This window comes from Gopherus evgoodei, chromosome 6 (genome assembly GCF_007399415.2).
Source record: "Gopherus evgoodei ecotype Sinaloan lineage chromosome 6, rGopEvg1_v1.p, whole genome shotgun sequence".
NCBI classification, from domain to species: Eukaryota; Metazoa; Chordata; order Testudines; family Testudinidae; genus Gopherus; species Gopherus evgoodei.
The window spans coordinates 12,571,554-12,637,773 of NC_044327.1; the positions used below are offsets into that span (position 1 = coordinate 12,571,554).

Genomic DNA, 66,220 nt, shown 5'->3' on the forward strand with positions numbered 1-66,220 from the left:
TAAATGCTGTTTGGAGGAAGGCAAGGTGGAGCCCTCATGCTGAACAAATGATACCTTAGAACCTCTAGGTGGACTGGAGTCAGCCCCCTGTAATCAGCATGTGCTCAACACCCCAGGATTCCCATGGTAGTGGGGTTCTCATCTCTGACCCACCCTTCTCCAGCCTGGAAGTTAGGTCCTACTGAGCTGGTTCTCCCTTCCTGCAAACCCATCAACAGCTGTCAGAAACCAAGTCACCATGACACACATGCCTTCCAGCTAAGGCCCATGTAATAGGTGGATGTTCTAGACAGTTGGGTACTCATGGGATGTTATCCTGTCAGTCACTAACTAGTGGGGAGGTGAGGAAACAAAGGATTAGAATAGCAGACCCAGTGCAACTAGGCTCAAGGTGATGAGATTTGCCTGCATTCTGTGAGAGAGTTGCTGCAATAACTGAAGAGTGCGACATGCTCTTCACCACAAACATCTGCAGCATGGTGGCAGAGGAGACATGGATATGAAACCTTCAGGCTGTGATCTTCTCCTCTGCTGGTTCCCCCACCGGCTCTGCAGAGTCTCCAGCAGGAGCAAAGGGTCCCACGATCCATGTGAGGGGAGCGTTCTGCACCACATATTCCAGCAGCTCATCCAGGGATTCCTGGGTTTTGGTCACCTTCTCCTGGGTCTGGGTCAGGATACCCTCAGACAGCTCCTGGAAGGACTGGACATTGGAGAAGGAAATCTGGAGCTCTCCCATGTTCTCATAGGCTTGCTGAACCTTCTCCTGGAGAGAGGCAGGGAGACCCTGGATGTTGGGCAGGAGGCTATGGCAGGCAGTCTGCACCTGCAGGATGAGGTTATGGGAAGTGGCTAGAGCCTGGGACCCCATCTCCTGTGGAGAGATAGGAGGGAGTGTGACCAGGTGTGTGTGAAGCTCACTCCTGTCACACTGCATCTTAGCAAGAGGACAGTGACACTGACACTCTGCACCCCACATTCACCATAGTAATATGATTGTGGCATTTTGTACAGAGTATGCCTTGTAAGGTATCATTCTGAAAGTCTTCATCTGTTGAACATTAAGATCTCAGATTGTATATGCTAGTGTATGTGAAGTTACAAAGTTTTGCTATGTAATTGAAGACACCCACAAGCAGCCTTTGAGACACAACAATGAAGCAGCTATACAGTGCTGATGGCCCATCCACCAAGACAGTGGCCTATGGAAGAGCTTAGCCTTCCTGTGAAGGTTTCAGCCAGCCTACGAGTAATGGCTGCTATTACTCAGCAAGGCAGGCAAGGGCATGTGACTAGACCACATGACACTGAACTCCTATTTGGTACCCCCCCCCCCCCACAAACTGGGCTGGGAACAAAGGGTTCCTGTCATGTGGAGAGATCTCTTGGCCTTCCTCCCCACACAAGGAGACTTTTGGAAATCCCTGAGAGGCAGGCTAGGGAAAGTGCTAGTCCGAGGCTAAAAGGGATTTCTAGCCTAGCTATAGAAACTTGGTGGACTGCTCATATCAGCCAGGGTGAGAAATTGCTAATTCAAACCATATCAAGTATATTAGCAAATAAATGCTAACTAAGCCTAAGTAATGTGCTTGCTTTCACTTAATTGCTTAAAGTCTTATCTTTCTGTAGTTAAACTTGTTTTATCTTAACAGTGTGTATGTCTTAAAGTGAAGTGTTTGGGAATCCTCTCTGATCAGAGGCTGTTGCATATCTTCCCCACATCAAGGGAAAAGCAAACTATATTAATGAGCATACGTTGTGCTGCACAGGGATCTGTACAAGACAGCATAATTCTAGGTTTTTGTTCTAGTAGTGGTGCATGGCAGGGGACCTGGGAAATTGGCTGGAGGGCCTCCTGTTTGTCCATGAATGGCTTAGGTAAAGCACTCAGGTAACTCAGCTGGGTGTGTGGAGCCACCTGCTGTTGTGGTGGGTGATTCACAGCCAGCCTCTCCAAGGACTGTTGTCAGCAGAGCAACATGAGAAAGGCCAACCCAGATGAGTTGTTAGGGGGCTCAGTGGTTCCAACTGCTCCTAGATTGAACCCCAGGGGTACAACCCATCAGATACCTCTGGCTGTGGTGAGCTGTCATCCTCACTGCCTCCCAGCTGGCCCTTGTGCCACTCCAGCCACATCTGCTGCAGCTTCTCCTGCCCATCATGAACCTTCTGACTCACAGCCTGCTTGGCATGTTCCATCTAGAAGGACACAGGGGTTCAGTCACTATGCAGGACAGTGGAGAACAAGAGTGACTCCCAGTATGTCTTGTGTACAGGGGAGCAGCAGAAGCTGAGTGAAGGGGACAGTCCCACACCTGTGATACCACTAGGCTAGAGACCCTCCACCTGGAAGGGAGCTATTGACTTCTGCAGCCACCAAAGACCAGTGCCACCTGCATCCATGGGAGTGGGTGTCCTATATCATGCACCCAGCACTACATGGCACCCAGCTGGGCTTTGAACTGTAGTTGTGTGCAGACACTACATGACCCACACACACACACCTGCTCATATGATCATTCAGGGACATCCAGAGCTTGGCAAGCACCAGTTTGAGCTTCAGTGATTAGAGCAGCTACAGGGGAAAGCACAATAAGAGTAAAGGCCCTACCAGGTTGATGGTTTGCTGGAGCTGGGAGAGGGCCTGCAGGGTGTGCTGCCTGGCTTGTCTCATCTTGCCCAGGGCATGCTGGTAGGCTCGCTGGCGGAGTTTGGTAGAAAGGGAACCCAGACGCACAAAGTAACTCTTCTGCTCTCCAGACCCCTCCATAGTGGTTCCCAGCTCAGCTAGAATACAGCAAGAGAAGTGGTCAGTTGCGATGAGATGAACTGCAGAGCCAGACCCAAGCATGTGGTATCCTGTTCCAGGCTATGGAGGCCTAGCTACAGGCACTGATGTGTCAAACACACAAGGTGAGGATCACTACAATGAGGGAGCAGACAGAGATGTGGACATCAGGATTCATTCCAAGCCCTGCCTCCTGGATGAGACTGGGGATTTGCCTTCACCCACCAATACCATATTTTCTGTAAAGAAAGGATCTCTGGTCAACTGATTCCAGCTGCCAATATTTGCTGCAGGATGTCCACTAGCTGCCACTTAATGGGCAGAAAATAAGTCAGAGTCTCAAGTTGCAAGAGAGACAGCAGGCCCATGTGATCAGGGTGGGTTGCATTGCCCTTGTTACCTCACAGAGCATGAGGGAGCAGAGGAGTAGGATACAGAGGTTAACAAAGCCCCATTTTGCTATTGGGCCCTGGAGATCCAGCACCAGTATTCTTACCGAGCTCCTCCTCTGTCATGGGGAGGTAGTGGTCAATCAGTTGCTCAGATTTCCCTAGCACTCTGTTCATGCTGCTGGTCACTGCAGATTTGGTCATCTCCATGCTCTCCTGGACAGCCCCTTTGGCCACACCCACCATGCGGGTCACTGTGTCTTTTGTCTCACCAGCCATGCTGCAGACTGCATCCCTGGCCTCTGCCACTGCAGCATGCACAAGGTCTTGGGCATCTGAAGCCACCTAGAGGCAGGTGTCAAAGGGGAGGTTGTGGCACTCTTACATTAGAGCTAAGAGATGGGTTTTGGGGGCAGGGGAGGGGGAATGAGAAGAGAAAAGCACAGCAAGAGAAGCCTGGAAGCGGGGCAGGATCTCTCCCTCCAAGTGGTTAATGCTCATCTGTGCAAGTTTTCTAGCATACTAACCAGCATTCACACACCTCCCCCCACATTGAGCTGACTGTGGCCTCTTTGTGGAGGTGTTACAGCTGTGGGAAGCTCCCAACAGAACCTGGATTTCAAGAAAGTGTTGGTTGCTACTTAGGAGCATCAATGGAGTAGACATGGCAGTAATTGTGGTCTGCCCACAAACCATAATGTGTGTTTTGTAACCAAGATGAAGGGTTCTTACCTTCTGCACAGTCTGCTGCAGCACTGGCAGCTTCCCCTCCAGGGTGCCTAGTCCCTTATAGGCATATTCATTTGCTGCTGCAACTAGAAGAGGATCAGAGTTGTTTCCCTCAACTCCTTCCTATGTGCTCAATCACAGCAAGCATTTGGGCAGGGGAACCCCTTACCCCAATGTCCCTTTGTTGTAAATAGCCTCCTCATGTGGGGCTCAGGAAGAGGTTATGCAACTTGGCCAACAAAGTCACATGAGAGTCAGGATTAGAAGTCAGGTCCTGGCTGCCAGTTCTGGGTTCAGAGCACTAGCCCCAAGATCCCTCAGGAGAACAAGACAGCTCCCTTAAGCAACCAGAATCTCTTGGAGATTAATGTTCTGTTGCACTCTAGCTCGTCAGGGATTCCCATGGGCTCCTGCAAGCATCACTCCAGCATTTTGTGGACTGGTTAGTGTCCCATTGGCTTTATGGCTATGGAGAGATCAGGGCTGGATGTTGCTCGCTCTCAGCTGGCTTCTCAGCCCATGGACAGGGGAAACCATGCCCTGCCCCATAGCAATCCCTGCAGAGCAGCACTAGTCCCCATGGAGTGTTACCTGCCTGCCCAGTGTCTTGTCCTAGGACCTATGTCCAGCTGCAAGGAGACAGTGAACCAGGAGAGAGGTATTGTCTACAAATGCTCATTTGAACTAAGGCAGGATCTGTCACGTAGACATGCCCCAGGCTGGAGCCTCTTTGTCAAGCCCAGTACCCACCCCAGGCTGTTCATACAGGAGTATTCCTGCCTCCCCTCCCTTACTCACTCTGCGAGTCCAGCTGGTCCAGGATGGGCTGTGCCCCAGTGATGGCAGCAGAGGTGATGGCCCTCACCCCAGTCTCTGCCACCTCACAGACAGCTTTCACAGCTGGATGGGTCTCTTTGGTGGCTTCATAACTGGCAGAGGCCATCTCACAGGCAGAGCTCACCAAGGGCAGGCCAGCCACCCTACCCACTGCAGTCTGAGGGAGGGAAAAGGGGAGTCAGCTGGGGAACATCCACCATCTGGACCAAGTGAACTCTGCACCCAGCTAGCTACAGGGCTCCCCCATCCCAGGGGATTTCTGCCCCCCACCCCCACAGCAATAGCAGCTAGTGACATCCCCAGAATGTTCCTTGCGTTCTTCTGCACATGTACAGCATAGCAGAGCTCTGCTTCCAGCAGCATAGGGGGCTATATTTATCTATTATACCCTGGCTGGGATCCCACAGCTAAGCACTAACCTCATCCTTGCTGCTGCCACCAGGATTAATACAGCTAGTCCTGGGCTTCCTTTCACAAGAATTAGTTGACGGAAAGAGTCCTGCCTGAATCCCACTGTGCTCTAGGGTTATCAGCTGCAACCAGTGCAGCAGTGACTAGGGCTGGGCTGCTCTAGAACTGTTCTAGTTAGCACTTGCCAGAGCCATTTGGCTATTCTTCCAAACAAATAAACTTCTCTGCAAACCAGAGAGCACCAAACAGTTAAAAATCAGAAACACCAAGATGTTTTGAAACAAGATTTGGGAAATTGACCTTTTCAGTTATAGCAACTGCAAGAGTGACAAGAACATTGATTTCACTTAGCTGCTCTGTGGAGTGGGAGCCTCGAAAACCTGAGAGACCCTGCTCCAGATAGGCTGCCCAGGACTCCCCTTCAGAGACTGGCTTTTATCAAGAGTTTTGTTGACTCTGCAGTAGATTTGCTACAACATTTCACTCCAGCATTTTCTGCCACAATGAAGTTCTGTCAGAAGGCCAGGGGGATGCCAGCTCCCCAGCATGGACCTACCTGATGCTCCTGTCCGTGGGGCTCAGGGCAGGCAGCCTGGATTTCACTCCTGTTACCAGACATGCAGAAGGGAGTTGTCACTGCAAGAAGCAGGAGGGACCATTAAGGGATCAGAAGGCCTCAGGTTGCAGCCTCACACTCATTTCTAACAGCTGCTGCAGTCCCTTGGCCAGTCAGGTGCCCTACTGTGGTAGGCACTATAGGCTTCCCCAAGGAGGGAAGCCACACTGCAAGACCAGGTAATGCAGGAGAGCCATTGCCCTTTGCAACTCTCTCTTCTGACTTGTCCTAGCTACACTGATAGCTGGGACCAAGGAAACCTGTCCCAGGCCCTGGAAACCTCAGTGAGCAGGACACAGGGTCAGGCAGAGGCAGGGGAAATGCCTCCTGCCAGCAGGAGTCAGAGCCATGACAGGGAGCTGCAGGGTGAGGGCAATAACTGCACTAAGGGAGGAATCAGCTTCTCCCTCTCACACTCAACATGCCAGGAACCAAACCCCAGCAGAGCAGTAGGAAGGGGCTGGCAGGGCCCCTGCAGCAACAAAGGCTAGGCTGAGGGGGGGTGGGGGGAAGAACAGAGCAGCCCTGGGAGTTTCTAGTGTTTGGCCCTCTCTCCTTTCCCACAAGCAGACCAACCACTTCTGGGCACCAACTCCTTGGACACTGGGGTGGGAGAGAAGATGTCTACCACACCCTGACCATAGACACACCCCAGGCTGGAGCCTCTTTGCCAAGCTCAGTGCCCCTGAAGGATGAAAAGCACTGAAAGAGGTTCAAACTCTTCAGCTCTCCCAACTGAAAGCCAAACACAGCAAGCCAAGCACAGCTTTAAGATCCATTCCAACAACAGTCAAGCTCAAACAAAACAATCCCCCCAGACCTCAACACTCCAGACCCTGGAACCCCAAAGCCACAGTGTAACTCCAGCTCTCAGCCCACCTCGCACCAAGCCTGCACTCTGAAGCTCCCTCAACAGTACACAAACCAGCCCCTGCACAGCTTTTATAGCCCAGTGATGATGTCAGCAGAGGGCAGGGGCCACTTGACAGACAGCTCAACAAAGCAATCAGGAAGGTGCACTCTCTACCCTGATCACTGAGGTCTGGAATTGGGGTGGAGCCTGGAAAATAGCAGCGTTAGGAGGGTTGTTTGCCTATATAGAGTCCCAGCTGTTCCAGATAGGAGCGTTGACCACTGTGATGCTATACGAGACCGTGGAAGCTGTTTTCACGGCTCTGAGTTCTCCTTGGTTCATGTAGAAGGTGGTGGGATGCCTGTGGAGTGCTGAGGGGACATTTCCTAGGGTAGGCCACATCCAGCACCTGACTGCCCATGGGCAGGCCCTGCTGTTGTGCAGCTCTGCTGACCTCAGGAAACGAGCTGAGGGTGGGCTTCAGGGCAACTCTACTCACAGCAGCAGAGAGCTAGTGTAGGATCGGGACTGCAGGGTTTTCCCCTGGGACGGTATGTGTATATCACAAGGGACCTCCTCACACATTGCATGTGGATGCTTCTCCTCAGGCAACCCTCCAGCTCCTGGTGCCTGCCGAGCAGCGTAATACGCCTGTGCACTCAGCCGAGAGAGGACCCAGGCTGCTCCTGGCGCAGGATGGGGGCTAAAGTCTTAAGCATCCTCCCAGCATAGACTAGGTGATATGCCTGCATCAGGCCCACCACACTGCCAATGAATTTAGCCCTCATTTTGGAAGTGCCCATCAGCCAGGGAATTCCACACTGGCTCATTGGTGTGTTTCAATCTAGGCATTCAGGTCAGTGGGCAGCAGGGTGGTTGCTGCAGCTGTTTGCTTCCCCATCCACTTAGGCAGAGGCTGGGTGTGTCCCAGGGCTGGCTCATGCTGGGTGGTATTTCTCCTGGCAGATGACCTCTTTGTGTAGCGTTCAGCAGATGGGGCTCCATTCCCGGGTGAGGCCTTTGGCCCTTACCCCAGTACTATTCATACGTAGTGAATCGAACTAAGAACTCCATCCAGTATCATTACCTGAGTCTTGCTCTCTCCTGGGAGCCCTGATAAATGTTTGACAATCTCTCTGCCATGGTTTGGTGTCTGGCCCGTGTACGAGTTGATGCCGTCAGGAGCACTGTCCCAAGAACAGGCATTTCCTCAGCAGACTCTCCAGGGTGCCTTTTACCTTTGCTGTTGATAGCGTTTCCCATCTCCACTAACTGCACTCAGTCTAATATAAGTATCAGTTCAATACGTGGAACCCACAGGCTCAGGTGGTACCAGAGGAGTCTTTGGGGAGATGCTGGGGATGACAGCCATAGGGCAGGACTAAGTGTGGAGACAAACTCAGGGAAAAGCTTGGGGGGTGTGTGTCCGATATAGCCACTATACTCAATTCTGCCCTCTCCCCATTATCATTCCTGGCCTAGTTACTCCAGTGCCACAGCCCTTCCCAGCTGGAGTGACAGCAGATCACACCATGGATAACTTCTTTCCATAACCTCTCCATTTCCCTTCACACATGCAGTAAGGTCAAAGCAGGGAGTGCAAGTGGCTGGAGCAGTTGGGGAGAGTGACAGAGGCCTGGGGCGTAGGCTGGTGCTCATGTCACTCCTTTAAAGCAAGCCTAGGTTTTCATATCCATGGTTCTGTCCCACAGAGGGTTGTGAGTGGGCCTCCATCCAAAAACATGATCCTCAGCTTCAGTGGCTGCAAGTGCCAGAGTAGGGCAGTGTTAGGTCCTGATCCTACAGTGAGCCCTGCACAAACCAGCCCCTGCATTTATTCAGACCCCCATTAACTTCACAGGCAGTTGGGAAGAGTAGTTGAGTTCCCAAGGGCTCTGCACAGGAGCAAGGATCCCCAGCACACAGAGACCATTGCATACTCAGGGCATAGAAACCAACTTTCCATCCATAGCCCCCCCCACCACATGTACATGCGCATAGCAGAAGAGGCCCAAATGTGTTCAGAGCACATAGATTCATAGATTCATAGACTCTAGGACTGGAAGGGACCTCGAGAGGTCATCGAGTCCAGTCCCCTGTCCTCATGGCAGGACAAAATACTGTCTAGACCATCCCTGATAGACATTTATCTAACCTACTCTTAAATATCTCCAGAGATGGAGATTCCACAACCTCCCTAGGCAATTTATTCCAGTGTTTAACCACCCTGACAGTTAGGAACTTTTTCCTAATGTCCAACCTAAATCTCCCTTGCTGCAGTTTAAGCCCATTGCTTTTTGTTCTATCATTAGAGGCTAAGGTGAACAAGTTTTCTCCCTCCTCCTGATGACACCCTTTTAGATACCTGAAAACTGCTATCATGTCCCCTCTCAGTCTTCTCTTTTCCAAACTAAATAAACCCAATTCTTTCAGCCTTCCTTCATAGGTCATGTTCTCTAGACCTTTAATCATTCTTGTTGCTCTTCTCTGGACCCTCCCCAATTTCTCCACATCTTTCTTGAAATGCGGTGCCCAGAACTGGACACAATACTCCAGTTGAGGCCTAACCAGCACAGAGTAGAGCGGAAGAATGACTTCTCGTGTCTTGTTTACAACACACCTGTTAATGCATCCCAGAATCACGTTTGCTTTTTTTGCAACAGTATCACACTGTTGACTCATATTTAGCTTGTGGTCCACTATGACCCCTAGATCTCTTTCTGCCATAGTCCTTCCTAGACAGCCTATTCCCATTCTGTATGTGTGAAACTGATTGTTCTTTCCTAAGTGGAGCACTTTGCATTTGTCTTTATTGAACTTCATCCAGTTTACCTCAGACCACTTCTCCAATTTGTCCAGATCATTTTGAATTTTGACCCTGTCCTCCAACGCAGTTGCAATCCCTCCCAGTTTGGTATCATCTGCAAACTTAATAAGCGTACTTTCTATGCCAACATCTAAGTCGTTGATGAAGATATTGAACAGAGCCAGTCCCAAAACAGACCCCTGCGGAACCCCACTTGTTATACCTATGTATAGGTATGCAAGTCTTCCTATGCAGTATCTGCAGCTACAATTGCTAATAATCCAGGGGGTACCACCCAGGAGGGAGAGCCAGCTGCAGCAGCAAGCATCTCTTTCCTTTTCCCATTTCTCCTCCTAATATTCAGACCACTGGGATGGAGCTGTTGTGATCTCTCTGCTCATACCTTGGATCCTCTAATAGGCCATTAAATTAAACACTTGAGCCAGTTGGTGTATCATGCTGGGGCCTGTTGAACTAACTCATTGTTCCATGTGCCATAAACACTGCATCCAGGGATTGGTCAGTTTGCTTTCTGTAACTTAAGACTGGTCCAGCAACAGTTTCTATGGGGTATCTTAGGTCTGACCCTGGCTTGGGGATGTGTTAGAACCACTCCTTCTCTATGAAAAGATTAGCTGTAGGGGCCGTGCTGGGGAAATGCAGGCTACAACGTTCGTCATGGTGTAAAGAAAATCCAGTAGCTGTTTCTATCCAAGTTTGAAGCTAAGATCTGCTGATGTGAAATTCACTCATTGACTTTACACATTTTATTAGACTTGGACTAAATAGCAAAAGGCTTGAACACAGACGTCAGATTAGCTGACCAGGACTACTAAAAATCTGTAGTTAGTTATGCTTCTATATCCCTAAAAGGAGCTGGCTAGGACCTTTACTCACACAAGCAGGGCTCCACCTAGCTAGTGCTTTTACTCTCACTCTTCCCCATGAGTGTGTTGGAGGGACCTCTGTTAATCCAGAGCACAGTAGGGTTTATAACACACCTCCAGTTACACAGGCAGAGTAGCCTCAGTGATAGCACCCTGTCAGTTAGGGAGCTTGACATCCCCAGTCCACTGGTGTACAAGAGAGGCCTTGTCCAATGAGGTCAGGAGTAACCAGCCATGTGAGCTGCCTACATCACCACTTTGGTTACTATTCTCCATCTTTGAGAATAGTGGCATCTTTAAGCCATTCCTGGTCATGGTGCTGCTGCAGCGCTGAAGCCAGGAGACATGTCCTTGCCTGAAGCTTTTTAATAGCTCAAGCCCTAGTTAGGATAAGCAACAGTGATGGAGCTGCCTAGATAATACTAAACAAGTGGCTTCAAGTGTAGACACAAGCTCTCAGGAAAATGCATTAAAAGCCCAGTGCTGGTCCTATTATGCATCTCCCACAACCATGAGCCATGTACCTGTACTGTTATTGGCCTGGCTAGGTTTGCACTAGGAAATGTTAGACAGGTTCTTGGCTAATGGCAGGGAGGAGAGGATGCAGGAGGGCTGACGTCCATGCTTCAGCAAGACTATCTGCTGCTCTGTTTCTTGCAGCTAGTCCCCCTGTGTGTGTTTTGTTAAATGCCAGTTGCCTGGAGTGGTCAAATCACCAACTCTTTTCCTAGACACTTCCAACCTGTTCAGCTGTCATGAGATGGTCCTGGCCATTGTGATGCTTCTGATCTAGGTTGAAGTAGCTGCTCTACTTAGAGTCATTGCACTGGACTAGAGACAACAAGGCTGACTTTAGGAAGTGCGGGGCCCACTTTGAACATTTTCAGCAGGACCCCTGCAGGGATAACTTAAAAAACAAAAGACCAGAAAAACCACAACCCATGTTAAAAAAAGCCTTTCATTTTTTGGCAACCAGTTCCCTATAAAAAGTTCTGATTTAAGGGATGTACCATAGTATGTATTTTTTGTATCAGTAGGGTTACCATACATCCGTATTTTCCTGCCCGATTGCAATTTATGAACCAAAAAGCCTGACATATCTGGGAAAATACAGATGTATGTTAACCCTACCTAAAGTTTTTTTTTAAAAAGATGGGCCTGAACTAGAAATGAGCTCTGTTTCACATGTGTGGGTCCCCACCACTTCCTGGGGGTGTGCTAGGGTGACCAAATGTCCTGATTTTATAGGGACAGTCCCAATTTTGGGGTCTTTTTCTTATATAGGATCCTATTACCCCCCCACCCCATCCCAATTTTTCACACTTGCTGTTGTGTCACCCTAGGGTGTGCACATGTGTGGGTCCCAGCTGCTCTCTTCCCTCCCTCATTGAAGGAGGTGTGCAGGGTTACTGCCCTGGGAACTGCAGAGCACCAGTGGACATGGGGCTAGCTGGAGGCAGGGCAGGGGCTGACTGGAGGTAGGGTCTGGCTGCAGGAAGGGCAAGGGGGTGTGCGACTGGCTGGCTTCAGGCAGGAGGGTACGGCAGGGGCTGGCTGGAGCCACAGGCTGGTGGGGCAGGGCTGGCTGGAGCCTGGCTAGCTGCAGGTAGGGGTGAAGGTACAAAGGGGTACAGCCCACCCTGTATAGTGAGTGCCCCCTCCTCCCTCTCCCACCAGGGTAGCAGCAGCAGCTGCCTGGGGCTCTGGTGGCAATTTAAAGGGCCTGGAGCTCCCCTGCTTCTATTGCCCCAGCCCTTTAAACAGCCAACAGAGCCCCACCACTTCCCCAGGCCCTTTAAATTGCCCCCTGGGGAAGCCAGGCCACCCCAGTACAGCACACTGGCTCTTGCCTGTATGCCGTACTGGGGCTTGGGCATGGGGCCCTCTCAGGGGCAGCACCTGATTCAGGGGAATTGGTTGAAGTGGCCTAAAGCTGGCCCTGAGAGGCAAGGCCTGGCAGTCTCACATCACTGTATGTTACCCTTTTAACTGTGCTCATTACCAATAGTAGGTTCTCAGTTCTCCACCCCAATTTCCTCTCAAGGCCATAGTGCTCTAACACCCTGGGTCTTTCCGTCTGTTATTTGATCTCAGAGGCTGTAGTGTTGACTTGCTACACACTGAAAGCCAGATGAGTGTTTCCAATGGGCTGTTGCCTCCTATTTGAGAAGAGTCTCAAAGGAAGCATGTCAAATGGAGGCACCTGAAGAGATGCCTTCACCCAGGAGATGAGCTCAGCCACTCTAGGGCCCTGCCAGAGAAAAGGAGGGTGAATGGGTGTGAAGGAGGCAGATATACAAGCAGGGTCACATGTACTGTACATAATGTGATCCCTTCCCAGCTCGTGCATTAAGCAGACAGCAATTTTAATGCAGTTGAGATTTATTCTCAAGTTAAACCCTAGTTTTATACAATACAAAGAGCTAGGAAAAAACCAAGCTCAGCAGCATTTCGTATGTACAGAGGAAGACAGCTGTGTGTCGGTCACAAGCCATGTCCTCAGAGAAGCAGACTAGCCCTGTAAGGGGTGCAGTCCTGCATGATTAGCAATGCCACCCTGTAACTGGTAATAAACGGTTCCGGGGAAGTGTGCCGCGGGAAATGACCTGCAGAATTAAAGAACCTGAATAAGGAAGAACTGAAATCAGTGCACCATCTGCCAAAGCAGAACCATGGCCTCAGCAAGGAGAGCCCACACTAACTATGCAGGCAATTCAGCTGGATTCCTTCCAGCAGCAGGGGGAATGGAACCATTCAGGCCTCCACCTTCTTTCCTTCCTCCACCAGCTCATCAGGACATGGTGTGGAGTCTCCAGTGGGAGTGAAGGGTCCCACGATCCAGTCCAGGGGAATATTCTGCGTCACATATTCCTGCAGCTCATCCAGGGACTCCCGGGCCTTGGCCACCTTCTCCCGACTCTGGGCAAGGGCACTGCTGGACAGATCCTGGAAACAGCTGGCACTGGAGAAGGAAGCCTGGAGCTCTTCTATACTGCTGAAGACCTGCTGGGCCCTGTCCTGGATAGAGTGGGGAAGGCCTTGGATGCTGCCCAGGAGTGTAAGGCAGGTGGTTTTCAGTTGCTGGGTGAGGCTCTGGGACATGGCTAGAGCCTGAGCTTCAACCTGCTGGAGGAAGAAAGCAAGACAGACTGGAGTATCTGCAAGTCACCCTTACAGATAAGGGGAGTTTGCTAGAGCAAGGCTGTCAGGGCGAGAAGGAGAATACCTCTGCTGAGTCTGGGCCCTCCTGCCCTTCAAACTTCCCCCTGCAGCATTGGAGCCACATCTGGTGCAGACGGTCCTGGCCATTGTGAAGCTTCTGATCTACAGCCTGTTTGGCATTGTTGATCTGCAGGAGGAGAGTGCAGTTAGCTGGAAACAGCAGGAAGCGGCTGGCCAGGGAACCTCCCTCACAGCTAACTGTGGGTAGCAGGCAGGCAGCACTACTGCAGTGACACTGCGGGGCCTAGGAACAAACAGTGCCAATGGCACTGAGCACAGGAGGCTGCAGAGACCGTGGCCCATAGCATTTACAGGGAAGAGGAGAGGGTCATGTTCCTACCAGGTCAATGGTTTGCTGGAGCTGGGAGAGGGCCTCCAGGGTGCACTGCCTGGCTTGTCTCATCTTGCCCAGGGTGTGCTGGTAGGCTCGCTGGCGCAGCGTACTCGAAAGGGAACCCAGACGCACGTAGTAACTCTGCTGCTCTCCAGGAGCCTCTCCTGCTCCTTCCACTGGAGTTGTTGCAAGCTCAGCTGCAAGGGGGAAGAGGGATCAGCTGGCAGCAGTAGTGCAAGTAAGCCAGTATGGTCAGGTACGCTGTACCATTAAGACATTTATTGCTGGTATGCTGTACCAGCAAGACATTTGGTATCTGCTGAACACTGCAGGTCTCTCCCGGGAAACACAATGGCAAAAGGAGCAGAACAGCAGCAGCTTCTTCAGTGTGGCTGTACCACCCACAGCTGCTCCACCATCCCTTCCATGCAGCTGCATCTCCTGTCTAGGAGTGGGGTTGTGTATGTGGGGTCACATGTCTCCACCTTTGGGTCACTCCCATGAAACACTGTACTGGTAAGAGTTAAAATCTACTTGCACCACTGGTTGGCAGGCAGGATACAAGGCAGCTGCATTCAGACCTCCCAAAGCTTGTGGCCTACAGAATCTCTCTCAGGGCAGGTTTGGATGTCTTGCGGCACTGACCAGCCAGGGAGCTGGTAGCTGCACAGGGAGCAGTGTCAAAGCCATTAGACCAGCCTCCTTCCATCAGCTAGAAGAGGGCCCAACATGAAGGAACAAGGGGAGGCCTAGAAGCCAAGCTATGCTGCAAGGGAACCACAAGGAGAGATGGTTTCTTTGGCATCTCAGCTATGAATACTGGGAGTCCAAGCCATGTCCCAAGACATCAGGGTCCCATTGGTTTGTATTCAGCAAAGGGGTTCTTACCAAGCTCCTCCTCTGTCATGGGGAGGTAGTGGTCCACCAACTGCTCAGATTTTGCCAATGCCATGTCAATGCCACTTGCAGCCATCTGCCCCATGCTGGAGCCCATCACTGTGCTCATGCTGCTGGTCACCGCAGATTTGGTCACCTCCACGCTCTCCTGGACAGCCCCCTTGGCCACACCCACCATGCTGGTCACTGCATCCTTTGCCTCAGTGGCCGTGCTGCAGACTGCATCCTTGGCACCCACCATTGTGGCACACACTAGGTCTTGGGCATCCAAAGCCACCTAGGGAAAAAGGGGTCAGAAGAGAGGCCACTGAACACCTGGCAGAAGTGAAGGGCCCACAGCCTCAGCCTGCGCCAGGACCAGCCTGGAGACTAGTGTGGTTACCTTCTCAATCGGCTGCTGCAGGATGGGCAGCTGCTCCTCCAGTCTGTCCAGACCTCTACAGGCATATTCATTGGCTGCTGCAACTGTAACACAACCACAGAACTAGTTCCTTTAATTCCTTCATGTGCACCGATCTTGTGGGGCTGCTAATCTGTGTACATGGAGGGACTGGTGTTCCTAAGCAAGTGTCCCCAGGTTACTGATGGGGAAGGAAGAGGGTTTGGGTAAATTGCCCAAGGCTATGGAGCCAGTCATAGCATTCAGGAGATCCCAGCTGCCACTCCCAGCTTCTCCTAGAGGGTTTCAGGAGTCTCCAGTGCCTGCAATGGGCTCAGATCCCTTTAGCACTGAAGCTGCAGCCAGTGCCCTCTAGCAAGTATTGCTCAATGGCATTAGGTGCCATACTCAGTGCATGTGGCTGTGTGCCACTGGGCCAGCCACACACACCAGGGATTGTGCCTGGGCACTGCCTCCCTCTAGGCTGGCCCAGCTCAGCACTGGTACCTGAGCAAGAGTAACCAAGAGAAGCTGCTGCAGCCATCCGAGCTGCTCCGGACAAGGCCAGTGCCTTGGCCAGATCACTCTAGGAGCTAGCAGAGGTCAGTGGCACAGGAGACGGGAGTCTGCAGATTCAGTTTGCTGCCAGTTGGAGGTAGAGTTCAGTAATGGGCCTAGAGCCCTGTAGGCTGAGCCTGCAGTCAGATTCACCTCCCCTGCCATGCACATAGGAGAGTTCCTGCGTCCCTTCTCTTACTCACGTTGTGGCTCCAGATGGTCCAGGATGGGCTGTGCCCCGATGATGGCAGCAGAGGTGATGGCCATCACCCCAGTCTCTGCCACCTCACATACAGCTTTGATGGCTGGGTGGGTCTCTTTGGTGGCTGCATAGCTGGCAGAGGCCATCTCACAGGCAGAGCTGACCAAGGGCAGGCCAGCCACCCTGCCTACTGCAGTCTGAGGGAGGGAAAAGGGGAGTCAGTTGGGGAAGTGCTCCTGGCTTGTCAAGGTGCCCCTGTCTCTTTCCTTCTGCAACCACTGATTCTGTAGGAGACTGTCCTCAGAGCTAGGCAGCCTCCTGGCCCTGTCAGCAGGGTTTCAGTGGCTTGCCCAAGACATTAGTTACCCACCCAGAAGCCTGGTTCCATTAGAATAGCTGCTTATATTCAAGCAAGATCTCAGGAACTCTGTTTGCATCCTGGCATGCCCACCAACAAAACAGAACTGTGTCACAATCTCATTCTGTCAGCGAGAATGGGAACAGAGCAACTTTGTCTTTCCAAGTGCAGTCTCTCCCAATCAGGAGCCATGTCTCTGTCCAGCACCTGGTACAATGCCCCCCTCCTTTTTGGAGCCCTTGGGCACTACTAGAAAAAAGGGATTTGCCAGTGTTAGTGCAGACAGCATTCACAGGGTCACCAGTGCTAGTGCTCATCCTGGATTCAGGAGGCACTTCTTGGCAGTGACTCCAGCATTCTGAGAACTGGAACTTGAAGCATCGGCTAGTATTGTGGTTACGAGTCCCCATCTCCAGCAATAGGCACATTCAAGCCAGAACAGTGACTCTCGCTGCCAAGCACACCTGCCTCCCCAGGAGGGACCCACCTGTTGCTCCTGTGCCTGGATCTCTACCTGTGTTTCATTTTCGTTAGCAGACATGGTGGAGTGAGATGTTCCTGCAAGACCCGAAAAGGAATATTGAGGGGCTATAACAGGAAACACTCAAATCAATATTGTGTAAGGACACCAGGAGAGCTGCTCCAGTTCTGTTTTCTCTAAAAGCCAGACCAGGTTGTGCCCCTGTGGTAACATACTACCTACAGGCAGGGCAGGCCCTTGTGTTAAACCTTTGATCCAAGGCAGGCCCAGAGACAGACAGTTCCTCAAGCCCAGGGATGCACTTGTAACCCACACCTTCTGGGTGTGGTGTTCTGTCCCATCTAGTGGCACCAAGACCAGTTAGAGAGATTAATGAGTCTGCTCTACAGCTGTAGCTAGTAGCCTTGGCTTTTAGCTCATGCATTTAGCTCCAGAGGTCCAAGGTTCAATCCTGCCCACCAACAACCAGGGTCTGTCAGTGTTACACATTCCCAAAGCTTCTATTCAGACTTAGAGACCCAACAATGCCACCCAAGGGGAACACCGGGACTGCCACACAGTTCATCACGGGCACCCTCCTAGTTCAGTCTTTTCCCAGATAATGCCGGGGTTAATTCCATTTGTACCAGAGTACAATTACTGACAGAAGTTATCCTGCTGAAGGTAGCAGTCTTTGACTACACACAGAGAACACTGAATTGGGAGTCTCACTGGTGAATGCTGGGACCTCTAGAACAGCTAGAGTAAGTAGTGTTTCAGTCTCCGTGGATATTTAATTACATGAGAGATCTCCACTAGGGCAGACTGGTTATTTTAAAGCTAATTTAGCTGGTAAAATACAAGTATTTTCTATTATCAGTTAGAGACTGATCTGGTAAAGAAACAGATTCCAGTTCAAATAAATTGATACCATCACCCCTAGAGGTGAGAGTGAGACCACTAGCCAGAAAGTATTTCCATTATGGGAAGGCACCAGGCTGGTTTTCCTTTAGTGTTTCCTACATCATCTGTTTGAGATACATATCAGTTACCCAACACCCCAGTCTCAGCTGATTCAGCCACCTCAGCCAAGTGTTCCCACCTGCAGATCATTATGACAAGCCAGAACTCAGACTACAGCCAGAAGCCCCAATCCCCATCCATGAATGGGAATAGCACAGCTTCACTCAGGTAGAGAGGTAAGGGGACACTTTTTCCTATAGTCCAGGCTCTCCTTTAGTTCCCTTTGTTAAATATTCCATTCTCCTCTAGGGAAGCCTCTATCTCCTAGAACATACCATTAATCCAGGCCTCCTGGTTTGGAAGATAGATAGTTTCTTTCCCTGGACTGGTTGCTCAGGTGACTCAGCTATTACCTAGAGATACTTTACACAAGTAAAACTACCAAGCACTGAAAGGGGCTAAGAAATTCTGATCATTCAATCCAAGCTACTACTTTCAATCAAGCAAGACATCAGGTCATACTCTGTGTAAGAAAAGAGCCCTCACCTAAACATCCTCAGAACCTAGGAACAAGAGATACAGTATAGCACTTAGCTACAAATCTTACCAAATGTCCACACTACTAATTCTTCAGCAATACTGGAACCTACCCTCTCCCAGCCATTATATTCCTGTGATGATGTCATGATGGGGCGGGACACATTTGACAGACAGCTCAGGAGACCAATCACACAGCTGCATTCTCTACTTTGCCCAGTAAGGGCTCTGAGCCTCCTGAAAGTTTACAGGGTTTCTAAATTGCCAGTTTTGGTTGGATGTATTTCTGCAGGTCTCATGACATGATAATCTTTAATTAAAGATTAATCTTTAATTTCTAGAGACTCCAGGACAATCTTGGAGGGCTTGCAAACCTAGCTTCAGATTATGAGCTGTTTGGGGCAGGGCTTTCACTCTGTGTTAAGGCAGTACGTAGCACGATGGGATTCCAGTTCTTATTTTGGCTTCTAAATGCTCCTGTAATACAAATAATAATAATAATGCTTCATATTCTTATAGTGCTCCCGTTGTTCTCTCAGGAGAGCGCTTTTACACTCCATCTCCCTGGTAACATTTTCATTGTAGAAGGTTTTTGTCAGTAAAATGGTCTAAGAGAGGAGAGTGCTGATAGCTGATGCATTGTTTTGCTTTTGTGCCCACTCCAGAAAAGGCTGAGGCAGTTTCTCTGGCCCCGTTGGCACAAGCTGCTTCCTCGGTTCATTTATAGCTTTCCTGTTAGTAGCATTGTCCAGGGAAGAGAACATGGCACAGAATTGTAAAGGTATTTAGCTATTGCTCCACTCAGCATTGCAAGGCCTAAGTGACTTGGGCTCAGTACCTAAAAGATAGTTACGTTGCCCCACACTAGGGAACAAGGGGTTAAGGAACTGCTCTGAGCTCAGCCAGCTCCACTCTGCCACATCTGTAGGAAATGCACCAACTGGAGGAGGAGTTAAAAGGCAGGAGAACCACTCATTTGGGGGCAAGCCAGAGAAGGAAGTAGACCTATACCCCTAGCAGAGAAGAGGCAAGGCCATGTCTCTTCCTAAGTACCTGTTCATAGGTCCCTCCCTGAAGGAAAGGCTTGCTGCAGACACATCCTGTGTGGGAAGCATTCCTCTTGCCTATGGATGTGTGTAGAGTCCCCCCCTTTGAGGAGGCTAGTCCCTGATTAAGCCCCCTTGTGGTGGCTGGAACAATGAGCCCTACTCCTGGAGGAGCCCTGAAGTGGACCCCCCTTGGCTGGAGGAGCCCCAGGCTGGTTGAAGCCTGGAGGCCCACCTGCTTGGAGGAGTGCTGGGCTCGTACCCCTGCAAGCTGCCCAGGAAAAGCCAGAGCATCTCTTATAAAAAACTCAGGTTCCTCTTTAGATACCCCATGCAGGTTCTGGGGTGGCTGAGGAACTGGTGTTTGCTACTCAGCTTCCTGGGTTCATTAGTAATCTCTCTGCGCTCCAGGGAGATTACTGATGAACCCAGGAAGCTGAATAGCACATATCGCTGCCTCAGCTCTCTGGGAACCTGCATTGGGCATAATAAGCCCCCCCCACACACACACACAGACACCCCACCAATCCCAGAACTGGGCATCTGGCAGTACTAATGGAGTCAGAGTATCTCCTGGCCTACTCTCCCTGCTGCCCATGCCTATGAACTCTGGACTGGGTTGATCCACTTTATTTTTGTTTGGACTACCACAGTAGGGGAAAGCCTTGGGCAGAGCTGGGCCATACCACTTGAGAAGGCAGTTGCACTCATGCTGCATTACCCAGATGGCAACCTTGGGACAATTTCAGGGATGTGGTAGGAAATGGGATGAGATCAGGCTCCCCTACCAACAACCCCACTGCATGTCACTGGCCTAAGCCCTGACCACTAGGTGATGCCACCTTCCCAACCAACCTTGGATGAGGGCTGTCACATTGCCACATACCTTTCAGGATCTAGGCTGTAGAGGCTATGTTTTAGTGCCAATCAATGGGCTGTAGGCTACCAAGTGCATATGTCGCTTTTGAGATATGCCCTGCAGTGCTGAGTGGAGCAATGCCTGTATATCAGGTGTCAGTCAGTTTTTGCCTACACCAGTGAGACTGATTCCATAGCAAAATGAATGAATCTACTTTACTTTTCCCCTTTGCTGAAGTAGTTTCAGAAATTCTTTCCTGGATGGTGGCTGGTGAGTCTTGCCCACATGCTCAGAGTTTAACTGATCGCCATATTTGGGGTCGGGAACGAATTTTCCTCCAGGCCAGATTGGCTGAGGCCCTGGAGGATTTTTGCCTTCCTCTGCAGCGTGGGGCATGGGTCAGTTGCTGGAGGATTCTCTGCAGCTTGAGGTCTTCAAAGCACAATTTGAGGACTTCAGTAACTCAGACATAGGTTAGGGGTTTGTTACAGGAGTGGATGGGTGAGATTCTGTGGCCTGCATTGTGCAGGAAGTCAGACTACATGATCATAATGGACCCTTAAATCTATGAGTCTAAATACCCTGGGAAATCTTAGCAGGTGTCTTCCACTGGATGTACAAGGCAAAGCATGAAGCCCAGGCCTGAGAGAGGCTTCTGGTGCTACTTGAAATCACTTATTAAATTAGAGTGATCAGATGTCCCATTTTTATAGGGACAAGTCCTGTTTTTTGAGACTTATTCTTACATTGACACTTATTGCCCTCCACCCCCTGTACCATTTTTTCACAGTTGCTATCTGGTCACCCCAAATTAAATGATCCATGGAACACTGGGCACTCATTAAACTGTTTGCTAGCTATTCTTTGTTTCCCCTGGAAAGCTAGCTTGTTTCCAGACAGCATGATCTTGAATCAGACTGTTGTTAAGGTCTTTGCAAGCAGGATCTGTAAGGTTTTTTTCTACTCTACAAACTGTGAAGCCAATTCACAGTAGTGAGACAAGACTTTCCCCTCCATCTGACAGATGGTCTAATTGAGAACAGATGGGTTAGTCAGGTACACATCCACTGAGGTCAGTGACAGAAGCAGGTAACAGCAGTGGGAAGCTAGTGTGGAAGAAGGGAAAGAATTGACAAGAATTTGTAGGGGATCTTAATGCATGTCAGTTTGTTAACAAGAGTTAGGCCAGCTGTAACCCTAATGACGTGAGACTTGTAGAACTGAGGATTGTGTGAGGCGAGCAGAAAAGAACTGTGTGAGAAGTTATTACGACCTTGCACTGATAATTAAATCTGTAGGCTGGCGCCCAGAAGCTGAGAAAAATAAGATAGCAGGATAGCCTATGCATAAACAAAATGCATCTGTTGCTCATCATGTCTGTAATATTGCTTGCTATTGTCTGTAACAAAGGTATAAATGCTTGCTGTAATTGTTTACCTGGGAGAGACCTGTCCGGGACTGGGGCAACCCAGTGTCCCAGGGCACTCCCTCCCTCAATTAATATTGCTTGAGAAATAATAAAGTATTTGATTTTGCTGCACCCAAACTAAAAGCGAGAACTGAGTTTTTCTCCGACACTAGGCTGGCTGTAGCAGTGAAGTGGGTCCCCAAAAAGAAGGGCATCAGGAAGGCATGGAGGTTTCTGGGTGGCGTAGGTGTGTATCACTGGGAGCTAGATCCATTCTGATAATGGAAGTGGGAAGGCTCAGATGCTAAGGAATAGTAACGGCTGGTATTATGGTGGATAAAATATGATCTCATAAAAGTGACTCCAGCAATGTTAAAGCATATTAAGTTTCCAGACCATGGATTGTGTAACAGTCAGCACTGCTAATTCAGTGCTACAGGAGCCTATGAAGTCACTGTTAAGGTTGGGCATGACATTGCCAGTCTGAAAATGAGGTCTAGGGGTGTCTAGTAGAAACAAGTGAAGGCCTTATGGAGTCTTCTCACCAGCATTCTAAATAATGTGAACACTGGGGAATGCCTTCCCTCCCCCCTCAGAAAAAGCAGGCTTTCCCCTTCTTTATTTGCTGCTTAGGTTAGAGGTAGATCAGGTGTGTCCTGCTGCAGCCCTAGCACTACATGAATGGTTTCTGTTGTTCAGAGATTACACTGTTCATGTTGTGGGAGGGAGATACTATAATACCTTTGGCTGCTTTTCGCTGGCCCTGGAAGGAAAAGAATTGGTGCCTTTGAACAGGCTTGTGGAAAGCTACCTAAGTTGCACAGAAAAGGGGGGGGGAAGGGAAATCAGCTGCAGTTGGTTTGGTCACATTACAGGAAATTGAGGGTATCTGGGCATGAGTCCCCCCACTGTGTAATGTGCTTCCATTTTATGGTAAAACTCCTTAGATTTTATACCTAGCAATTAAAACTAACATCTTCTCATGCCGTGCTTTTAATGTTTGAGGCCTGCTGCTATTTTGTTGTGGAACAGTACCATGGAAGATACCAAGTGCACTTGAGAAGCCACTGAGATCTTGTAAACTCTCTGCTAAATTGTTGCTGTTAGATTGTTTCACATGCCAGAGCTCATTCTGTACCTATCCCACTTATCTGAACAATAGTCATGGACTCTCATTAAAAGTCAACCACTGCATGTATTTATAGGCCACCACCATCCCACACCACCTACTAGGGATTTTTTAAAAAGCTTTCTTGCTTTAGAAAGTTATCAGTAGAACTGGCTGTGATCTAGTGCAGCATAGGACTGGTGATGATAGCTATGTGCTGAGAGGCACCTGGAGGGTCAATGCTTGGAGTACCAGAAAAAGGCTGTGATTGGTAAGGGGCTGCAGGAAAGAAGCTGCTTTGCAGGGGCCATTGAATTGGAAAGTTGGTTCCTACAGAGAGATAGTTCAACACAGAAGCTTAGAGTCTTGTGACAAGTGTTAGGCCTGAACCCTGTTCAAAGAGGGGAGCAGGTAGAAGAAATGACTCTAGCCAGCTGCGCATCTAACAGACAAGTATCTTGTTTATGTCGTCTTGAATTAGAGATGAGAAAGTAAATGTGGCATAAGACTGGGTGAGATTATTTCAATAGTCTTAACAGAGTGCTAGTACAAAAGTGGGGTTCATTGCTCATGTCACTCTGCTGCTCCGAATTTGGTGTGTGCCTATCACTTCCTGCACAGAGACAGTAAGATCTGCAGGGACCTGGAAGGTTGTGCTTGTGCTTCCAGACGGTTGTGGCTTCAGGGAACTGATCCACATCAGGCAGAGACAAGATCTCCTCATGCTAAGGGCAGGCGGCAGTGAGATGCTTCAACCATGCATACCCCTGGGGAGCACCATACAGGGTGCAGATTAATTTTGGTATGCAATCATTTACCCACTCTGGGCATCAAGTTCAGACAGAAGTGGCTGTTCACCACTGGTCTTCACTCTTTTCTCTGCCTCCCAGATAGGCAGGTAACTCCTCTGGGTAGAAGTGTAGGTAGTAGAAGCCACAGCATGGACAGCACTGACTAGAGATGGCCTGGCCACCCAGCTTGCTACATTCTGGTGGGAAGGAGAGACATCAAATGAATCTCAGTGAAATAGCCTAAATGGAATTAGACATTCAACTGTTCCAAACTAACAGTCTCTCACATTTGTGCTCTCCTGAATAGGAGGAGTCCCAGAAGTGGGGAAAAATCTGTTGCTTTAAATTAGTTTAATGAGTACCAGGAGAGGCTAGGTACCAAAAGTTCATTACTTTTCACCCCTACTTTGTATTAGTGTGATGATTTGTTGCCACATCACCTGGTGGATGGCTTGTTAGCCAGTAAATCGGATCATGCTGGGCTCTCAAGATTTCCAGCCCAGTATTAACTCAGTCAGATTCCTTCAGAGGTTGTGGGGGAGTGTTAGACAGGGACAGAAGAGAAGAAAAACTCTGGAGTTACAAGCATTCAGGATTGGAGCGAGCCAGTAGTTTTCCTTCTCAATTTACAGTGCTGTTCCACCCTGTACCCGATGATACTGCCCTCCCCTGGGTGGCATCACCTTCACATTCATTCTGTTCTAGAATCACTGAAGCAAAGGCTGTTGGACTGTAGTTACACCAACTAGTTCTGGAAAACAAGACAATGGTTGTCTTAACAGTTGCCATCGGTTAGTTGGACACCTAGAACAGGCCATGATGCAAGATGTTTTTGTTACTTTCTCAGAACCATGGTGAAGTTGACAGGCACTGAAAGGGCAGAGGGGGATTGTTAAGGTGTAGCAGCCAGCAAATTACCCTGTTTTGTAGCATGGTTACAGTGAAGAGATAATATGCAGTGCCTAGCAGTGTTGCTGCCCACTGACTGAATGTACCCAGCCACCATGGAGAGGGCCCCCATTTTAGAATGCTGGCATGGGAAGGTTCTGTGGCAGTTGGGCAGCTCAGGCCAGCATGGGGGAGGGAGCAGCTCTTGCGCGGCCATTTCCCTCGCTCATCCTGCCCCACAGCGCTCAGCGCAATGGCTGACAGAAGGGCTTGGCATCCCTGGGCTTGGCATCTCCAGGGGACCCAAGACAAGCAGCCTCCCTCAGGTGCAGGCACACTCCCAGTTGCTGTCCATCAGGACATCAGTGGATTTTCCTGCCTCGAGAATATCTGCCACCTCCCAGTCACAGTGCTGGAGCTGAACCAGCCATCACTGCTGCCTGGCATGGAAGTGCCAGACCAGAGCCTGCCAGGGGCTGACGGAGGGTGTGGGGATGTGGAAGGGACCTGCCCGTGACCCAGTAGTCCACAGGGATACAGGCTTAGTTAGGGTATTTATTTAGCTTCATACCCTATGCAGAAAAGCACCAAGCTAGGGCTCTGGATGCCTTTGACATAGGTTAAACAGAATGTGGCTAAAAATCAGATCTTGCCAGAAAATGAAGGATCCTCCTGGCTCCATGGAGACTGGACTCCAGATTTGTTGGCACCATACCAATGGTTGGAGAAGTGCTTTAGGTGGTGCAGCTTGGGAGTTCGAGCACATAAATTGACAGGATGTGTTATTTTCTGGCAGGATCTGACTTTTACTCACACATGACCTGGTACCTAGCAACTGCAGTGTAACATGCTACATCCTGTAGGTCAGGGCAAATGGGAAAGGGAAGGTCCCACATCTCATGGTGAGAAAAGAGACAGTCCTAAGCATAGGCATACTTTGACTTCTGTATTTGGGGGAGCAGCTCCAATCAGACCAATGGGGCCATGCATGGGGGGCTAATTCCACATCTGCCTGAGGCTTGCACTTTGCCCTCCCCAAAAGTATGCACATGGTCCTAAGGTCCATGAGGGAGAGGGGAAATAGGAGATACTTGGGGACAGGTTGTTCTATGTGGTGAGGTCAGTGAGCATCCTTAACAACTTTCTCTCCTCTTCCAGCTTCCTGGCTTGTGAGCTCAGACTGTGGAGGTGGGCGTCTGCAGAGACAATACGTTGGCAGAGCTCCAGCTACAGGTATGCCATCTTTCTTTCCTGATTCAGAATATTGTCTACAGTATTTGCTGTTCTTGCAGAGCCAAAGGCTGTCCTTATGACTCACTGTGACTTCAGTGGGACCAGGATTTAACACTGGGACTCAGGAGTTCTGGGTCCTATGGAAGCTCTGCTACAGGCTTCCCATGTGACCTTGGGCAACTCACTTAATCTCTCTGTGCCTCAGTTCCTCATCAGTGAAATGGGGATTGAAACAGGGTGGCTTGCCCCATGGGCTGTAAAGCCTGGGGCTAAGTCAATCATAATGACAGGATGAGCCCCACCTCAGAGGAATCAGGTGATTCTAGGATAAAACGAGCAGGAAGGTGCAGTGAAGAGGGGAGTGGAAGCTCAGGAAATTGTGGCACAGAGTGAGACAAGCTCACTGGACAGTGAGGCCTTGGGGAGAGAACAAAGGTTCCAGGAAGAAAGGCCTGGGAGGAGGAAGAGAGAAACTGGTTTGTGTATGGACTTTGTTTTGGGGAGACAGAGTTTTATTTGCACTTTTTTATATTAATAAACCCAGACCCCAAGGAGAGGTATTTTTTGATCCAGAAGAACCCTGAAGTGAAGTTTATTTGAATAGTCCAAGAGGGGAAGCTGAGGCAAGTTGTCTATGGTGTGACCATAAGCCCTGAGGGGGTGCATGGGAGACAGCTGGCCCACCCTCTGCCTGTGTAGACTGTAGGCTCTTCAACAACTGCTGCTTCCTCTCAGTATATGTATGTACAGCATTTGTACATGGTGCCCATGTTTGATTGGAGACCTCATGTACTACTGTGAGATGAATAAATATCAATTTTTAACTGTAATGTCATGATGGTGTTCTGAAAAGCAACATGTTATGTTAAGACTATAAAGGTAGCTGTGCAAAAGACTAACTTTTAGGCATGGAATTAATCATCATCCTTGGATACATGTTTGTATGCCATTAAAGACTTGTTGAAGATCCTGAATGGTATTGAGGAGCTGGGGCAGGCAGCAGGGCTTGCAGGGGAATAGTGAGAGCCATAATTTTAGATGTTTTATTAACATGATAGGCTGAGAAGTACAACCACTGAGAGAGAATGCCTCTCAGGGAATGCTTAGGTCTCATGATTCCTGCCCAGAAGAGCTGACCACTTCAGGACCGCAGGACTTGGCTCCTAGAGGGCAGCGTAGCTAAAAGATGGCACTTGGACAAAGTAATCAGCCCATTTCAGGTCTCCCAAGCTCCCATAGGAGGCCCCAGAATATGCTTCCTGGAGTCTGTAGCCCCATTCCACACTAGGGTGCTGACCCTGTTCTTCCGTGCAATTGAGCATTTTCTGTGGTTCTTTGCCTCACTGTCTATTTTGGGAAAGGCTGAGATGTTTTCTTTGGCCCAGGACCAGCCAAGCTGCCTCCTTAGTTAATTTCTGGCTATCCTCATGGATTCCATTTATAATTTTAGCCTAATTTTCAGTAGCCCCAGCTTGTCTAAGAATACTCTTAATGTGTTCTACAGGTCTGTCAATAACCTAGTCCCAGATTTGGACCTTAGCATCCAAAATATGGGGGTTAGCATGAAAACCTCCAAGCTTAGTTACCAGCTTGGACCTGGTACTGCTGCCACCACCCAAAAAATTAGAGTGTTTTGGGGCACTTTGGTCCCCCCAAAAACCATCCCTGGGGACCCCAAGACCCAAATCCCTTGAGTCTCACAACAAAGGGAAATAAACCTTTTCCCTTCCCCCCCTCCAGGTGCTCCTGGAGAGATACACAGAAGCAACCTCCATGAATCTAAGCAGAGGGAGTCCACCCTCTGTAATTCCAGTCCTGGAAACAAAAGCACTTTCCTCTTCACCCAGAGAGAATGCAAAATCAGGCTAGTAAATCTAACACACACAGACCTCCCCCTGACTTCTTCCTCCCACCAATTACCTGAAGTTCCCCACTAAAGAAAAACTCCAACAGGTCTTAAAAGAAAGCTTTATAGAAAAAGAAAGAAAAATACATACAAATGGTCTCTCTGTATTAAGGTGACAAATACAGGGTCATTTGCTTAAAAGAATATTGAATAAACAGCCTTATTCAAAAAGAATACAATTCAAAGCACTCTAGCAACTATAGACATGTAAATACAAAAGAACATAAAAATCCCCTATCTGATCTTTTGTACTTACAACTGGGAAACAGAAGATTAGAAAGCAGGAAACAAAAATCACTTCTCATCCGAGAGAGAGCATACAGACAGAAGACCCAGAACAAAAGACTCTCACACAAAAAACCCTCCACCGAGTTGAAAAAATCCTGTTTCCTGATTGGTCCTCTGGTCAAGTGCTTCAGGTGAAAGACATTAACCCTTAGCTATCTGTTTATGACAAGGTCTCTCTGCTACTCCTTGGCAGGTTAGCTACATTCTAGTACAGCAGCGACAATTTTCCCTTTGGTTAAAATTGGGAGTTACACAAGTGCCTTGTGTCACATGGGCCAGGAAGCACACATGCAGCTTTCCTGAGGAGAAACAGCTGCATAGGACATAAAAGGTCTCATTTGCTTATGCATGTGGTGCCTTTTCCATTCTCTCACAGATGAGTGGTGGGAGCAGGAGAGACATTGTCACAAAACTTCTTGGAAGTGTTTCACCAGTTAATTGCATGGGATTTTGCAAGCCATAAACTTGGGGCTAATTGAATTTCAGTGAAACCCTGGCACCTGAACCAGGGCCACTCAAGTACAAGCTGCTACATCTTGAGCTAAAAGAGGCCATAGCAAATATTCACACATGGTTTATACTAACTGGAGGCCTGACTGATTTGGTTTTTTTGAAGCCCAGGAAGTTCTATAAACACTGCAGTTCTAGTAATCTGAAAAAGAACCATTCATGTGGAACCACACTGTCCACAGCAAAGACACTTAATACTTGAGCTAGGGAAATGCTGTAAGTAGCTTTGGTCAGAGTGACAATTGGGGGGCAGGTGGGGGGAGAAGAAGAGGGAAGACTTCCCTCAAATTCCTTTGAGTCCCTTCTCAAGTGTGTTTTCTACTTGTGTTAGAATACTGGGCTAAGTTCTGCTTCTTTGAAATCCATGCAGGCATGTTGAGTGCAGTAGATGGCAGGAGAAGCCAAAGGGAGGAGCAAGTTATCTGAGCCTTGTCTTCAAGCTGGCCTGGTTCCCAGGTAGGTGGTGACTATTAAGGGTAAGACTACAGTCACCTTTCAGGGGAGCATTTTACACCAGTACTTGTAGCAGTGAGGATGCTTTAGCATCATCCTGCTTGAGATGCATTTCCCCCAACCCTACCTGACTAGAAACACTTACCAGTGCCAAACTAGTTTCTCTAATGAAGGCTTGAAGTATCTGTGTTAGATGATAAAGCCACTGAAAGAGTTTGAGTGGCAGGACTCAGGGAAGGCAACATTTGACTAGTCAGGCTAAGAAATGAGGAAGGGAAGGCAGAGTGGCATGCCTCAGAAATCTGAGTGATCCAAGGCAGAACATCATTCCCATGGCCAGGGTCTGAGCAATACTCTGGACCTGCATTGTCTTCAGAGTGGTAGAACAGCAGAAGAGCACCCCTGAGAGACCTTTTCCTGGCATTGTTAGCACTCAGAGCCTGTTCCAGGGAGTTGGGAAGGCCTAGACCAGGCAAAGGAACCAGAGTCAGGATGCTCTACTCAGAGAGCTGGAGTCCAGGACCTGGCTCAGCCAGAGGGTCCATTTGAGATGGGATAGCAAGACAGGGAACCATGTGGAGAAGTCCGCAAATGGTTCAGATGAACAAAAAGAATGTGACCTTTGTTGAAAGCAGCTCATGTTTATTGTGGAAGAGGCTAGTTGTGTAAACTTACAGAAGTGTTTGGTCACCAACAGAGAGACCTTTTTTATCCACTAGCCCATATGCAGTTCCATAAACAAGGCTTGTTACAGTTACCTTAGAGAAACCCAGCACAGGAATGAGAGGTGGGAGGAACACCCATAACTGAACGAGCAGCATTGGTTAAATGCTGTTTGGAGGAAGGCAAGGTGGAGCCCTCATGGTGAACAAAACGATACCTTAGAACCTCTTGGTGGACTGAGTCAGCCCCCTGTAACCAGCATGTGCTCAACACCCCAGAATTCCCATGGTAGTGGGGTTCCCATCTCTGACTGCCTTTCTCCAGCCTGGAAGTTAGGCCCTACTGAGTTGGTTCTCCCTTCCTGCAAACCCATCAACAGCTGTTAGAAACGAAGTCACCATGACACACATGCCTTCTGATGGCTTCCAGCTCAGGCCCATTTAATAGGTGGATGTTCTAGACAGTTGAGTACTCCTGAGACATCATCATCTCAGTCACTGACTAGTGGGGAGGTGAGGAAACCAAGAATTAGAATAGCAGACCCAGTGCAGCTAGGCTCAAGGTGATGAGATTTGCCTCCATTCCATGAGAGAGTTACTGCAATAACTGAAGAGTGTGACATGCTCTTCACCACAAACATCTGCAGCATGGTGGCAGAGGAGACATGGATATGAAACCTTCAGGCTGTGATCTTCTCCTCTGCTGGTTCCCCCACTGGCTCTGCAGAGTCTCCAGCAGGAGCAAAGGGTTCCACGATCCATGTGAGGGGAGCGTTCTGCACCACATATTCCAGCAGCTCATCCAGGGATTCCTGGGCTTTGGTCACCTTCTCCCGGGTCTGGGTCAGGATACCCTCAGACAGCTCCTGGAAGGACTGGACATTGGAGAAGGAAATCTGGAGCTCTCCCATGTTCTCATAGGCTTGCTGAACCTTCTCCTGGAGAGAGGCAGGGAGACCCTGGATGTTGGGCAGGAGGCTATGGCAGGCAGTCTGCACCTGCAGGATGAGGTTATGGGAAGTGGCTAGAGCCTGGGACCCCATCTCCTGTGGAGAGATAGGAGGGAGTGTGACCAGGTGTGTGTGAAGCTCATTCCTGCCACACTGCATCTTAGCAAGAGGACAGTGACACTGACACTCTGCACCCTACATTCACCATAGTAATATGATTGTGGCATTTTGTACAGAGTATGCCTTGTAAGGTATCATTCTGAAAGTCTTCATCTGTTGAACATTAAGATCTCAGATTGTATATGCTATCAGTGTATGTGAAGTTACAAAGTTGCTATGTAATTGAAGACACCCACAAGCAGCCTTTGAGACACAACAATGAAGCAGCTATACAGTGCTGATGGCCCATCCACCAAGACAGTGGCCTATGGAAGAGCTTAGCCTTCCTGTGAAGGTTTCAGCCAGCCTATGAGTAATGGCTGCTATTACTCAGCAAGGCAGGCAAGGGCATGTGACTAGACCACATGACACTGAACTCCTATTTGGTACCCCCCCCCCCCACAAACTGGGCTGGGAACAAAGGGTTCCTGTCATGTGGAGAGATCTCTTGGCCTTCCTCCCCACACAAGGAGACTTTTGGAAATCCCTGAGAGGCAGGCTAGGGAAAGTGCTGGTCCCAGGCTAAAAGGGATTTCTAGCCTAGCTATAGAAACTTGGTGGACTGCTCATATCAACAAGGGTGAGAAACTGCTAATTCAAACCATATCAAGTATATTAGCAAATAAATGCTAACTAAGCCTAAGTAATGTGCTTGCTTTCACTTAATTGCTTAAAGTCTATCTTTCTGTAGTTAAACTTGTTTTTATCTTAACAGTGTGTATGTCTTAAAGTGAAGTGTTTGGGAATCCTCTCTGATCAGAGGCTGTTGCATATCTTCCCCACATCAAGGGAAAAGCAAACTATATTAATGAGCATACGTTGTGCTGCACAGGGATCTTTACAAGACAGCATAATTCTAGGTTTTTGTTCTAGTAGTGGTGCATGGCAGGGGACCTGGGAAATTGGCTGAGGGGCCTCCTGTTTGTCCATGAATGGCTTAGGTAAAGCACTCAGGTAACTCAGCTGGGTGTGTGGAGCCACCTGCTGTTGTGGTGGGTGATTCACAGCCAGCCTCTCCAAGGACTGTTGTCAGCAGAGCAACATGAGAAAGGCCAACCCAGGTGAGTTGTTAGGGGGCTCAGTGGTTCCAACTGCTCCTAGATTGAACTCCAGGGGTACAACCCATCAGATACCTCTGGCTGTGGTGAGCTGTCATCCTCACTGCCTCCCAGCTGGCCCTTGTGCCACTCCAGCCACATCTGCTGCAGCTTCTCCTGCCCATCATGAACCTTCTGACTCACAGCCTGCTTGGCATGTTCCATCTAGAAGGACACAGGGGTTCAGTCACTATGCAGGACAGTGGAGAACAAGAGTGACTCCCAGTATGTCTTGTGTACAGGGGAGCAGCAGAAGCTGAGTGAAGGGGACAGTCCCACACCTGTGATACCACTAGGCTAGAGACCCTCCACCTGGAAGGGAGCTATTGACTTCTGCAGCCACCAAAGACCAGTGCCACCTGCATCCATGCGAGTGGGTGTCCTATATCATGCACCCAGCACTACATGGCACCCAGCTGGGCTTTGAACTGTAGTTCTGTGCAGACACTACATGACCCACACACACACCTGCTCACATGATCATTCAGGGACATGCAGAGCTTGTCAAGCACCAGTCTGAGCTTCAGTGATTAGAGCAGCTGCAGGGGAAAGCACAATGAGAGTAAAAGCCCTACCAGGTCGATGGTTTGCTGGAGCTGGGAGATGGCCTCCAGGGTGTGCTGCCTGGCTTGTCTCATCTTGCCCAGGGCATGCTGGTAGGCTCGCTGGCGGAGTTTGGTAGAGAGGGAACCCAGACGCAGAAAGTAATTCTTCTGCTTTCCAGACCCCTCCATAGGGGTTGCCAGCTCAGCTAGAATACAGCAAGAGAAGTGGTTAGTTGTGATGAGATGAATTGCAGAGTCAGACCCAAGCATGTGGTATCCTGTTCCAGGCTATGGAGGCCTAGCTACAGGCACTGATGTGTCAAACACACAAGGTGAGGATCACTACAATGAGGGAGCAGGCAGAGATGTGGACATCAGGATTCATTCCAAGCCCTGCCTCCTGGATGAGACTGGGGATTTGCCTTCACCCACCAATACCATATTTTCTGTAAAGAAAGGATCTCTGGTCAACGATTCCAGCTGCCAATATTTGCTGCAGGATGTCCACTAGCTGCCACTTAATGGGCAGAAAATAAGTCAGAGTCTCAAGTTGCAAGAGAGACAGCAGGCCCATGTGATCAGGGTGGGTTGCATTGCCCTTGTTACCTCACAGAGAATGAGGGAGCAGAGGAGTAGGATACAGAGGTTAACAAAGCCCCATTTTGCTGTTGGGCCCTGGAGATCCAGCACCAGTATTCTTACCAAGCTCCTCCTCTGTCATGGGGAGGTAGTGGTCAATCAGTTGCTCAGATTTCCCTAGCACTCTGTTCATGCTGCTGGTCACTGCAGATTTGGTCATCTCCATGCTCTCCTGGACAGCCCCTTTGGCCACACCCACCATGCTGGTCACTGTGTCTTTTGTCTCACCAGCCATGCTGCAGACTGCATCCCTGGCCTCTGCCACTGCAGCATGCACAAGGTCTTGGGCATCTGAAGCCACCTAGAGGCATGTGTCAAAGGGGAGGTTGTGGTACTCTTACATTAGAGCTAAGAGATGGGTTTTGGGGGCAGGGGAGGGGGAAGGAGAAGAGAAAAGCACAGCAAGAGAAGCCTGGAAGTGGGGCAGGATCTCTCCCTCCAAGTGGTTAATGCTCATCTGTGGAAGTTTTCTAGCATACTAACCAGCATTCACACCCCCCCCCCCCACATTGAGCTGACTGTGGCCTCCTTGTGGAGGTGTTACAGCTATGGGAAGCTCCCAACAGAACCTGGATTTCAAGAAAGTGTTGGTTGCTACTTAGGAGCATCAATGGAGTAGACATGGCAGTAATTGTGGTCTGCCCACAAACGATAATGTGTGTTTTGTAACCAAGATGAAGGGTTCTTACCTTCTGCACAGTCTGCTGCAGCACTGGCAGCTTCTCCTCCAGGGTGTCTAGTCCCTTACAGGCATATTCATTTGCTGCTGCAACTAGAAGAGGATCAGAGTTGTTTCCCTCAACTCCTTCCTATGTGCTCAATCACAGCAAGCATTTGAGCAGGGGAACCCCTTACCCCAATGTCCCTGTGTTGGGAATAGCCTCCTCATGTGGGGCTCAGGAAGAGGTTATGCAACTTGGCCAACAAAGTCACATGAGTCAGGATTAGCACTCAGGTCCTAGCTACCAGTTCTGAGTTCAGAGCACTAGCCCCAACATCCCTCAGGAGAACAAGGCAGCTCCCTTAAGCAACTAGAACCTCTTGGAGATTAATGTTCTGTTGCACTCTAGCTCTTGTCAGGGATTCCCATTGGCTCCTGCAAGCATCACTCCAGCATTTTGTGGACTGGTTAGTGCCCCATTGGCTTTATGGCCATGGAGAGATCAGGGCTGGATGTTGCTCGCTCTCAGCTGGCTTCTCAGCCCATGGACAGGGGGAAACCATGCCCTGCCCCACAGCAATCCCTGCAGAGCAGCACTAGTCCCCATGGAGTGTTACCTTCCTGCCCAGTGTCTTGTCCTAGGACCTATGTCCAGCTGCAGGGAGACAGCGCACCAGCAGAGAGGTACTGTCTACAAATGCTCATTTGAACTGAGGTAGGATCTGTCAGGTAGACACGCCCCAGGCTGGAGCCTCTTTGTCAAGCCCAGTACCCACCCCAGGCTGTTCATACAGGAGTATTCCTGCCTCCCCTCCCTTACTCACTCTGCGAGTCCAGCTGGTCCAGGATGGGCTGTGCCCCAGTGATGGCAGCAGAGGTGATGGCCCTGACCCCGGTCTCTGCCACCTCACAGACAGCTTTCACGGCTTGGTGGGTCTCTTTGGTGGCTGCATAGCTGGCAGAGGCCATCTCACAGGCAGATCTGACCAAGGGCAGGCCAGCCACCCTGCCCACTGCAGTCTGAGGGAGGGAAAAGGGGAGTCAGCTGGGGAACATCCACCATCTGGACCAAGTGAACTCTGCACCCAGCTAGCCACAGGGCTCCCCCATCCCAGGGGATTTCTGCCCCCCACCCCCACAGCAATAGCAGCTAGTGACATCCCCAGAATGTTCCTTGCTTTCTTTTGCACATGTACAGCATGTCAGACCTCTGCTCCCAGCAGCATAGGGGGCTATATTTATCTATTATATCCTGGCTGGGATCCCACAGCTAAGCACTAACCCCATCGTTGCTGCTGCCACCAGGATTAATACAGCTAGTCCTGAGCTTCCTTTCCCAAGAATTAGTTGACGGAAAGAGTCCTGCCTGAATCCCACTGTGCTCTAGGGTTATCAGCTGCAACCAATGCAGCGATGACTAGGGCTGGGCTGCTCTAGAACTGTTCTAGTTAGCACTTGCCAGAGCCACTTGGCTTTTCTTCCAAACAAACAAACTTCTCAGCAAACCAGAGAGCACCAAACAGTTAAAAATCAGAAACACCAAGATGTTTTGAAACAAGATTTGGAAAATTGACCTTTTCAGTTATAGCAACTGCAAGAGTGACAAGAACATTGATTTCACTTGCTGCTCTGTGGAGTGGGAGCCTCAAAAACCTGAGACACCCTGCTCCAGACAGGCTGCCTAGGACTCCGTGGGGCTCCCCTTCAGAGACTGGATTTTATCAAGAGTTTTGTTGACTCTGCAGTAGATGTGCTGCAACATTTCACTCCAGAAATTCAGCATTTTCTGCCACAATGAAGTTCTGTCAGAAGGCCAGGGGGATGCCAGCTCCCCAGCATGGACCTACCTGATGCTCCTGTCCCTGGGGCTCAGGGCAGGCAGCCTGGATTTCACTCCTGTTACCAGACATGCAGAAGGGAGTTGTCACTGCAAGAAGCAGGAGGGGAAATTAAGGGATCAGAAGGCCTCAGGTTGCAGCCTCACACTCATTTCTAACAGCTGCTGCAGTCCCTTGGCCAGTCAGTGCCTACCACAGTAGGGCACCCATGTACTTCCCCAAGGAGGGAAGCCACACTGCAAGACCAGGTAATGCAGGAGAGCCATTGCCCTTTGCAACTCTCTCTTCTGACTTGTCCTACTACACTGATGGCTGGGACCAAGGAAACCTGTCCCAGTCTCTGGAGACCTCAGTGAGTAGGACACAGGGTCAGGCAGAGGCAGGGGAAATTCCTCCTGCCAGCAGGAGTCAGAGCCATGACAGGGAGCTGCAGCCAAACTGCAGGGTGAGGGTAGTAACTGCACTAAGGGAGGAATCAGCTTCACCCTCTCCCTCACACACTCTACATGCCAGGAACCAAGCCCCAGCAGAGCAGTAGGAAGGGGCTGGCAGTGCCCCTACAGCAACACAGGCTAGGCTGAGAGGGGGGAAGAACAGAGCAGCCCTGGGTGTTTCTAGTGTCTGGCCCCCTCTCCTTTCCCACAAGCAGACCTACCACTTCTGGGCACCACCTCCTTGGACATGGGGGTGGGAGAGAAGATGTCTTCCACACCCTGACCATAGACACGCCCCAGGCTGGAGCCTCTTTGCCAAGCCCAGTGCCCCTGATGGATGGAGAGAACTGAAAGAGGTTCAAACTCTTCAGCTCTCCAAACTGAAAGCCAAACACAGCAGGGCAAGTACAGCTTTAAGATCCATTTCAACAACAGACAAGCTCAAACAAAACAATCCCCCCAGAACTCAACACTTCAGACCCTGGAACCCCAAAGCCACAGTGTAACTCCAGCTCTCAGCCCACCTCGCACCAAGCCTGCACTCTGAAGCTCCCTCAACAGTACACAAACCAGCCTCTGCACAGCTTTTATAGCCCAGTGATGATGTCAGCAGAGGGCAGGGGCCACTTGACAGACAGCTCAGCAAAGCAATCAGGAAGGTGCACTCTCTACCCTGACCGCTGAGGTCTGGAATTGGGGTGGAGCCTGGAAAATAGCAGCGTTAGGAGGGTTGTTTGCCTATATAGAGTCCCAGCTGTTCCAGATAGGAGCGTTGACCACTGTGATGCTATACGAGACCGTGGAAGCTGTTTCCACGGCTCTGAGTTCTCCTTGGTTCATGTAGAAGGTGGTGGGATGCCTGTGGAGTGCTGAGGGGACATTTCCTAGGGTAGGCCACATCCAGCACCTGACTGCCCATGGGCAGGCCCTGCTGTTGTGCAGCTCTGCTGACCTCAGGAAACGAGCTGAGGGTGGGCTTCAGGGCAACTCTACTCACAGCAGCAGAGAGCTAGTGTAGGATCGGGACTGCAGGGTTTTCCCCTGGGACGGTATGTGTATATCACAAGGGACCTCCTCACACATTGCATGTGGATGCTTCTCCTCAGGCAACCCTCCAGCTCCTGGTGCCCGCCGAGCAGCGTAATACGCCTGTGCACTCAGCCGAGAGAGGACCCAGGCTGCTCCTGGAGCAGGATGGGGGCTAAAATCTTTCTTTAGCATCCCCCCAGCATAGACTAGGTGATATGCCTGCATCAGGCCCACCACGCTGCCAATGAATATAGCCCTCATTTTGGAAGAGCCCATCAGCCAGGGAATTCCACACTGGCTCATTGGTGTGTTTCAATCTAGGCATTCAGGTCAGTGGGCAGCAGGGTGATTGCTGCAGCTGTTTGCTTCCCCATCCACTTTGGCAGAGGCTATGTGCGTTCTCTGTCCCAGGGCTGGCTCATGCTGGGTGGTATTTCTCCTGGCAGACAACCTCTTTGTGTAGCGTTCAGCAGATGGGGCTCCATTCCGGGGGGAGGCCTTTGGCCCTTACCCCAGTACTATTCATACGTAGTGAATCAGACTAAGAACTCCATCCAGTATCATTACCCGAGTCTTGCTCTCTCCTGGGAGCCCTGTTAAATGTTTGACAATCTCTCTGCCATGGTTTGGTGTCTGGCCCGTTTACGAGTTGATGCCGTCAGGAGCACTGTCCCAGCAACAGGCATTTCCTCAGCAGACTCTCCAGGGTGCCTTTTACCTTTGCTGTTGATAGCATTTCCCATCTCCACTAACTGCACTCAGTCTAATATAAGTATCAGTTCAATATGTGGAACCCACAGGCTCAGGTGGTACCAGAGAAGCCTTTGGGGAGATGCTGGGGATGACAGCCATAGGGCAGGACTAAGTGTGGAGACAAACTCAGGGAAAAGCTTGGGGGTGGGGTGGGTCAGTCATAGCCGCTATGCTCGGCTCTGCCCTCTCCCCATTCGTGGCCTAGTTACTCCAGTGCCACAGCCCTTCCCAGCTGGAGGGACAGCAGATCACACCATGGATAACTTCTTTCCATAATCTCTCCATTTCCCTTCACACATGCAGTAAAGTCAAAGCAGGGAGTGCAAGTGGCTGGAGCAGTTGGGGAGAGTGACAGAGGCCTGGAGCGGAGGCTGGTGCTCACGTCACTCCTTTAAAGCAAGCCTAGGTTTTCATACCCATGGTTCTGTCCCACAGAGGGTTGTGAGTGGGCCTCCATCCAAAACCACGATCCTCAGCTTCAGTGGCTGCAAGTGCCAGAGTGGGGCAGTGTTAGGTCCTGATCCTACAGTGAGCCCTGCACGAACCAGCCCCTGCATTTACTCAGACCCCCATTAACTTCACAGGCAGTTGGGAAGAGTAGTTGAGTTCCCAAGGGCTCTGCACAGGTGCAAGGATCCCCAGCACACAGAGACCATTGCATACTCAGGGCATAGAAACCAACTTTCCATCCATAGCCCCCCGACATGTACATGCCCATAGCAGAAGAGGCCCAAATGTGTTCAGAGCACATAGATTCATAGATTCATAGACTGTAGGACTGGAAGGGACCTCGAGAGGTCATTGAGTCCAGTCCCCAGCCCTCATGGCAGGACCAAATACTGTCTAGACCATCCCTGATAGACATTTATCTAACCTACTCTTAAATATCTCCAGACATGGAGATTCCACAACCTCCCTAGGCAATCTATTCCAGTGTTTAACTACCCTGACAGTTAGGAACTTTTTCCTAATGTCCAACCTAAATCTCCCTTTCTACAGTTTAAGCCCATTGCTTCGTGTTCTATCATTAGAGGCTAAGGTGAAGAAGTTTTCTCCCTCCTCCTGATGACACCCTTTTAGATACCTGAAAACTGCTATCATGTCCCCTCTCAGTCTTCTCTTTTCCAAACTAAATAAACCCAGTTCTTTCAGCCTTCCTTCATAGGTCATGTTCTCAAGACCTTTAATCATTCTTGTTGCTTTTCTCTGGACCCTCCCCAATTTTCTCCATATCTTTCTTGAAATGCGGTGCCCAGAACTGGACACAATACTCCAGTTGAGGCCTAACCAGCGCAGAGTATAGCGAAAGAATGACTTCTCGTGTCTTGTTTACAACACACCTGTTAATGCATCCCAGAATCACGTTTGCTTTTTTTGCAACGGTATCACACTGTTGACTCATATTTAGCTTGTGGTCCACTATGACCCCTAGATCTCTTTCTGCCATACTCCTTCCTAGACAGTCTCTTCCCATTCTGTATGTGTGAAACTGATTGTTCCTTCCTAAGTGGAGCACTTTGTATTTGTCTTTATTGAACTTCATCCAGTTTACCTCAGACCATTTCTCCAATTTGTCCAGATCATTTTGAATTTTGACCCTGTCCTCCAAAGCAGTTGCAATCCCTCCCAGTTTGGTATCATCTGCAAACTTAATAAGCATACTTTCTATGCCAACATCTAAGTCGTTGATGAAGATATTGAACAGAGCCGGTCCCAAAACAGACCCCTGCGGAACCCCACTTGTTATACCTATGTATAGGTATGCAAGTCTTCCTGTGCTGTATCTGCAGCTACAATTGCTAATTATCCAGGGGGTACCACCCAGGACGGAGAGCCAGCTGCAGGAAGGAAGCATCTCTTTCCTTTTCCCATTCCTCCTTCTAATATTCAGACCATTGGGATGGAGCTGGTGTGATCTCTCTGCTCATACCTTGGATCCTCTAATAGGCCATTGAATTAAACACTTGAGCCAGTTGGTGTATCATGCTAGGGCCTGTTGAACTAACTCATTGTTCCATGTGCCATAAACACTGCATCCAGGGGTTGGTCAGTTCACTTTCTGTAACTTAAGACTGGTCCAGCAACAGTTTCTATGGGGTATCTTAGGTCTGACCCTGGCTTTAGGATATGTTAGAACCACTCTTTCTCTATGTAAAGATTAGCTGTAGGGGCTGTGCTGTGGAAATGCAGGCTACAATGTTCATCATGGTGTAAAGAAAATCCAGCTGCTGTTTCTATCTTAATTTGAAGCTAATATCTGCTGATGTGAAATTCACTCATTGACCTCACACATTTTATTAGACTTGGACTAAATAGCAAAGGGCTTGAACACAGACATCAGATTAGCTGACCAGAACTACTAAAAATCTATAGTTAGTTATGCTTCCATATCCCTAAAAGGAGCTGGCTAGGACCTTTACTCACACAAGCAGGGCTCCACCTAGCTAGTGCTTTTACTCTGACTCTTCCCCATGAGTGTGTTGGAGGGACCTCTGTTAATCCAGAGCACAGTAGGGTTTGTAACACACGTCCAGTTACACAGGCAGAGTAGCCTCAGTGATAGCACCCTGTCAGTTAGGGAGCTTGACATCCCCAGTCCATTGGCCTACAAGAGAGGCCTTGTCCAATGAGGTCAGGAGTAACCAGCCATGTGAGCTGCTTACATCACCAGTTTGGTTACTATTCTCCATCTTTGAGAGCAGTGGCGTCTTTAAGCCAATCCTGGTCATGGTGCTGCTGCAGCACTGAACCCAGGAGACATGTCCTTGCCTGAAGCTTTTTAATAGCTCAAGCCCTAGTTAGGATAAGCAACAGTGATGGAGCTGCCTATCTAATACTAAACAAGTGACTTCAAGTGTAGACACAAACTCTCAGGAAATTGCATTAAAAGCCCAGTGCTGTTCCTATTATGAATCTCCCACAACCATGAGCCATGTACCTGTACTGTTATTGGCCTGGCTAGGTTTGCACTAGGAAATGTTAGACAGGTTCTTGGCTAATGGCAGGGAGTAAGGATGCAGGGTGGCTGACGTCCATGCTTCAGCAAGACTATCTGCTGCTCTATATCTTGCAGCTAGTCTCCGTGTGTGTGTTTTGTTAAATGCCAGTTGCCTGGAGTGGTCAAATCACCAACTCTTTTCCTAGACACTTTGAACCTGTTCAGCTGTCATGAGATGGTCGTGGCCATTCTGATGCTTCCGATCTAGGCTGAAGTAGCTGCTCTACTTAGTCTCATTGCACTGGACTAGAAGCAACAGGGCCAGCTTTAGGAAGTGCGGGGCCCAATTCAAACATTTTCAGCAGAGCCCCGGCAGGGATAACTTAAAAAAAAAAAAGGACTAAAAAAACAAACAAACCCCATGTTAGAAAAAGCCTTTCATTTCTCAGCAACCAGTTCCCTATAAAAAGTTCTGATTTAAGGGATGTACCACAGTATGTAACTTTTCTATCAAGAGGGTTACTATACATGCATATTTTCCTGCCAGATGGCAATTTAAGAACCAAAAAGCCTGACATGTCTGGGAAAATACAGATTATGTTAACCCTACCTAAAGTTTTTTTAAAAAGATAGGCCTGAACTAGAAATGTGCTCTCTTTCAGATGTGTGGGTTCCCACCCCTCCCTGGGGGTGTGCTAGGGTGACCGAATGTCCTGAATTTACAGGGATAGTCCCATTTTTGGACTCTTTCTTATATAGGATCCTGTTACCTCCCACCCCCATCCCAATTTTTCACACTTGCTGTTGGGTCACCCTAGGGTGTGCACATGTGTGGGTCCCAGCTGCTCCCTTCCCTCCCTCATTGAAGGAAGTGTGCAAGGTTACTGCCCTGGGAACTGCAGAGCACCAGTGGACATGGGGCTAGCTGCAGGCAGGGCAAGGGTTGACTGGAGGTATGGTCTGGCTGCAGGCAGGGCAAAGGGGTGTGGGACTGGTTGGCTTCAGGCAGGAGAGTATGGCAGGGTTTGGCTGGAGACACAGGCTGGTGCAGGGCTGGCTGGAGGTAGGGGTGAAGGTACAGGGGGGTACAACCCACCCTGTATAGTGAGTACCCACTCCTCCCTCTCCCACCAGGGTAGCAGCAGCAGCTTCCTGGGGCTCTGGTGTCAGTTTGAAGGGCCTGGGGCTCCCCTGCTTCTACTGCCCTGGCCCTTCCAATAGCCACCAGAGCCCCACCACTTCCCTAGGCCCTTTAAATTGCCCCCTGGGGAAGCCAGGCCACACCAGTACAGCACATCGGCTCTTGCCCGTACACCCTACTAGGGCTTGCGTGTGGGGCCCTCTCAGGGGCAGCGCCTGATTCCGGGGAATTGGTTGAATTGGCCTAAAGCTGGCCCTGAGAGGCAAAGCCTGGCAGTCTCACATCACTGTATGTTACCCTTTTAACTGTGCTCATTACCAATAGTAGGTTCTCAGTTCTCCACCCCCATTTCCTCTCCAAGCCATAGTGCCCTAACACCCTGGGTCTTTCCCTCTCTTAGTTGATCTCAGAGGCTGTAGTGTTCCCTTGCTACCCAATGAAAGCCAGATTAGTGTTTCCTATGGGCTGTTGCCTCCTATTTGAGAAGAGTCTCAAAGGAAACCTGTCAAATGGAGGCACTTGAAGAGATGCCTTCACCCAGGAGATGAGCTCAGCCACTCTGGAGCTCTACCAGAGAAAAGGAGGGTGGATGGGTGTGAAGGAGGCAGATATACAAACAGGGTCACGTGTACTGTACATAGAGCACGAGCTGGGGAGGGATCACATTAAGCAGACAGCAAATTTCAATGCAGTTGAGGTTTATTGTGAAGTTAAACCCTAGTTTTATACAATACAAAGAGCTAGGAAAAAAACAAGCTCAGCAGCATTTCGTATGTACAGAGGAAGACAGCTGTATGTTTGTCACAAGTCATGTCCTCAGAGAAGCAGACTAGCCCTGTAAGGGGTGCAGTCCTGCATGATTAGCGATGCCACCCTGTAACTGGTAATAAACGGTTCCGGGGAAGTGTGCCGCGGGAAATGACCTGCAGAATTAAAGACCCTGAATAAGGAAGAGCTGAAATCAGTCCACCATCTGTCAAAGCAGAACCATGGCCTCAGCAAGGAGAGCCCACACTAACTATGCAGGCAATTCAGCTGGATTCCTTCCAGCAGCAGGGGGAATGGAACCATTCAGGCCTCCACCTTCTTTCCTTGCTCCACCAGCTCATCAGGACATGGTGTGGAGTCTCCAGTGGGAGTGAAGGGTCCCACAATCCAGTCCAGGGGAATATTCTGCGTCACATATTCCTGCAGCTCATCCAGGGACTCCCGGGCCTTGGCCACCTTCTCCCGACTCTGGGCAAGGGCACTGGTGGACAGATCCTGGAAACAGCTGGCACTGGAGAAGGAAGCCTGGAGCTCTTCTATACTGCTGGAGACCTGCTGGGCCTTGTCTTGGATAGTGTGGGAAAAGCCTTGGATGCTGCCCAGGAGTGTAAGGCAGGTGGTTTTCAGTTGCTGGGTGAGGCTCTGGGACATGGCTAGAGCCTGAGCTTCAACCTGCTGGAGGAAGAAAGCAAGACAGACTGGAGTATCTGCAAGTCACCCTTACAGATGGGGGAGTTTGCTAGAGCAAGGCTGTCAGGGCGAGAAGGAGAAGGAGAATACCTCTGCTGAGTCTGGGCCCTCCTGCCCTTCAAACTTCCCCCTGCAGCACTTGAGCCACATCTGGTGCAGACGGTCCTGGCCATTGTGAAGCTTCTGATCTACAGCCTGCTTGGCACTGTTGATCTGCAGGAGGAGAGTGCAGTTAGCTGGAAACAGCAGGAAGCGGCTGGCCAGGGAACCTCCCCCACAGCTAACTGTGGGTAGCAGGCAGGCAGCACTACTGCAGTGACACTGCAGGGCCTAGGAACAAACAGTGCCAATGGCACTGAGCACAGGAGGCTGCAGAGACCGTGGCCCTTAGCATCTACAGGGAAAAGGAGAGGGTCATGTTCCTACCAGGTCAATGGTTTGCTGGAGCTGGGAGAGGGCCTCCAGGGTGCACTGCCTGGCTTGTCTCATCTTGCCCACGGCATGCTGGTAGGCTTGTTGGCGCAGCGTGCTCGAAAGGGAACCGAGATGCACGTAGTAACTCTGCCGCTCTGCAGGAGCCTCTTCTGGTCCTTCCACTGGAGTTGTTGCAAGCTCAGCTGCAAGGGGGAAGAGGGGTTAGCTGGTAGCAGTAGTGCAAGTAAGCCAGTATGGTCAGGTACCCTGTACCATTAAGACATTTATTGCTGGTATGCTGTACCAGCAAGACATTTGGTATCTGCTCAACACTGCAGGGCTCTCGTGGGAACCACAGTGGTGAAAGGAGCAGAACAGCAGCAGCTCCTTCAGTGTGGCTGTACCAACCACAGCTGCCCCACCATCCCTTCCATGCAGCTGCATCTCCTGTCTAGGAGTGGGGTTGTGTATGTGGGGTCACATGTCTCCACCTTTGGTCCCTCCCATTAATCACTGTACTAGTAAGAGTTAAAATCTACTTGCACCACTGGTTGGCAGGGCCAGGATACAAGGCAGCTCCATTCAGACCTCCCAAAGCTTGTGGCCTACAGAATCTCTCTCAGGGCAGGTTTGGATGTCCTGCAGCACTGACCAGCCAGGGAGCTGGTAGCTGCACAGGGAGCAGTGTCAAAGCCATTAGACCAGCCTCCTTCCATCAGCTAGAAGAGGGCCCAACATGAAGGAACAAGGGGAGGCCTAGAAGCCAAGCTATGCTGCAAGGGAACCTCAAGGAGAGGTGGCTTCTTTGGCATCTCAGCTATGAATACTGGGAGTCCAAGCCATGCCCCAAGACATCAGGGTCACATGGGTTTGTATTCAGCAAAAGAGTTCTTACCAAGCTCCTCCTCTGTCATGGGGAGGTAGTGGTCCCCAGCTGCTCAGATTTTGCCAATGCTATGTCAATGCCACTTGCAGCCATCTGCCCCATGCTGGACCCCATCACTGTGCTCATGCTGCTCGTCACTGCAGATTTGGTCACCTCCACGCTCTCCTGGACAGCCCCCTTGGCCACACCCACCATGCTGGTCACTGCATCCTTTGCCTCAGTGGCCGTGCTACAGACTGCATCCTTGGCACCCACCATTGTGGCACGCACTAGATCTTGGGCATCCAAAGCCACCTAGGGAAAAAGGGGTCAGAAGAGAGGCCACTGAACACCTAGCAGAAGTGAAGGGCCCACAGCCTCAGCCTGCGCCAGGACCAGCCTGGAGACTAGTGTGGTTACCTTCTCAGTCGGCTGCTGCAGGATGGGCAGCTGCTCCTCCAGTCTGTCCAGACCTCTACAGGCATATTCATTGGCTGCTGCAACTGTAACACAACCACAGAACTAGTTCCCTTAATTCATTCATGGGCACTGATCTTGTGGGGCTGCTAATCTGTGTACATGGAGGGACTGGTGTTCCTAAGCAAGTGTCCCCAGACTACTGATGGGGAAGCCAAGGAAGAGGGGTTGGGTAAGTTGCCCAAGGCTATGGAGCCAGTCTGTCAGAGCCAGGTTTAGCATTCAGGAGATCCCAGCTGCCACTCCCAGCTTCTCCTAGAGGGTTTCAGGAGTCTCCAGTGCCTGCAATGGGCTCAGATCCCTTTAGCACTGAAGCTGCAGGCAGTGCCCTCTAGCAAGTATTGCTCAATGGCATTAGGTGCCATACTCAGTGCATGTGGCTGTGTGCCACTGGGCCAGCCACGCACACCAGGGATTGTGCCTGGGCACTGCCTCCCTCTAGGCTGGCCCAGCTCAGCACTGGTACCTAAGCAAGAGTCACCAACAGAAGCTGCTGCAGCCATCCGAGCCGCTCCGGACAAGGCCAGTGCCTTGGCCAGATCACTCGAGGAGCTAGCAGAGGTGAGTGGCACAGGAGACGGGAGTCTGCAGATTCAGTTTGCCACCAGTTGGAGGTAGAGTTCAGTAGCATGCCTACATTCCTGTAGGCTGAGCCTGCAGCCAGACTCACCTCCCCTGCCATGCACACAGGTGTGTTCCTGCCTCCCTTCCCTCACTCACGTTGTGGCTCCAGATGGTCCAGGATGGGTTGTGCCCCAATGATAGCGGCAGAGGTGATGGCCCTCACCCCAGTCTCTGCCACCTCACAGACAGCTTTGACGGCTGGGTGGATCTCTTTGGTGGCTGCATAGCTGGCAGAGGCCATCTCACAGGCAGAGTTGACCAAGGGCAGGCCAGCCACCCTGCCTACTGCAGTCTGAGGGAGGGAAAAGGGGAGTCAGCTGGGGAAGAGCTCCTGGCTTGTCAAGGTGTCCCCCTGACTCGGTCTCTTTCCTTCTGCAACCACTGATTCTGTAGGAGACTGTCCTCAGAGCTAGGCAGCCTCCTGGCCCTGTCAGCAGGGTTTCAGTGGCCTGCCTAAGACATTAGTCACCCACCCAGAAGCCTGGTTCCATTAGAATAGCTGCCTATATTCAGCAAGATCTCAGGAATGCTGTTTGCATCCTGGCATGCCCACCAACCAAATAGAATTGTGTCACAATCTCATTCTGTCAGCAAGAGTGGGAACCCTTTTTGGAGCCCTTAGGCACTACTAGAAAAAAGGGATTTGCCAGTGTTAGTTCAGACAGCATTCACAGGGTCACCAGTGCCAGTGCTCATCCTGGATTCAGGAGGCACTTCTTGGCAGTGACTCCAGCATTCTGAGAACTGGAACTTGAAGCATCGGCTAGTATTGTGGTTAGGAGTCCCCATCTCCAGCAATAGGCACATTCAAGCCAGAACAGTGACTCCAGCTGCCAAGCACACCTGCCTCCCCAGGAGAGACTCACCTGTTGCTCCTGTGCCTGGATCTCTACCTGTGTTTCATTTTCGTTAGCAGACATGGTGGAGTGAGATGTCCCTGCAAGGCCCAAAAAGGAATAATGAGGGGGTATAACAGGAAACACTCAAATCAATATTGTGTAAGGACACCAGAATGGCTGCTCCAGTTCTGTTTTCTCTAAAAGCCAGACCAGGTTGTGCCCCTGTGGTAACACCCTCTCTACAGACAGAGCAGGCGCTTGTGTTAAACCTTTGATCCAAGGCAGGCCCAGAGACAGACAGTTCCTCAAGCCCAGGGATGCACTTGTAACCCACACCTTCTGGGTTTGGTGTTCTGTCCCATCTAGTGGCACCAAGACCAGTTAGAGAGATTAACGAGTCTGCTCTACAGCTGTAGCTAGCAGGCCTTGGCTTTTAGCTCATACAGTAGAGACTCATGCATTTAGCTCCAGAGGTCCCAGGTCCCCACCAACAACCAGGGTCTGTCAGTGTTGCACATTCCCAAAGCTTCTATTCAGACTTAGAGACCCAACAATGCCACCCAAGGGGAACACCGGGACTGCCACACAGTTCATCACAGGCACCCTCCTAGTTCAATCTTTTCCCAGATAATGCCAGAGGTTAATTCCATTTGTACCAGAGTACAATTACTGACAGAAGTTATCCTGCTGAAGGTAGCAGTCTATAACTACACACAGAGAACACTGAATTGGGAGTCTCACTGGTGAGTGTTGGGACCTCTAGAACAGCTAGAGTAAGTAGTGTTTCAGTCTCCGTGGATATTTAATTACATGAGAGATCTCCACTAGGGCAGACTGGTTATTTTAAAGCTAATTTAGCTGGTAAAATACAAGTATTTTCTATTATCAGTCAGAGACTGATCTGGTAAAGAAACAGATTCCAGTTCAGATAAATTGATACCATCACCCCTAGAGGTGAGAGTGAGACCACTAGCTAGAAAGCATTTCCATTATGGGAAGGCACCAGGCTGGTTTTCCTTTAGTGTTTCCTACATCATCTGTTTGAGATACATATTGGTTACCCAGCACTCCAGTCTCAGCTGACTCAGCCACCTCAGCCAAGTGTTCCCACCTGCAGATCATTATGACAAGCCAGAACTCAGACCAGAGCCAGAAGCCCCAATCCCCATCCATGAATGGGAATAGCACAGCTTCACTCAGGTAGAGAGGTAAGGGGACACTTTTTCCTATAGTCCAGGCTCTTCTTTAGTTCTCTTTGTTAAAGATTCCATTCTCCTCTAGAGAAGCCTCTATCTCCTAGAACATACCATTAATCCAGGCCTCCTGGTTTGGAAGACAGATAGTTTCCTTCCCTGGACTGGTTGCTCAGGTGACTCAGCTATTACCTAGAGATACTTTACACAAGCACAACTACCAAGCACTGAAAGGGACTAAGAGATTCTGATCATTCAATCCTAGCTACTACTATCAATCAGGCAAGACATCAGGTCACACTCTGTGTGAGAAAGAAGTCCTCACCAAAACATCCTCAGAACCTAGGAACCAGAGATACAGTATAGCACTTAGCTACAAATCTTACCAAATGTCCACACTACTAATTCTTGAGCAATACTAGGACCTACCCCTCTCTCAACCATTATAGTCCTGTGATGATGTCATGATGGGGCGGGACACATTTGACAGACAGCTCAGGAGACCAATCACACAGCTGCATTCTCTGCTTTGCCCAGTAAGGGCTCTGAGCCTCCTGAAAGGTTACAGGGTTTCTAAATTGCCAATTTCAGTTGGATGTATTCTTGGAGGTCTCATGACATGATAATCTTTAATTAAAGATTAATCTTTAATTCCTGGAGACTCCAGGACAATCCTGGAGGGCTTGCAAACCTAGCTTCAGATTATGAGCTGTTTGGGGCAGGGCTTTCACTCTGTCTTAAGGCAGTACGTAGCACGATGGGATTCCAGTTCTTATTTTGGCTTCTAAATGCTCCTGTAATACAAATAATAATAATAATGCTTCATATTCTTATAGTGCTCCCGTTGTTCTCTCAGGAGAGCGCTTTTACACTCCATCTCCCTGGTAATATTTTCAGTGTAGAAGGTTTTTGTCAGTAAAATGGTCTAAGAGAGGAGAGTGCTGATAGCTGATGCATTGTTTTGCTTTTGTGCCCACTCCAGAAAAGGCTGAGGCAGTTTCTCTGGCCTCGTTGGCACAAGCTGCTTCCTCGGTTCATTTATAGCTTTCCTGTTAGTGGCATTGTCCAGGGAAGAGAACATGGCACAGAATTGTAAAGGTATTTAGCTATTGCTCCACTCAGCATTGCAAGGCCTAAGTGACTTGAGCTCAGTACCGCAAAGATAGTTACGTTGCCCCACACTAGGGAACAAGGGGTTAAGGAACTGCTCTGAGCTCAGCCAGCTCCACTCTGCCACATCTGTAGGAAATGCACCAACTGGATGAGGAGTTAAAAGGCAGGAGAGCCACTCATTTGGGGGCAAGCCAGAGAAGAAAATAGACCTATACCCCTAGCAGAGAAGAGGCAAGGCCAGGCCAGGCCAGGCCAGGCCTCTTCCTAAGTAGCTGTCCATAGGTCCCTCCCTGAGGGAAGGAAGAGCCTGCTGCAGACACATCCTGTGTGGGAAGCATTCCTCTTGCCTATGGATGTGTGTGGAGTCCCCCCTTTGAGGAGGCTAGTCCCTGATTAAGCCCCCTTGTGGTGACTGGAACAATGAGCCCTACTCCTGGAGGAGCCCTGAAGTGGACCCCCCTTGGCTGGAGGAGCCCCAGGCTGGTTGAAGCCTGGAGGCCCACCTGCTTGGAGGAGTGCTGGGCTCGTACCCCCACAAGCCGCCCAGGAAAAGCCACAGCATCTCTTATAAAAAGCTCAGGTTCCTCTTTAGATACCCCATGCAGGTTCTGGGGTGGTTGAGGAAGTGGTGTTTGCTACTCAGCTTCCTGGGTTCATTAGTAATCTCTCTGCAGTCCAGGGAGATTACTGATGAACCCAGGAAGCTGAATAGCACATATCACTGCCTCAGCTGCCCAGGAACCTGCATAGGGCATAATGACCTCCCACACTCCCCACCAAACCCACAACTGGGCATCTGGCAGCACCAGGGGAGTCAGAATATCTCCTGGCCTACTCTCCTTGCCGCCCATGCCTATGAATTCTGGACTGGATTGATACCCTTTATTTTTGTTTGGACTACCACAGTAGGGGACAGCCTTGGGCTGAGCTGGGCCATACCACTTGAGAAGGCAGTTGCCTTCATGCTGCATTACCCAGATGGCAACCTTGGGACAATTTCAGGGATGTGGTAGGAAGTAGGGTGAGATCAGGCTCCCCTACCAACAACCCCACTGCATGTCACTGGCCTAAGCCGTGACCACTAGGTGATGCCGCCCTCCCAACCAACCTTGGATGAGGGCTGTCACATTGCCACATACCTTTCAGGATCTAGGCTGTAGAGGTTATGTTTTAGTGCCAATCAATAGGATGTAGGCTACCAAGTGCATATATCGCTTTTGATAATGAGACATGCCCTGCAGTGCTGAGTGGAGCAATGCCTGTATATCAGGTGTCAGTCAGTTTTTGCCTATGCCAGTGAGACTGATTCCATAGTGAAATGAATGAATCTACTTTACTTTTCCCCTTTGCTGAAGTAGTTTCAAAAAATCTTTTCTTATCATTATTAAGAAAAATGCTCCAACATCATGAGCATTACAAGTTTAAATCTCATAGTAAGGTCCCAGCAGGGAATAAACTCCCACCAAGCGGAGAATAATGGCACTGGTAAAATGAGCAAATGTCCTTGCCTCTGGAATCAGCAACTCTTTTGAAGGGTATTATCCTTTTACTCCTTTGCTAAACTTGTCATCCACTTTAAGGGGAAGTTGGAGTGAGAAATGTACATATATTTCTTAACTTGCTTTTCAAAGCATTCCTACTCCACTGTGTGTGGAGTAGAGATCTAAATCTGCTGCAATTTCACTGAATCTTTCTGCATCTCATTTTAACCATTCTTAAATTGATATGCTGGTCAAAGCGGCTATCTCTACATATAGTAATAAGAGGTGTGTGAGTCAAGTAAAAAGAAATGTCCTGATTGGCCTGAATATCAACCTTCTTCAGGTAAGTATGCCCAGTGGTCTGTGATGGGATGTTAGATGGGGTGGGATCTGAGTTACTACAGAGAATTCTTTCCTGGGTGCTGGCTGGTGAGTCTTGCCCACATGCTCAGGGTATAACTGATCGCCATATTTGGGGTTGGTAAGGAATTTTCCTCCAGGGCAGATTGGCAGAGGCCCAGGAGGTTTTTTGCCTTCCTTTGCAGCATGGGGCACGGGTCATTTGCTGGAGGATTCTCTGCAGCTTGAGGTCTTCAAAGCACAATTTGAGGACTTCAGTAACTCAGACATAGGTTAGGGGTTTGTTACAGGAGTGGATGGGTGAGATTCTGTGGCCTGCATTGTGCAGGAAGTCAGACTAGATGATCATAATGGTCCCTTCTGACCTTAAAGTCTATGAGTCTAAATACCCTGGAAAATCTTAGCAGGTGTCTTCCACTGCATGTACAAGGCAAAGCTTGAGGCCCAGGCCTGAGAGAGGCTTGGTGCTACTTGAAATCACTCCCTTTGTCCCTGAATGTAGTGCTCCCTGGATGCATTCTTTGAGCACCGTTACATGTATTTGACAGTATCTTAGCTGCTGTTTTGTGGTCTGGGTGCTGTTGATGCTGAAATTAAATTTCCATTTTAAGTTAGAGCCATTATTATGCTGCCCAACAAGAGCATTGTCTCAGTCACGGAGATTTTGCAGGGAGAATCTTCCACATACAGTGTGTTAGGTTCCTCCTTTGCTTGTCATAGCATTTCCCAGCTGCACTTGTTACAGCCCCAATCCTGCAACTAGGTATGGGTTTAACTTCAGGTGCAAGTAGTTCAACTGAAATCAATGGGACTGCTCATATGCTTATAAAGTTAAAGACATGCATAAGTGCTTTCAGGGTTGGGGGACTATATTTTCAATTTGTAGCTCTGCACCCTGCAAATTAGAAGAATCACTTTGGATTAAATTAGGGTGATCACATGTCCCATTTTTATAGGGACAAGTCCTGTTTTTTGAGACTTTTTCTTATATAGAGACTTGTCATGGTACAATTCCCCCACTCTGAACCTTAGCATCCAAAAGATGGGGTATCAGCATGAATTCCTCTAAGCTCAATTACCAGCTTAGAACTTGTAGCGCTGCCACCAACCAGGAATTCCAGTGCCTGGTACCCTCTGGTCCCCACAAAACCTTGCCCGGGGACCCCCAAGACCCAGACCCTCTGGATCTTAACACAAGGAAAGTAAACCCTTTCCCTCACCGTTGCCTCTCCCAGACTTCCCCTCCCTGGGTTACCCTGGAAGATCACTGTGTGATTCAAACTCCTTGAATCTCAAAACAGAGAGGACAATTCACCTTCTTCCCTCCTTCTCTTTCCCCCTCTCAGACTTTTCCTGAGAGAAAGTAATCCTGGCACAGAGAGAAATCAGCCTCTCTCTCCCTCTTCCCTCTTCTCTCCTCACCAATTCCCTGGTGAATCCAGACCCAGTCCCCTGGGGTCTCACCAGAATAAAAAAACAATCAGGTTCTTAAACAAGAAAAGCTTTTAATTAAAGAGAGAAAAACAGTAAAAATTATCTTTGTAAATTTTTTTAAAAATGGAATAGGTACAGGGTCTTTCAGCTATAGATACTGGGAACACCCTCCCAGCCTAAGCATACAAGTACAAATTAAAATCTTTTCAGCAAAATACCAATTTGAACTCCTTTCAGCCAAATACACATTTGAACTTCTTCCAACCAAATACACATTTGCAAATAAAGAAAACAACCATGAGCCTAACCCGCTTTATCTACCTAGTACTCACTATTCTGAACTTATAAGAGCCTGTATTGGAGAGAAACCTGGTTGCACATCTGATCCCTCTGAGCCCCCAGAGTGAACAACAACCAAATTCTAACAGCACACACAAAAACTTCCCTCCCTCAAGATTTGAAAGTATCCTGTCCCCTGATTGGTCCTCTGGTCAGGTGACAGCCAGGCTCACTGAACTTGTTAACGCTTTACAGTCAAAGAGATATAAAGTACTTCTGTGCTATTAACTTTTCTTATCTGTTTATAACAAGACTTATTGCCTCCCACCCCCTGTACTATTTTTTCACAGTTGCTATCTGGTCACCCCAAATTAAATGACCCATGGAACACTGGGCACTCATTAAACTTTTTGCTAGCTATTCTTTGTTTCCTCTGGAAAGCTAGCTTGTTTCCAGGCAGCATGATCTTGAATCAGGCTTCTGTTAAGGTCTTTGCAAGCAGGATCTGTAAGGTTTTTTCTTCTCTACAAACTGTGAAGCCCTGATCCCGAGGCCCGCCGGGTATATCAGTTGGCTGCTCCTTCATGGGGCCGTGAGCACAGGCGTGTACTTGGCGCGGTTTACCCCTGTCCCGGACATCTTCCCCTTCTACGGCATGTGGGAGACCCTGGCACATGTTTACTTAGAGTGTGCCAGGTTGCAGCCCCTACACTGGCTCCTCATTAACATCCTATTATGTTTCTGGCTGCACTTTTCCCCTCACTTCCTTCTCTACGCACTCCCTATCCGCGGCCCCACGAAGTCCCAGGACCTCCTGGTCAACCTCCTCGCCCTGGCTAAAAAGGCCATCCACACGACCAGGGAGAGGAGGTTGGCCGATGGAGACGCCGGTGACTGTGGGGCTTGTTTCCGATCCATGGTCCGTTCACGTATCCGGGCAGAGTTCCTTTAGGCGGCGTCCACTGGCTTCCTTGACGCCTTCAAGGAGCAATGGGCACTGTTCGGGGTTCTCTGCTTTGTATTCCCGTCAGGCTCCCTTCTTATGACCCTTTGACCTCACTCCTGTCCCTGTTCTTTTATTAGTTGTCCCCCGGAATTAGTGGGTTTCTGAAGTCCTGTGGATCCTCCCCTTAGGCTGGAGGGGGACCCTTTAGCAGTGGGCGGGCTTCCGCTCGCCCGCCCACCTCTCGGATACCCAATAGAGACATTCTGGTGGGAAGGAGAGACATAGAATGAATCTCAGTGAAATAGCCTGAATGGAATCAGGCATTCAACTGTTCCAAACTAACAGTCTCTCACATTTGTGGTCTCCTGAGTAGGAGGTGTCCCAGAAGTGGGGAAATCTCTGGTGCTTTAAATTAGTTTAATGAGTACCCGGAGAAGCTAGGTGCCAAAAGTTCATTACTTTTCACCCCTACTTTGTATTAGTGTGATGACTTGTTGCCACATCACCTGGTGGATGGCTTGTTAGCCAGTAGATCAGATCATGCTGGGCTCTCAAGATTTGCAGCCCAGTATTAACTCAGTCAGATTTCTTCAGAGGTTGTGCAGGAGAGTTGGACAGGGACAGAAGAGAAGAAAAACTCTGGAGTTACAAGCATACAGGACTGGAACGAGCCAGCAATTTTGCTTCTTAATTTACAGTGCTGTTCCACCCTGCACCCGATGATACTGCCCTCTCCTGGGTGGCATCACCTTCACATTCATTCTGTTCTAGAATCACTGAAGCAAAGGCTGTTGGATTGTAGTTACACCAACTAGTTCTGGAAAACAAGACTACGGTTCTACTAACAGTTGCCATCAGTTAGTTGGACACCTAGAACAGCCCATGATGCAAGATGTTTTTGTTACTTTCTCAGAAACCATGGTGAAGTTGACAGGCACTGAAAGGACAGAGGGGGATTGTTAAGGTGCAGCAGCCAGCCAGTTACCCTGTTTTATAGCATGGTTAGAGTGAAGAGACAATATGCAGTGCCTAGTAGTATTGCTGCCCACTGACTGAATGCACCCAGCCAGCCTGAAGAGGGCACAGAGAGACCCCCATTTTAGAATGCTGGCGTGGGAAGGTTCAGTGACAGTAGGGCAGCTCAGGCCAGCATGGGGGAGAGAGCAGCTCTTGCGCGGCCATTTCCCTCGCTCATCCTGGCCCATGGCACTCAGCACAATGGCTGACAGAAGGGCTTGGCAGCTTTGGGCTTGGCATCTCCAGGGGACCCAAGACAAGCAGCCTCCCGCAGGTGCAGGCACATTCCCAGCTGCTATCCATCAGGACATCACTGGATTTTCCTGCCCTGAAAATATCTGCCACCTCCCAGTCACAGTGCTGGAGCTGAACCAGCCATCACTGCTGCCTGGCATGGAAGTGCCAGACCAGAGCCTGCCAGGGGCTAACGAAGGGTGTGGGGATGTGGAAGGGACCTGCCTGTGACCCAGTAGTCCACAGGGATACAGGCTTAGTTAGGCTATTTATTTAGCTTCATATCCTATGCAGAAAAGCACGAAGCTAGGGCTCTGGGTGCCTTTGACATAGATTAAACAGAGTGTGGCTAAAAGTCAGATCCTGCCAGAAAATGAAGGATCTTCCTGGATCCATGGAGACTGACTGGACTCCGGATTTGTTGGCACCATACCAATGGTTGGAGAAGTGCTTTAGGTGGTGCAACTTGGGAGTTTGGGCACATAAATTGACAGGATGTGTTATTTTCTTGCAGGATCTGACTTTTACTCACACATGACCTGGTACCTAGCAACTGCAGTGTAACATGCTACATCCTGTAGCCCAGGGCAAACGGGAAAGGGAAGGTCCCACATCCCATGGTGAGAAAAGAGACAGTCGTAAGCATAGGTGTATTTTGACTTCTGTATTTGGGGGAGCAGCTCCAATCAGACCAGTGGGGCCATGCATGGGGGGCTAATTCCACACCTGCCTGAGGCTTGCACTTTGTCCTCCCCAAAAGTATGCACATGGTCCTAAGGTCCATGAGGGAGAGGGGAAATAGGAGAAACTTGGGGACAGGTTGTTCTATGTGGTGAGGTCAGTGAGCATCCTTAACAACTTTCTCTCCTCTCCTAGCTTTCCGGCTTGTGAGCTCAGACTGTGGAGGTGGGCGTCTGCAGAGACAATTATGTTGGCAGAGCTCCAGCTACAGGTATGCCATCTTTCTTTCCTGATTCAGAATATTGTCTACAGTATTTGCTGTTCTTGTGGAACCGAAGGCTGTCCTTATGACTCACTGTGACTTCAGTGGGACCAGGATTTAACACTGGGACTCAGGAGTTCTGGGTCCTATAGAAGCTCTGCTATAGGCTTCCCATGTGACATTGGGCAACTCACTTAATCTTTCTGTGCCTCAGTTCCTCATCAATAAAATGGGGATTGAAACAGGGTGGCTTGCCCCACGGGCTGTAAAGCCTGGGCTAAGTCAATCATAATGGCAGGATGAGCCCCACCTCAGAGGAATCAGGTGATTCCAATATAAAAGGAGCAGGAAGGTGCAGTGAAGAGGGGAGTGGAAGCTCAGGAAATTGTGGCACAGAGTGAGACAAGCTCAGTGGACAGTGAGGCCTTGGGGAGAGAAAAAGCCACAGGAAGGAAGGCCTGGGAGGAGGAAGAGAGAAACTGGTTTGTGTATGGACTTTGTTTTGGGGAGACATGGAGTTTTATTTGCACTTTTTTATATTAATAAACCCAGACCCCAAGGAGAGGTATTTTTTGACCCAGAAGAAGTCTGAAGTGAAGTTTATTTGAATAGTCCAAGAGGGGAAGCTGAGGCAAGTTGTCTATGGTGTGACCATAAGCCCCGAGGGGGTGCATGGGAGACAGCTGGCCCACCCTCTGCCTGTGTAGATTGTAGGCTCTTCAACAACTGCTGCTTCCTCTCACTATGTATATGTATATCATTTACCACAATGGTGCCCATGTTTGATTGGAGGCCTCATGTACTACTGTGAGATGAATAAATATCAATTTTTAACTGTAATGTCATGACGGTGTTCTGAAAAGCAACATGTTATGTTAGGACTATAAAGGTAGCTGTGCAAATGACTTTGACTTTCAGGCATGGAATTAATCATCATCCTTGGATACATGTTTGTATGCCATTAAAGACTTGTTGAAGATCCTGAGTGGTATTGAGGAGCTGGGGCAGGCAGCAGGGCTCGCAGGGGAATAGTGAGCGCCACAATTTTAGATGTTTTATCAACATGATTGGCTGAGAAGTACAACTGAGTGAGGGAGTGCCTCTCAGGGAATGCTTAGGGCTCATGATTCCTACTCAGAAGAGCTGACCACTTCAGGACAGCAGGACTTGGCTCCTAGAGGGCAGCGTAGCTAAAAGATGGCACTTGGACAAAGTAATCAGCCCATTTCGGGTCTCCCAAGCTCCCACAGGAGACCCCAGAATATGCTTCCTGGAGTCTGTAGTCCCATTCCACACTAGGGTGCTGACCCTGTTGTTCCGTGCAATTGAGCATTTTCTGTGGTTCTTTGCCTCACTGTCTATTTTGGGAAAGGCTGAGATGTTTTCTTTGGCCCAGGACCAGCCAAGCTGCCTCCTTAGTTAATTTCTGGCTATCCTTGTGGAGTCCATTTATAATTTTAGCCTAATTTTCACTAGCCCCAGCTTGTCTAAGAATACTCTTAAATGCGTTCTACAGGTCTCTCTGCTACTCTTTGGCAGGTTAGCTACATTCTGGTACTGCAGCTGCAGTGACAATTTTCCCTTTGGTTAAAATTGAGAGTTACACAAGTGCCTTGTGTCACGTGGGCCAGGTGTTACCAGATTTGCCCATTCCTTTGGGATAGGCTCATTCATTCGGGTTACTTTTCTGGGGAAGGGGATTCTGTAATTCTATCAATGTACTGCTTGTGTCACTTGTGTGTTCACATGGAGCTCTACTTCTCCCTTCCCGCAAGTCCCCTCCCAATGGAGCTATCGTGCAGGATCTAGGTTCCCTAGGGCTGGGTTTCTCCAGCTCCAAAACCAGATGAGCACACACCCACGCACACATACATTAACAGAGCAAATCTGAGCAGACCGGGTCAATCAGCACTGTCAAGCTGACCTCTTATATGTCCCTGGACTCACTGGGCTGGATGAAGCTGCACTTTCAGGCTGACTCTCCTTATATGCCCCATGGGCTCCATGGACTGGATCAAGCAGCACTTTCAAGCTGTTAACCTTATGTGTCCCAGATTCAGCACGTCCCTATCCCCACCTTCACAACACAATTGTACTGGCAGTAACCTGCTTGATGAGCAAACCCCACAGGATTTTGGGTGCTGCAGGGATCTTTAGCTTAGGTAAAAGAAGCGTTGCTGCAGAATAAATGGGGGAAGCTAAAACCACAAAGGGTAAGGTTCAGCAAGAGAGAGAGAAGCAACCAGCTTAACCATACAAGTTATTTTTTGAATACAGGTGATAACTACACATGGAGGGCTAAACCAACATAACATACATTATTAAAGGTTAATACCTAAGGTAGAAAGGAAAAATGAAAAGAGAAAGAGAGAGAGGAAGGGGATCTCACCACTCCCTGAAGCTTGAACTGGTCGGGGTTCCCAGATGATGCTGGTAGCGGAGGGTCCTGAGGGCAGGAGGCAGGCAGAGTCCCCAGCATGATCAGTCAGTAGAGTAGGGAGTCCCAGTGGAACTGGTGCAGAGTTTGGATCTGAGCATCAGAACCCTGACTGGAGGGTGAGTAGGGATTTTTGTAGAGAAAATACAATTGTTCAAGGGAGAACACTAGATTTGTTTATAGGTGAGGCTGATAACTCAAGAGTTTTCTTTAGACTGGACAAAAGGAGCTGATCACTCTTGGCTATGGGTGGCGTTTTCTTCCAGGGAGCTCACAATGCAACTAGGTGGCTTTACTATTTAGATATCAATTAAGGATTCATTACTAGAATTGGTCTGATAATTGCTGAGCTGGGTGTGTGCAGGCCTAGGTTCATTAGCATCTGGAGCAAAGATTCCCATGATGCAGTACTTCCCTGCTTTTTTTAGTCCCAGAATTCAGTGTGGTTCTTAGTTCTCCATTCTGTATGCAAATTGAGATGTCTTCCTGTCCCATCTTTCATGCAGATGAGCCTAAGGGAGTCGTCTCTGCTCTCCAATCTGTATGCTAATGGAGATGTCTTAATCCTGTCACTCTTGTCAGGAGGGGTCTAGGTGTGTCTCCCAATGCCCTTCACTGCTCTCTGCAAGTTCTTTTCTCTGATAGGTTTTGGTTTAAGCAGAGGCTGAGGGGTGGGGAGGGGGAAGATTTTCATGAGTCAGGCTGGATACTGCACCCTGGTTCCCCAAGAACTCAGAGGTGTCTGGTATCACAGGAAACACACATGCAGACTTCCTGAGGAGAGACAGCTGCATAGGACATAAAAGGTCTCATTTGCTTATGCATGTGGTGTCTTTTCCATTCTCTCTCAGATGAGTGGTGGGAGCAGGAGAGATATTGTCACAAAACTTACTGGAAGTGTTTCACTAGTTAATTGCATGGGATTTTGCAAGCCACAAACTTGGGGCTAATTGAATTTCAGTGAAACCCTGGCACCTGAACAAGGGCCACTCAAGTACAAGCTGCTACATCTTGAGCTAAAGGAGGCCATAGCAAATATTCACAAATGGTTTATTCTAACTGAGGCCTGACTGATTTGGTTTTTTTGAAGCCCAGGAAGTTCTATAAACACTGCAGCCTGAATAGCATTCTTGTAATCTGAAAAAGAACCATTCATGTAGAACCACACTGACCACAGCAAAGACACTTAATACTTGAGCTAGGGAAATGCTGTAAGTAGCTTTGGTCAGAGTGACAATTGGGGGCAGGGAAGAAGAGTTCCCTCAAATTCCTTTGGGTCATTTCTCAAGTGTGTTTTCTACCTGTGTTAGAATACTGGGCTAAGTTCTGCTTCTTTGAAATCCATGCAGGCATGTTGAGTGCAGTAGATGGCAGGAGAAACCAAAGGGAGGAGCAAGTTATCTGAGCCTTGTCTTCAAGCTGGCCTGGTTCCCAGGTACGTGGTGACTATTAAGGGTGATACTACAGTCACCTTTCAGGGGAGCATTTTACACCAGTACTTGTAGCAGTGAGGATGCTTTAGCATCATCCTGCCTGAGATGAATTTCCCCCAACCCTACCTGACTAGAAATAGTTAGTGCCAAACTAGCTTCTCTGATGAAGGCTTTAAGCATCTTTGTTAGAGCATAAAGCCATAGAGAGTTTGAGTGGCAGGATACAGGGAAGGCAACCTGTGACTAGTCAACCTAAGAAATGGAAGGGAAGGCGGAGTGGCATGCCCCAGAAATCTGAGTGATCCAAGGCAGAGCATCATTCCCATGGCCAGGGTCTGAGCAATACTCTGGACCTGCATTGTCTTCAGAGTGGTGGAACAGCAGAAGAGCACCCCGAGAGACCTTTTCCTGGCATTGTTAGCACTCAGAGCCTGTTCCAGGGAGTTGGGAAGGCCCAGGCCAGCAAAGGAACCAGAGTCAGGCTGCCCTACTCAGAGAGCTGGTCTCCAGGACCTGGCTCAGTCAGAGGGTCCATTTGAGATGGGATAGCAAGACAGGGAGCCATGTGGAGAAATCTGCAGATGGTTCAGATGAACAAAAGGACAAGAGACCTTTCTTGAAAGCAGCTTGTGTTTATTGTGGAAGAGGCTAGTTGTGTAAACTTACAAGAGTGTTTGGTCACCTGCAGAGAGACCTTTTTTATCCACTGGCCCATATGCAGTTCCATTAACAAGGCTTGTTACAGTTACCTTGGAGAAACCCAGCACAGGAATGAGAGGTGGGAGGAACACCCATAACTGAACGAGCAGCATTGGTTAAATGCTGTTTGGAGGAAGGCAAGGTGGAGCCCTCATGCTGAACAAATGATACATTAGAACCTCTAGGTGGACTGGAGTCAGCCCCCGTACCAGCATGTGCTCAACACCCCAGGATTCCCATGGTAGTGGGGTTCTCATCTCTGACCCACCCTTCTCCAGCCTGGAAGTTAGGCCCTACTGAGCTGGTTCTCCTTTCTTGCAAGCCCATCAACAGCTGTCAGAAACCAAGTCACCATGAGACACATGCCTTCTGAAGGCTTCCAGCTAAGGCCCATTTAATAGGTGGATATTCTAAACAGTTGGGTACTCATGAGAAGGTATCCTGTCAGTCACTAACTAGTGGGGAGGTGAGGAAACCAACGATTAGAATAGCAGACCCAGTGCATTTGGCTCAAGTGATGAGATTTGCCTCCATTACATGAGAGAGTTACTGCAATAACTGGAGTGCGCGACATGCTCTTCACCACAAACATCTGCAGCATGGTGGCAGAGGAGACATGGATATGAAACCTTCAGGCTGTGATCCTCTCCTCTGCTGGTTCCCCCACCGACTCTGCAGAGTCTCCAGCAGGAGCAAAGGGTCCCACGATCCATGTGAGAGGAGCGTTCTGCACCACATATTCCAGCAGCTCATCCAGGGATTCCTGGGCTTTGGTCACCTTCTCCCGGGTCTGGGTCAGGATACCCTCAGACAGCTCCTGGAAGGACTGGACATTGGAGAAGGAAATCTGGAGCTCTCCCATGTTCTCATAGGCTTGCTGAACCTTCTCCTGGAGAGAGGCAGGGAGACCCTGGATGTTGGGCAGGAGGCTATGGCAGGCAGTCTGCACCTGCAGGATGAGGTTATGGGAAGTGGCTAGAGCCTGGGACCCCATCTCCTGTGGAGAGATAGGAGGGAGTGTGACCAGGTGTGTGTGAAGCTCACTCCTGTCACACTGCATCTTAGCAAGAGGACAGTGACACTGACACTCTGCACCCCACATTCACCATAGTAATATGATTGTGGCATTTTGTACAGAGTATGCCTTGTAAGGTATCATTCTGAAAGTCTTCATCTGTTGAACATTAAGATCTCAGATTGTATATGCTATCAGTGTATGTGAAGTTACAAAAAGTTTTGCTATGTAATTGAAGACACCCACAAGCAGCCTTTGAGACACAACAATGAAGCAGCTATACAGTGCTGATGGCCCATCCACCAAGACAGTGGCCTATGGAAGAGCTTAGCCTTCCTGTGAAGGTTTCAGCCAGCCTATGAGTAATGGCTGCTATTACTCAGCAAGGCATGTAAGACATGTGACTAGACCACATGACACTGAACTCCATTTTGGTATCTTTTTCCCCATAAACTGGGCTGTGAACAAAAGGTTCCCACCATGTGGAGAGACATCTCTTGACCTTCCTCCCCACACAAGGGGACTTTTGGAAATCCCTGAGAGGCAGGCTGGGGCAAGTGCTGGTCCCAGACTAAAGGGATTTCTAGCCTAAGTATAGAAACTTGGTGGACTGCTCATATCAACCAGGGTGAGAAATTGCTAATTCAAACCATATCAAATATATTAGCAAATAAATGCTAACTAAGCCTAAGTAATGTGCTTGCTATCACTTAATTGCTTAAAGTCTATCTTTCTGTAGTTAAACTTGTTTTATCTTAACAGTGTGTCTTAAAGTGAAGTGTTTGGGAATCCTATATCTTCCCCACATCAAAGGGGGAAGCAAACTATATTAATGAGCATATGTGCTGCACAGGAATCTGTACAACAAGACAGTATAATTCTAGGTTTTTGCTCTAGTAGTGGTGCATGGCAGGGGAGCTGGGAAATTGGCTGAGGGGCCTCCTGTTTGTCCATGAGTGGCTTAGGTAAAGCACTCAGGTAACTCAGCTGGGTGTGTGGAGCCACCTGCTGTTGTGGTGGGTGATTCACAGCCAGCCTCTCCAAGGACTGTTGTCAGCAGAACAACATGAGAAAGGCCAAACCAGATGAGTTGTTAGGGGGCTCAGTGGTTCCAACTGCTCCTAGATTGAACCTCAGGGGTACAACCTACCTCTGGCTGTGGTGAGCTGTCATCTTCACTGCCTCCCAGCTGGCCCTTGTACCACTCTAGCCACATCTGCTGCAGCTTCTCCTGCCCATCATGAACCTTCTGACTCACAGCCTGCTTGGCATGTTCCATCTAGGAGGACACAGGGGTTCAGTCACTATGCAGGACAGTGGAGAACAAGAGTGACTCCCAGTATGTCTTGTGTACAGGGGAGCAGCAGAAGCTGAGTGAAGGGGACAGTCCCACACCTGTGATACCACTAGGCTAGAGACCCTCCACCTGGAAGGGAACTGTTGACTTCTGCAGCCACCAGAGACCAGTGCCACCTGCATCCATGGGAGTGGGTGTCCTGTATCATGCACCCAGCACTACATGGCACCCAGCTGGGCTTTGAACTGTAGTGTCTGCACACAACTACATGACCCCCACACACACCTGCTCACATGATCATTCAGGGACATGCAGAGCTTGGCAAGCACCAGTCTGAGCTTCAGTGATTAGAGCAGCTACAGGGTAAAGCACAATGAGAGTAAAAGCCCTACCAGGTCGATGGTTTGCTGGAGCTGGGAGATGGCCTCCAGGGTGTGCTGCCTGGCTTGTCTCATCTTGCCCAGGGCATGCTGGTAGGCTCGCTGGCGGAGTTTGGTAGAAAGGGAACCCAGACGCACAAAGTAACTCTTCTGCTCTCCAGACCCCTCCATAGGGGTTGCCAGCTCAGCTGGAATACAGCAAGGGAGAAATGGTCAGTTGTGATGAGATGAATTGCAGAGTCAGACCTCAGCATGTGGTATCCTGTTCCAGGCCATGGAGGCCTAGCTACAGGCACTGATGTGTCAAACACACAAGGTGAGGATCACTACAATGAGGGAGCAGGTAGAGACATGGACACCAGGATTAATTCCAAGCCCTGCCTCCTGGATGAGACTGGGGATTTGCCTCCACCCACCAATACCACATTTTCTGTAAAAAAGGATCTCTGGTCAACTGTTTCCAGCTGCCAACTTTTGCTGCAGGTTGTCCACTAACTGCCACTTAATGGGCAGAAAACAAGTCAGAGTCTCAAGTTGCAAGAGACAGCAGGCCCATGTGATCAGGGTGGGTTGCATGGCCCTTGTTACCCCACAGAGCATGAGGGAGCAGAGGAATAGGATACAGAGGTTAACAAAGCCTCATTCTGCTATTAGGCCCTGGAGATCCAGCACCAGTATTCTTACCGAGCTCCTCCTCTGTCATGGGGAGGTAGTGGTCAATCAGTTGCTCAGATTTCCCTAGCACTGTGCTCATGCTGCTGGTCACTGCAGATTTGGTCATCTCTGTGCTCTCCTGGACAGCCCCTTTGGCCACACCTACCATGCTGGTCACTGCGTCTCTTGCCTCACCAGCAATGCTGCAGACTGCATCCCTGGTCCCTGCCACTGCAGTACGCACAAAGTCTTGGGCATCTGAAGCCACCTAGAGGCAGGTGTCAAAGGAGAGGTTGTGGCACTCTTACATTAGAGCTATAAGATGTGTTTTGGGGGCAGATGACAGGGGAGGAGAAAACAGAAGCATAGCAACAGAAGCTTGGAAGTGGGTCAGGATCTCTTCCTCCAAGTGGTTAATGCTCATCTGTGGAAGCTTTCTAGCATACTAACTAGCATTCACACACCCCCACATTGAGCTGACCATAGCCTCCTTGTGGAGGTGTCACAGCTGTGGGGAGCTCCAGACAGAACCTGGATTTCAAGAAAACAGGGGCAGCTCCAGGCACCAGCACGCCAAGAGTGTGCTTGGGGCGGCAAGCCACTGGGGGCGCTCTGCCAGTCGCCATGAGAGTGGCAGGCAGGCTGCCTTCGATGGCTTGCCTGCAGAGGGTCCACTGGTCCCACGGCTTCGGCGGACCCTCCAAAGGCACGCCTACGGGAGGTCCGCTGAAGCCGTGGGACCAGCGGACTTTCCACAGGCAAACCTGCGAAGGCAGCCTGCCTGCCGTGCTTGGGGCAGCAAAATGCTTACAGCTGCCCCTGCAAGAAAGTGTTGGTTGCTACTTAGGAGCATCAATGGAGTAGACATGGCAGTAATTGTGGTCTGCCCACAAACCATGATGTGTTTTTTGTAACCAAGATGAAGGGTTCTTACCTTCTGCACAGTCTGCTGCAGCACTGGCAGCTTCCCCTCCAGGGTGTCTAGTCCCTTACAGGCATATTCATTTGCTGCTGCAACTAGAAGAGGATCAGAGTTGTTTCCCTCAACTCCTTCCTATGTGCTCAATCACAGCAAGCATTTGGGCAGGGGGACCCCTTACCCCAAGGTCCCTTTGCTGTAAATAGCCTCCCCATGTGTCATGTGGGGCTCAGGAAGAGATTATGCAACTTGGCCAACAAAGTCACATGAGAGTCAGGATTAGCACTTAGGTCCTGGCTGTCAGTTCTGGGTTCAGAGCACTAGCCCCAAGATCCCTCAGGAGAACAAGACAGCTCCCTTAAGCAACCAGAACCTCTTGGAGATTAATGTTCTGTTGCACTCTAGCTCTTGTCAGGGATTCCCATGGGCTCCTGCAAGCATCACTCCAGCATTTTGTGGACTGGTTAGTGTCCCATTGACTTTATGGCCGTAGAGAGATCAGGGTTGGATGCTGGACACTGCTTGCTCTCAGCTGGCTTCTCAGCCCTTGGACAGGGGGAAACCATGCCCTGCCCCACAGCAATCCCTGCAGAACAGCACTAGTCCCCATGGAGTGGTACCTGCCCAGTGTCTTGTCCCAGGACTTGTGTCCAGCTGCAGGGAGACAGCACACCAGGAGAGAGGTACTGTCTACAAACACTCATTAGCCAGGACATTAGAGTGAACTGAGGCAGGATCTGTCAGGTACCCACCCCAGGCTTTCATACAGGAGTATTCCTGCATCCCCTCCCTTACTCACTCTGTGACTCCAGCTGGTCCAGGATGGGCTGTGCCCCTGTGATGGCAGCAGAGGTGATGGCCCTCACCCCAGTCTCTGCCACCTCACAGACAGCTTTCACAGCTGGGTGGGTCTCTTTGGTGGCTGCATAGCTGGTAGAGGCCATCTCACAGGCAGAGCTGACCAAGGGCAGGCCAGCCACCCTGCCCACTGCAGTCTGAGGGAGGGAAAGGAGTCAGCTGGGGAACATCCATCTCCTGAGTCAGTTACCCTCTTAGGATTTTTAACTCTGCACCCAGCTAGCCACAGTGCTCCCCATCCCAGGGGATTTCTGCTCCCGCACACCATAACCTCAGCTGGGTCAGCAATAATAGCTAGTGACATCCCCAGAATGATCCTTGTTTTCTTCTGCACACATACAGCATGGCAAGAGCTCTGCTCCTAGCAGCGTAGGGGGATATATTTATCTATTATATCCTGGTTGGGATGCCACAGCTAAGCGCTAACGCCATCATTGCTGCTGCTGCCAGGATTAATACAGCTAGTCCCGGGCTTCCTTTCAGAAGAACTAGTTGACAGAAAGAGTCCTGCCTGAGAAGTGCCTCTGCACGAATCCCACTATGCTCCAGGGTCATCAGCTGCAACCAGTGCAGAAGTGACTAGGGCTGGGCTGCTCTAGAAGTGTTCTAGTTAGCACATGCCAGAGCCAGTTTAGAAGAAAAGCAAACATCTCTGCAAACCAGAGAGTGTCAAACAGCCAAAATCAGAAACACCAAGATGTTTTGAAACAAGATTTGGGAAATTGACCTTTTCAGTTATAGCAACTGCAAGAATGACAAGAACATTGATTTCACTTAGCTGCTCTGAGGAGTGGGAGCCTCCAAGACCTCAGAGACCTTGCTCCAGACAGGCTGCCCAGGACTCCGCAGGGCTCCCCTTCAGAGACTGGATTTTATCAAAAGTTTTGTTGACTCTGCAGTAGATTTGCTACAACATTTCACTCCACCAAAATCAGCATTTTCTGCCACAATGAAGTTCTGTCAGAAGGCCAGGGGGATGCCAGCTCCCCAGCATGGACCTACCTGTTGCTCCTGTCCCTGGGGCTCAGGGCAGGCAAACTGGATTTCACTCCTGTTACCAGACATACAGAAGGGAGTTGTCACTGCAAGAACCAGGAGGGATTGTTAAGGGATCAGCAGACCTCAGGTTGCAGCCTCACACTCATTTCTAACAGCTGCTGCAGTCCCTTCGCCAGTCAGTGCCTATCACAGTAGGGCACCCATGTGCTTGCCCAAAGAGGGAAGCCACACTGCAAGACCAAGTAATGTAGGAGAGCTATTGCCCTTTGCAGCTCTCTCTTCTGGCTTGT

The 66,220-nt window shown here is 49.6% G+C and overlaps 5 protein-coding genes across 5 annotated transcripts in view; all 5 read right to left on the reverse strand.

The window, feature by feature from the left end:
* Positions 1–508: 508 nt before the first annotated feature.
* Positions 509–7,886, reverse strand: LOC115653484 (perilipin-3-like). The gene is made up of 8 exons (XM_030566846.1): positions 7,862–7,886; positions 5,711–5,790; positions 4,705–4,900; positions 3,910–3,992; positions 3,285–3,522; positions 2,612–2,787; positions 2,071–2,199; positions 509–874 (listed from the first exon to the last, which is right to left on the reverse strand). Exons 1-8 carry the CDS (start codon positions 7,884–7,886, stop codon positions 509–511), a joined length of 1,293 nt encoding a protein of 430 aa, XP_030422706.1.
* A 5,184-nt stretch (positions 7,887–13,070) lies between these two features.
* Positions 13,071–16,807, reverse strand: LOC115653485 (perilipin-3-like). Its single transcript, XM_030566847.1, has 7 exons — positions 16,754–16,807; positions 15,910–16,105; positions 15,152–15,234; positions 14,761–15,046; positions 13,879–14,069; positions 13,543–13,665; positions 13,071–13,439 (listed from the first exon to the last, which is right to left on the reverse strand). The coding sequence occupies exons 1-7, from the start codon at positions 16,805–16,807 to the stop codon at positions 13,071–13,073; spliced, it is 1,302 nt and encodes a 433-aa protein (XP_030422707.1).
* A 13,251-nt stretch (positions 16,808–30,058) lies between these two features.
* LOC115653486 (perilipin-3-like) lies at positions 30,059–35,950 on the reverse strand. Its single transcript, XM_030566848.1, has 8 exons — positions 35,923–35,950; positions 35,277–35,356; positions 34,254–34,449; positions 33,458–33,540; positions 32,832–33,069; positions 32,160–32,335; positions 31,621–31,749; positions 30,059–30,424 (listed from the first exon to the last, which is right to left on the reverse strand). The coding sequence occupies exons 1-8, from the start codon at positions 35,948–35,950 to the stop codon at positions 30,059–30,061; spliced, it is 1,296 nt and encodes a 431-aa protein (XP_030422708.1).
* A 6,683-nt stretch (positions 35,951–42,633) lies between these two features.
* Positions 42,634–46,320, reverse strand: LOC115653487 (perilipin-3-like). The gene is given in 8 exon segments (XM_030566849.1): positions 42,634–43,002; positions 43,111–43,233; positions 43,447–43,637; positions 44,330–44,365; positions 44,368–44,614; positions 44,720–44,802; positions 45,497–45,692; positions 46,267–46,320. Coding segments are annotated over 8 exon segments (1,299 nt in total).
* Positions 46,321–60,439: 14,119 nt separating this feature from the next.
* Positions 60,440–66,220, reverse strand: part of LOC115653488 (perilipin-3-like) — a 7,678-nt gene continuing 1,897 nt past the window's right edge. Inside the window, exons 2-8 of the mRNA XM_030566850.1 lie at positions 65,934–66,013; positions 64,873–65,068; positions 64,089–64,171; positions 63,185–63,422; positions 62,513–62,688; positions 61,974–62,102; positions 60,440–60,805 (exon numbers count right to left, since the gene is read on the reverse strand). Of these exons, the coding sequence (XP_030422710.1) occupies positions 60,440–60,805; positions 61,974–62,102; positions 62,513–62,688; positions 63,185–63,422; positions 64,089–64,171; positions 64,873–65,068; positions 65,934–66,013 (1,268 nt within the window). The remainder of the gene's footprint in view (positions 60,806–61,973; positions 62,103–62,512; positions 62,689–63,184; positions 63,423–64,088; positions 64,172–64,872; positions 65,069–65,933; positions 66,014–66,220) is intronic.

What these genes read in the sequence shown, in the direction of transcription:
- LOC115653484 (XM_030566846.1), bottom strand. Translation starts at nt 7,886, where the DNA reads ATGGGAAACGCTATCAACAGCAAAG. An exon ending in GGACCAGCTGGACTCGCAGA is followed by an intron (nt 3,993 to 4,704) that starts GTGAGTAAGGGA and finishes ATCCTCTTCTAG; the next exon opens with TTGCAGCAGCAAATGAATAT. An exon ending in TCCAGCAAACCATCAACCTG is followed by an intron (nt 2,200 to 2,611) that starts GTAGGGCCTTTA and finishes GTGTCCTTCTAG; the next exon opens with ATGGAACATGCCAAGCAGGC.
- LOC115653485 (XM_030566847.1), bottom strand. Translation starts at nt 16,807, where the DNA reads ATGTCTGCTAACGAAAATGAAACACAGGTAGAGATCCAGGCACAGGAG. An exon ending in TCCAGGCACAGGAGCAACAG is followed by an intron (nt 16,106 to 16,753) that starts GTGGGTCCCTCC and finishes TCCCTCCCTCAG; the next exon opens with ACTGCAGTAGGCAGGGTGGC. An exon ending in TGCAGCAGCCGATTGAGAAG is followed by an intron (nt 15,047 to 15,151) that starts GTAACCACACTA and finishes CTTTTTCCCTAG; the next exon opens with GTGGCTTTGGATGCCCAAGA.
- LOC115653486 (XM_030566848.1), bottom strand. Translation starts at nt 35,950, where the DNA reads ATGTCCAAGGAGGTGGTGCCCAGAAGTG. An exon ending in TGCAGCAGACTGTGCAGAAG is followed by an intron (nt 33,070 to 33,457) that starts GTAAGAACCCTT and finishes ACATGCCTCTAG; the next exon opens with GTGGCTTCAGATGCCCAAGA. An exon ending in CATGACAGAGGAGGAGCTTG is followed by an intron (nt 32,336 to 32,831) that starts GTAAGAATACTG and finishes GCTGTATTCTAG; the next exon opens with CTGAGCTGGCAACCCCTATG.